The sequence below is a fragment of the Ursus americanus genome, chromosome 12, assembly GCF_024610735.1.
Source record: "Ursus americanus isolate L20-20 chromosome 12, mUrsAme1.1.p, whole genome shotgun sequence".
Taxonomy (NCBI): domain Eukaryota; kingdom Metazoa; phylum Chordata; class Mammalia; order Carnivora; family Ursidae; genus Ursus; species Ursus americanus.
In genome coordinates, this window is record NC_142138.1 from 62,192,361 (window position 1) to 62,261,839 (window position 69,479).

Sequence of the window (69,479 nt, forward strand, 5' to 3'; positions counted from 1 at the left end):
GCCTACTGCTGACCAGCAGCCTTGCTGTTGACACAGACCGTTGATTAACACACAGTTTGTATTTTATATGTATTATATACTGTATTCTTACAATAGGTAAGCTAGGGAAGAGAAAATCATAAAGAAGAGAAACTACATCTACAATGCAGTATCTATCAAAAAATCCATGTATAAGTGGATGTGGGTAGTTGAAATTCATGTTGTTCAAGGGTTAACTGTATATAAGGAAAATAAATTTGTTTTAGTCACTGATGAGTCAGGTTTTTTGGTTACCAGCAGCTAATGTAATTCTGATAAGTCATTAATCATCTCAAATCTGATAACTGCAATAGATGCTTAATTATTTTCCCTGCCTCCAAACCATATTGCAAAATGCTGCCAGATTAAATCTTTTTAAAACACCACTTTGGGATGTTTGGGTGGCTCAGTCGGCTAGGCATCTGCCTTCAGCTCAGGTCATGATCCCAGGATTCTGGGATCGAGTTCCGCATCAGGCTTCTTGCTCAGTGGGGAGCCTGCTCCTCCCTCTGCCTGCCGCTCTCCCGCTGGTGCGCTCGCTCGCTCGCGCCCTCTCGCTCGCGCTCTCTCTCTGGTTATAAATAACTAAAATCTTTTTTAAAACCCCACCACTTTCATCCTTATATTCTCCACTTAAAAACATTCATTGAGGCTGGCTCAGTCGGTTGAGTGTCCGACTTTTGGTTTTGGTTCAGGTCATGATCTCAGGTCATGGAATCGAGCCCTGAGTTGGGCTCCATACTCAGCGTGGAGTCTGCTTGAAAGTTTTTGTGTTTTCTCTCTCTCTCTCCCTCAAATAAATAAATAAATAAATAAGTCTTTAAAAAAACACATTCATTGACTCTTCGTTTATTGTTTCAACAAGTATTTCTTGGGCACTCAAGGACACCAAGTTTAGTGGGTAAGGTCAAACAGACCTCAGTTCTAGTCATATCTCCTCTTCTTACTAGTTGTGTGGACTCAATTTTTAGGAAATTCTAACCAGATATTGTCCTGGGCAGTGGCATATGTATAGTGAACAAGAAAGACAAAGCCTCTGTTTATATTCTAACAGGCGATAAGGTAATTTCAGGTAGTAATGGGTGCTATGAAGGAAACAAAATGAGACGATTTCTAATGATGAGAGATGGTTTTCAAGCAATTCTATAACTGAGGATAGAAATAGACCCCTTCTCAGAACTGTTTATTTTTTTTTAATATTTTATTTATTTATTCGTCAGAGAGAGAGAGCACAAAGCAGGGAGAGCGGCAGGCAGAGTAGGCAGAGGGAGAAGCAGGCTCCCCGCTGAGCAAGGAGCCCGATGAAGGATTCGATCCCAGGACTCTGGGATCATGACCTGAGCTGAAGGCAGACGCTTAACCGACTGAGCCACCCAGGTGTTCCCTCAGAACTATTTAGACTACTAGTGTGGATTCTTAGATACCTCACACAAGTCTCTAGTGGGTCATCAAGACTCTATCCATACAAATTTTAGAAAATTGCCCCCCCAAATAATTTGAGAACTTCTTGAATAAATTTCCATATGACTGTGGAACATTACAGAGAAAATAAATTTCCTCAAATCTATGGGATCAACCCTAGTTACTTCATACTCTTATCCCATTGCTATTCCCCATCCCCCAAATTCAAAGGCTTATATACCAATTCATTTCAGGGCCCAAGCCCTTTTTCATAAATGTGCTATTATCAAGAATTCATGACCCACTTGTGGAATTGCAATTACTACAGTATGGTTGGGACTGAAGGATAGAGTTTGAAAAGGTGCCTGCCAAGAGACAGGGAGGAAAATGAGGCAAAACCATACCATGCTAAGGGGTTTCAGTGTAATCATTATAGCACTGGGGGGACATGGAAGAGTTGTTAGGAGCAATGTGAAATAATAAAAGGGGCATCTGGGTGGCTCAGTCGACTAAGTGTCTGATTCTTGATCTCAGCTCAGGTCTTGATCTCAGGACTGTGAGTTCAAGCCCTGCATTGGGCTCCACACTGGGTGTGAACCTACTTAAAAAATAATAACAATTAATTTAAAAATGAGTTAAAAAACATATTTTGACCATATATCTTCCACCAATTAACCTATGTTTATTATCTTATTAAATCTTCACAATGTTTCTTTGTGGTAGATAATATTATTAATCTTCATTTTTCAAATGAAGTAACTGAGGCTTAGAAATATTAAGTGATTGTCCATAGTTATGCCATCAATGAGGCAGAGTCGGGATTTGAACTTAGATTCATCCTAAGCTGAAGCCTTTGTGCTTTACTTCTGCATTGTACTGTCTCTTATATGATCTATTTGCATTTCAGGAAATCCCTTTGGCCACATGTGGTTAGGAAGGGAGAAAGGCTGGCAGAAGGAAAACCATTAAAAGGTCATTTTTTGAAAATCTTGGTTAAAGATGAGGAAGGCTTAAACCGAGACAATCACTGTAGAACTGCAGTAGGCAGTGACAGATGTGACCTGTTTCAAGAACAAGACTATCAAACCACAAAGTGGATATTGGGGTGATGAAAGAGGGGTTGTCGAGAATACATTTCAAGTTTCCTTGTGAGTGATTGGTAGGAAGATAATGCGAGGGGATAGATAAAATTAAGGCCAAAACCAATGTATCCGGCTTAACTCATCAGTGTGGAAACATCCAGTCGGCAGTTGGATATTTGGCTTTGGAGCTCAGGAGAGAATCCTGAACTGGAGATAGATTTGTGAGTCATCGGCAATGATCGTGGTTAAAACTCTGATAATCAGTTACATCACGGAGACAGAGAGAAAGAGGGGAGGGCCACAGAAAGATTAAGGAAAGCGAATATTTTTTTTTTTAAGATTTTATTTATTTATTTAACAGAGAGATAGCCAGCGAGAGAGGGAACACAGCAGGGGGAGTGGGAGAGGAAGAAGCAGGCTCCCAGCGGAGGAGCCCGACGTGGGACTCGATTCCGGAACTTCGGGATCACGCCCTGAGCCGAAGGCAGACGCCCAACTACTGCGCCACCCAGGCGCCCCAGGAAAGCGAATATTTAAGGATTGGTGGTAGAAAGAAAAGACCACAGAAAGAGTTGAAATGATGGGGGAAGAAGGAGGAGAAGTGGAAAATACTGCCTCATAGAAGCTATGGGAGGAAAGCAATCTGAAACTGAGTTACAGGGTTTAATGCAGTGAGCCTTCACGAGAGGACAGAAACCAGCTCATAGGTTTGGCTATTAGGAAAGTTAGTGATCACCGCGCGTCAGTTCAGGTCCTTCAAGAAGATGTCCAGACAGAATGAGACATACAAGAGATTTACTGGAGTAATGCCTGTGAAGGATAAAAGAGGAGGGAGCAGTAGTCAATAGGGAAAGTCTTTGGACCCTGGTGCGACGCAGATCTGACAGGTGTAAGAGGAGAGAGGGAAGGAAGGAGGATGGGTAGAAAGAGGCTCAGATTGCAGGAGAAGCAGATTGTATGCTTCTTTTGCCTGTGAATTTGAGGAGTGCGCGTTCAGGAACAGCATCTTTCGTAACGTTGGCTGGTGGGAGCGGTTCTGGGTTCATTACAACTTCCGGTTTGGGAGCACAACCCTTTTGCCAGCAGCGTCTGTGCACCGTTTTTGTCACCCTGTTAGAGGTATGTAAAAGTTACTTTATACCTAAGTAATCGGTTTTTGTTTGGAGTATAACGGAACCTGTGGAATTTCACTGGATTCAGCCTCATTTCCCTCTCCGTAATAATTTCCCATACATGCCTAAAAATAAAGAAGTCAGATTTATAAGACTCATCCTTTTCCATGAGACAAACCGACTTTATTTCCTGTCTCTTGAATGGAACTGAAATTCAGCAATTTGCTTTTAACAAAACAATCTAAACTTAACAGTGTACCTGCGTTCTGTTGGAAGTGAGGGGGAGGCATGCCAAGGGGTCCCTGCAATGGGGATTGTGCTGAGGACTGTTCCAAGCTTTTGGGTTTTTTTTTTTCTTAAACATATATTAATTCATTTAATTTTCACAATAGTTTGTTTGTTTGTTTTGAGAGAGACAGAGGGTGTGCATGTGTGGGAGGGGGAGGAGGAGGGGTGAGAGAATCTTAAGCAGCCTCCACTCCCAGTACGGGGCCCACTGTGGGGCTCGATCTCACAACCCTGAGATCATGACCTGAGCCGAAATCAAGAGTCCGACACTTAACTGACTGAGCCACGCAGGTGCCCCTTCACAATAGTCTTTTGAGGAACTATTATTTTTTTTTTTAAAAGATTTTTATTTATTTATTTGACAGAGATAGAGACAGCCAATGAGAGAGGGAACACACAAGCAGGGGGAGTGGGAGAGGAAGAAGCAGGCTCATAGCGGAGGAGCCTGATGTGGGGCTCGATCCCATAACTCCAGGATCACGCCCTGAGCCGAAGGCAGACGCTTAACCGCTGTGCCACCCAGGCGCCCCCTGAGGAACTATTATTACCTCCGTTTTACAGTTGAAAAAATTTAGATACAGAGAGGTTGACTTACCCAAAGGCTCATAGTCAGTGGTTAAGTATTAGCCCAGGTATTCTGGCTCCAGAGTTCTGAACCACTGTTATATCCTCCTTCACTATTGCTTAGTTGTGCAATGACCATGACTGTGCCTAGAGGGTAGTGGGTTCTGGACTAGGCATGAGGATGGGATCTAGTGATTCCCCATTGATAGATGGTTGTAGAATTAGATTGAAGTCGAGTGGTGTTTGAACTTCTTAAGAAATCTTCAAACGAGGGGCGCCTGGGTGGCTCAGTCGGTTAAGCGTCTGCCTTCAGCTCAGGTCATGATCCTGGGGTCCTGGAATCCAGTCCCGCATCGGGCTCCCTGCTCAGAGGGGAGCCTGCTTCTCCCTCTCCCTCTGCCTGTCTCCCCGGCTTGTGCACTTGCTTTCTTTCTCTCTCTCAAATAAATTAAAAAAAAAAAAAAAAAGTCTTCAAACTAAATCTTGAATGAAAGCCTAAAATGAAAAAAGGATGAAAGTGGACCGCTTCAGCTGAAGTAGGGGGATAAGGAAGGACAGGGCTCCATCCACTCAGGCTTCCTCAGAAGTCTTTATAAGACTCGAAAGGCTTTGAGAAGCATGGTTTCAAAACTACTCAGTGAACCAAAAAGAGCACAGGATCTGAAATCAGGAGACTTGGGCTCAAATCTAAATAAATCCATCCATTTTTAGGAGCTTCTGTTTTCTCACCAGTAAAATGGAGGTCATTCCTGTATTTCTTTGTTGTTGAGGATTACATGAGATGAGGTTCGTAAGAGCACTTTGAACGTGCAAGGCAATATATCGTTTCTGTTTCTATGGAGCCTTGACTTGAAAAGGAGCGACCCAAGTGGCAAAGAGGCGTGGGACAGTTTCTGGTGCATCCTGGGTAGCCTTGAGCATTCTCAGAAAGACAGGGAAGGAGTCAAAGGAGTCAGAAAAACTGGGTAGGGTCTTTGAGACAATCACCAAATTCCAACTAAGAAATTTTGTGTTAGTGATTTCTCCTCCATAGAATATAAAAGATGAATAAGGAACCAACGTCTATCTGGTTCGCTACTCAATGTTCAGAGCAGCACGGCGCCCAAGCACATAGTAGGCATTCAATAAAAACTTGCTGAATGAATTAGGAAGGAAAGTCATAAGGAAAATTTAGTGAGCCAATGCACCAAATATATTTTGTTAGGGCATGTGGCTCTGCCTCATGGTGGGATCCAAATGTCTCTCTGAGAGGAAATGTCAACACCACATACAGAACGACGGGGTGACAGGCACAGGCCTTGGTAATTCTGCTATTGTAGAGTTTCATCTGGACTTTAACTGTTAAATGTCAAACTCCTCAAATTCACAGGCAAAAGAAGCATACATTTATGGGAGTTCTTGATCTAACTTGGAAGAGGTCTTTAAACTTCACTCCATTGGTTAAAAAAAATCAGGGATAGTGGGTCTCAGTTGTAAATGGGGAGAATCAATCTGTACTAGGATGTTTTAAAATAATTTGCAAGTTTTCTTTCAGACTTGATCTTCTATGTACCTCACACATCTGCAGCTCCTAGAGAAAGGGTCAGTAGTGCCAACTGTATCGTTTCACTGCAGCCTCTCTAGACTTCTTTTCCTAACTTGGCTATTTCAGGCTCATGTACTTAAAGGCTCTAGGAGGCAACGGCTCCCTTCCAACCACGTCCTCCCCCGCTAGCCGCTAGGCTGGAAGTTGCCTCTATCTTTAGAAACATTTTAGAGACATTTAATAATCACTTTAACTCCCAACATTGGGTGAGTGCTACCTCTTGTTCTCTCTTTACACTCCCACAAATCAGTGGTACACTGTATTTATAATGGAGTATTTGTACTATTTTAAGAAGAGACTAAGTTCATTCTTTAAAGCTGAGAAATAACATGCAGTAGGCTAATAAACTATTTTGGTGCAAGTGTGAAGTAAATCATGGATACACAATCTCCAGGTAAGAACGATCAATTCCTGAATTTGCTTCCAGTTCATGAATCTGAACCTTTTATTTCTCCTTTTGGCACTGCGAAGGATGTTTCTTTCCTGTATTTATGTTCCTAGAGTTCCAGTTTGCTTTTATTGACCACGTTTCATTGCCCCGAGTTATTTTTAAAGCAATACAAAGCATATCTTCCCACTTGGATACTGGACATTGATCTGTGCTCTCAAGTTACGGAGTTGGCCACTCTGAAATGTCTCTTAAGCAGTTTTGCAAAATGATCACTAGTGTGGCCTCTTGGCCCCTTTACCCGTATTTATGGGTATCAAATAACTCATCTAACTATGTTGGCCTTTTAATGACCTTGAGTATTGCTTGTTCTAAGAACAGAAATCTTAACAGCAGAGGTACATGGGAGGTCTCCACATATTACAGATACACAAGCTTCCGTGGCTACTTTGTCATCATTTGTCTCTTTGTAGCTTCACTTTGCCAAAGAGAATAGCAGCCACCAGCAGAAGCCAGAAAACATCCTTTTCTCCTTCCCTCTTTCAGTTACTAGGGGATCTTTTAAATATTAGCAAAAAATAAATGACAGGAGGCACAGGTGATAACTTAAGGGGGAAACAGTTTAGATATACAAAGCCCGTAATTCTGTTTTTCATTTAATTATCTCACATGTTTCTATTTCTTGGTAGTCCTATCTAGAAACAGTATTTTGTCATTTACGTTGGTTTTCCTCAAGCTTAGCTCAGCCAAATATTAATGATAACCCTCCTTGTCCTCTTCTGAAGGAAAAGTGAAAGTAAAAACAATGTCTTTGGTAGAATAAACCAAGGTCCTCATAATCACAGTATGCGAGTGTTAGGTGGAAAATCCTAGGTTTTTTTTGTTTTGTGTTGTTTTGTTTGTTTTTGTTTTTAACCACTACATCTCCTTAATTAGGGCTGGGAACCTGAGATACTCCAATTCAACTTCCCTATTTTGTAAGTGAGGAAACTATGGTCCAGAGTAGTAAAATTATAGTTGGAACCCATGTTCTTTGGCTCCTACACTGATGTTCTTCTAATGATACTGAGATTGGCAGACTGTGCAGTAATGCAAAAAGAGGACAAAAGATTTCCAAAGATAGTTTCGAGTACTTCATATTAATATGTTAGAATTTGACATGTAGCTATGGATCATGGCTATGAATCACCCCCACGGTAACAGTTTAAAAGAAGGCTTTGACACATTTTGTATTGGGATAAAATAAGGAACTTGGATCTTTGAAACACTGTCCAAATGTCACATCCAAAAGTCTAAAATTGGTATTAACTTACAATAAAGCCACTTCGCTGGAAAAAAGAGTTATGACTAAGCAAAGAACTTCCAGTTTTTATTTTTTAAACATTTAACAAGAAAAACATTCAACCAAATTTTAAAAAATCAGGATGGATTAATTTACAATAAAATAGTCAACTTAAAATATCAGCCCTTTTTATTTAGGGCCAAGGAGGCCAATAGTTCCTATTTAAACAGCAGAATTGCACAATTGGTATTTTTACCTATATTCGATGGCACAGAAATATAAAAGTCATACAATTTCCATTGAGATCCTCCCTTCCCTCCAGAGTAGAATTCATACAATTGCTTCTTCGGTCAGTTCGTGGGCCTTTAAGAATCACCAGTTATATTCTGAAACATATCTACAACTACTCTGATAATGAGAACACTTTTAAAACAATTCTTACAGGAAACACCTTAAAAATAATTTTGTGGCACATTAGACTGCTTAAAGAAACAGCAAAGATGAAAAATAATGTACAAGAATTATAGTCCCTTGCTTACAGAAACCACCTAAATAAAATAACTTCCCTAATTAATTATCCTCACTTCTTGTAACTTACTAGCAGAGATGAATTACAAGAAGCAGAGTGCACCATTTTTTGGTTCTTGGTTGTAGCTGCCAGCTTGAGAATTCATGACTGTAAATGTAAAGCAAAATAGGATTATGCTCACAAATTCTGGAATGGGAAAAAACCAAAATATGTCTTTAAAGTGTTTCTCTATCCTTGCTTTCAAGTCAAGACAAAAAATTCACAGCAGTTTAAAGGATGATGAAAGACTAAACATGGGCCAACTAAAATACATACGGAGAATAATTTTACCTATTACACTAATGTGAAAACTGTAATAAGTACGATATTATATTACCAAGTAACATTCTAGAGTATGCTGCTGGAGCAAATACAGCACTGAACAGTTTCATCTACAGATTAGGCATGGCGGCCTGTAGACAGAACATTTTCACACTCTTGAAGGTGCAACCTTTAAAACACAAACACACATAAAGTAGTATGTAATTCATAACAGCTGGCCAGGCACTTAACTTGGGGAAAGAGACTTTTCAGATTTTGAGGTAAACTAGAACTGTTTTCAGCAATCACAAACATATTCTAAAAACCACACTTTATTTCACACCGACTGAAGTTATTCAGCATTTAACTCTTAAGTTTGTCACTCTATTGTGCCAAAATTCACACCTACATGTAACTTCTTAAGAAACTATTAAAAGAACATTTTGAAGTCTGAATTTTGGCCCCATTTAAATACGTCTGTGCTTAGAACATACTTGAAAAAACTATAAGGTACATCCATTTAAGGGCTAAAAGGAGTATCTTTTTCCCTAAATTTGATTAAAAGAAGAAGAGTCCTACTGTCAGTCACACAGCACAGAGGAGGAGGAGGAAGAGGTGGAAGACAATGACAAGCACAGAGGTGACAAGCCAGTCCCACAAGGAGCAGAGACACGGCAACAGGGTTTCTGTTGACAGGTGTTGACAGTATACGAAAGTTCTCAAAATTAACGCAAAGGAACACAACTCTTCTGGGTATATTCCACTCTGGGCACAATCGATGTTTCTTCCCCTCTTCGGAATTCATTTCAAGGCAATGTGGAGTTTAAAGGAAAATTCATTTTAGAAGATGGAGGACCTCAGGAAGGATTTACACATCAAAAGACCAGAACAGAAAGTGGCCATTTTGGAACTAATCTTTTATCAAAAGTTATCCAAATCTAATTTTCATGAGAATTACCAGGAAATTATCTGCAAATGGAAAAGCTCTACCTCCAAAATCCTCATAACTAACAATTCATTCTATTTTCCATTCCCTTCTTCAACAGCAGTTTCAATAGAAAGGCGACTTCTTGTTCTGAACAAACTCATCAGCTTATTATCTGGTATGCACAGACTAATTCATCAACATCCTATTTTGCACCCATCAAAGAACACTATCATCACAGAAAATTTAAAACATTTTGAGCAGAGGCATCCTCATTCTCAAAATAATGAAAATAATATTGGGTTTAATTCAGAGTTTCCACATGGCTAAAAAGAAGTCTAAACACTATTTATAAAAACCTCTAGGCTGACCCTCCTCAAGATGGCAGTTTTTCCAGTCATGGTGAAGGGTTTGTGCTAACTGACCTCGTCCTTCCTGGCAGGACTAACAGTATGCTTCTGGCAAAACTACTAGCTGGGGTTCCTGGTACCATGAGCAAACGTGGAAGAATTCCTTTCTGTGATGCTAACTGGCTTGCTCAAGTTTTAAAACTGTGACCCTGGTCTGTCAGCACCATGCTTTACTCAACTGAAATAACCAAGCCGCCATTGTGGTGGGGTGAGGGAGAGGGTGGGGTAAGAAGGCGAATGAGGGCAATTATATACATCATTAAAATACCATGATACGCAGTGAGAACGTGTCTGTTAATACATCCGAGGCTTGAAAATCATTAATCATCGCTATTAAACTGTTACAATTTCGAACACCTGCAAACGTAGAGCTTTCAGCTATGACCTAAATTTAAATATGAATGGAAGTTCATTATCAGTAAGCTAGAAGAAACAAATTGCATACATTTTGTAAGTGGTAACCTACCCCCTGCCCTACCCCCCCAAAAAGTACAAATTAGGTAAAAATTAAGTGAAATTATTCATAATTGTTTCCAGTTTCACCTTTCTCTTGGAAGAGACCCAAATCAAGTCTCCAGAAATCCAACTTCATACATGTAAGAAATGGCATCTGCTATCACATCAGGATGTCTTTCCCTCAAAGGTAGACAAGGTCATGGATGTATCTCAGACATTCATTTCCATGTATAATGATTTTTGAGACATCTATTCCACTGAAATATTATAAAGCAAGTCTACAAACCACTCCTTAGAAAAAGGCACTTTGCTGCAAGAGTTAGATTTAATTATGTGAAAGTCGAGAATACTAGGATAGACTCAAAGGTCAGTATTCACTTGGGTATTTATGAATGCAGAGCAGATGCCAATTTGCAGAATATAGCCAATGACATTACAAACAAACCAAATGGCAACTTAACTATATTCTCAGCAAAACAGTAATTTATGACATTTCTCCAAAAACCAACACAGTTCCAAGTTCAACAGTAAAAAGGAAAAAAAAATCACCAGCAGTTGCTACTTTAGAGCTCAAGACATTGTTTCCTACAGAATTTCATGTCTATAGTTTGGTTCTCTGTTTCAGAGCATGAATTACTTTTCAGATGAAAAACCTGGGATGGCGGAGGTTTGTTTGTGTGTGCTGGGGGAGAACGCAGGGTGGAAAAACGGTGGGGAGTAACAAGAGGTTCATTTCTCTGGCCAGACAACCAAGTGAGGAGGTAGTTATTCAGAGAACTTCTCGAATAGAGAATATTGTACTGATCTACTAAGAGCTGGGGAAGTAGCAGGAGCTTCTCTGTGAGACGGAAGATAGCAAAAGGAATACTTCTCCTCCAGGGAAGTCAGGACCAGGGTGTCAGTGCAGCTAAAATAAAGACAGAATCTGTGTAAGTGGCATATAGAGAATGTAAGAAAAACAAGGTTAAGAAATCAACACGAACGATAACATATTCATTTCCAAACTTGTCCTACCTTGACAGTGGCTCTTTTCTGATGCTAGAACTTTAAACGTATCTATAAGAAAAGAACACACACCATGTTATTATAATCGAGTTTTGATGTAGTGATTCTTCAAACTCCTCATCAGAGCCAAGAATATGGTATGGTATGCGTACTTTTCATAATAATGCCTTCTAGTTTCTAATATTATTGAAAGTGTAATACTGTCTATAAAATACTTAAATGCTTTATTTTTTTTTTTAAGATTTTATTTATTTATTTGTCAGGGAGAGAGAAAGAGGGAGAGAGCACGCACAAGCAGAGGGAGAAGCAGACTCCCCACTGAGCAGGGAGCCCGATGCAGGACTCAATTCCAAGACCCGGGGATCATGACCTGAGCCAAAGGCAGATGCTTAATCAACTGAGCCCCTCAGGTGTAGTCTACTTTAATACTTTAAAAACAGTTTAGATTTCAGTAGTCTCAGAAAGGGGGCCATAAGGAAAATATTTTACAACCATAAGTGAGCAAAAACTCTAGGTTAAATAGCAATACAGAAAAAATAACAGCAATCTCCTCCAAACTGCCCGATGCTAAATAATAAAAATTATAGTTATGTCAGGAGACCACATGCTCACCTTGTTACATCACCACACATGGTAACCCCATACAACCTTGAGTCCCATCATCACTGCTGTTGAGTTTCTTCATTCGGTACTGACGTATTTCTCTTACCAGTGTGTAAAAGGCATCTTCAACACCCTATAAAAGAACATGATAAGGATGGCTTAATAGACACAATCCAGGTCGTAAGCTCTCTTATTTGTACTTCTTTAGTGGAATTAAAATTCCAATTAGCTGATGAAAGAGGGTGATTTAGGAAGAGAACACCAAACTTAGCATTCTCACTGAATCACATCAACAGGCTGATATACAAATGGCATATTTTGCAAAAATAACATTCAAGCACAGAAAAACGGGTAACGTGGGACATATAGAACTACCAGATCTAAAGATCCATTCAGGAGAGCAAAAGCCCTGAACACTGGCTGATGTTGATGGAGAAAGGTTAATGTTTGTACTTATCTTTAATCAAGGGTCCTCATTTTAGTAGTATTTAGTAATATTAACATGTTAAGGTGGAAGTCAAGTCCCACGCCAGAATATTCATCAATTCATTTTGGGTTAAACCAAAGATTCAAAAAATAGAATATCAAAACTCCATAAGAAAATCCATAACAACAAAAAATGCAGCTCCCATCTCTAGCAGTCAAACTTTTCTGCATTAAACAAACTCTTGCCAGATGCTCAAAGCTCCGTTATACCTGTCTGGTCTTGGCTGAGGTTTCAATGAATGGAATCCCATAACTCTTGGCCAGTTCGTGGGCTTGTTTTGTGTCCACTGTCCTTGTTGGCAAATCACACTTATTTCCTACTAGCACCATAGGTACGTCATCTGAATCTTTGACTCGCTTAATCTGTTCCCTTAAAAAAAAAAAAGGAGAAAAAAAAAAGGAGTATGTTATCATAACCTAAGAGTACGTTTTTCGGGAGGAATGAGCAGCTACAACAAAAAAGGGTCTAATGAATTTTATCTAGCCCTATTAGCTTCTAGTACGGAAAAGCCCCCACTAATTATAAAAGACCATGCATACTAGGTAGACTGGTTTAGACCTGATGCAGCAGCCATAGGGAAGCCAAACATGGGGGAAATGGATGGCAATTCTATTCTACCATTTGACACACACACTTATTAGGCTTCTTGATTCTCCAAAGAGCTTGGCTCCGGATTTAATTGGCAACTTGAAATCACACTCTGGATTAAGATCTGAAGTATAAAAAGTAAAGCTTGCTGCCTCAAAATAACTTTTTGAGGTTTTCTTGAAAGTGACAGTATTTAATGAAAGATAGTCCATCTACTTCTCTAGGGGGGTGGTGTTCAGACATTTTCTTCAAACAGTATTATAGCTGGAAGTCCAAGATACAAAACAGAAAACACCAGAACTGCTCTTACTAAAGGGGGGCTGAAGGATCTGGAACTCCCAACTTACAGCACTCCCTTCAATGACATAGAAGACATAGCACACAGCAGTTTGGAAACAATTGCTCTAGATTCTCTTGACCAATACTGTCCAATAGAACTTTTCATGATGATGGAAAGGTTCTCTATCTGCGCTGTCCAACTATATCCACTGGTCATATGCAGCTGTTGGACACTTGGGAAGTCAGTTGCTACGTGGTCAAGGAAATAAAATTTTTTAATTTTATTTAATTAACTGAAATAATCACATAAGTTTGTGGCCATCATATGGCACAATACCACGCCCGACCCTGGCCCTGGATTACACACGAAGTCATGTGCCGAACCGGCATCACCCTGGCTATCTGCAGAACTGACCTTTGCTGTAACGGCAGTGGCCTACTTTAAAGCGTAATATAAGACAAAACAGCCTAAGAGGAAAAACGATTTCTAGAAATTCAACAAATATTAGAGGCTTGACAAGTGTTGGACATTTTATTACATATTGCTATTATTTCCAGAGAGCAGATGCAAAGCAGAGCAGGAGTAGGTGGGAAAAAACCCAACTGAAGTCAGTTTTGGACTAGCTTGTTTCTGGGAGCAGACATCATCCTACGGATGGAGCACAAGTCAGGGTTGCAGGCTGTAGGAAGAACCCTTGCATAGCACTGACTGTGTGCTAGGCACTTTTTGGTGATTAACATGTTTATTAACTTGTTTAATTTTCAAAACAACTCTTGGTAGGTACTATTCTCTCCATATTATTGATAAGGAAACTGAGGCACAGACATTTGGTAGTTTGCCCCAAAGGCCCATGGGTAATAGATGATGGAGCCAAGTTTCAACCCATTGTATTACTCTGCTCAAAGAACATGGAGCTAAGAAAAAGGAGTCCTGGGTGTTTGGTCCTGGCTATGCTAATAACAACCATGACTCCAAAAACCTAACAAACCACTTCCTGCAACTCTACTTTTGATTCCGTAAAACAAGGATGTTGTACTAGAATTTTTTATGGTCTGATTGAGCTTTGAAACTTTATGGGTCTGTTGAGAAAGACCATCCTTCCTCTTTATCTACTCCCCATTCGTTTCTTCCTATCATCATCTCTCTTCTATGACTTACTGACAACTCGTTCTCAGACATGTTTTCCTCTCTGAAATTCCTGTGTGATCTCTCACACCACCACCTCTGGTTCTGAATCATCCCATTAGCAAGCTTCATTTGAGTATTAGCACACTTTCTAGCCATGGTGTATTATATAAAATAAACTCCAATATTAACTTTCAGTTATAACCCCAGAACCTCAATGGTAAACAACCTGAAACCAACTCTTCTCATAATTAAAAACACTATCTTCCCTAGTGTGGTAACCTCATCCCTCCCACAAAGCTTCAGAATACACTTACAGATCAACCTTTCAGAAAAAATAATGTTCCTAGTACCTGTAGAGGTTAATATCTGCAAATGATTTGCTATTATTGATGGCAAATACACAGAGGAAACCTTCGCCTGTCCTCATGTATTGGTCTCTCATGGCACTGTACTCCTCTTGACCAGCTGTATCCAGTATGTCCAACAGACAGGTTTCACCGTCTATAACCACCTGTTTTCGGTAAGAATCCTGAGGGTGTGGAGGGTGGGGGACGGCAGGGAGAGAGGAAGATTTCATTTTTATTAGAAACCATAGGGAATGCAATACTATTGCCAAGGTTAGATAAGCTCCTACCTAAGTTTATTTCCATCTCTCTGGTTTGTCCCTCAAACTCCTCATATATAATCACAAACAGAAAGTACTTAATGTCACCCTAGGAAAAAAAGCCCCAAATCCTATATGCCTGCAGAAAGGAAAATGTGGTCACTCTGTTCCTGGAAAAGATGGAAAAAATGTGGTAATTCAAAAGACAGCTCTATTGCAGTTAAGACTAGAGATTAGGTTTCACAGTGTATTTTACTGAGATATGAACTGGACTTTTCTCACTTATTGTACATTTAAAGTTGTAAACGTACCTCCACCAATTATACCTGGCCCTGGACACAGTGTCATCTGTGTTTATGACTAAATACACAAATACTTTTTATTTCAGACAAGACTATAACAAAAAAATATTTTTCCAAGCCTGGTGAATTTTTACCTTTGGGAAATATTCCTGAATCAAATTCCTACATGTTCCAAACACGGTATACAGTTATAATTCCTCGGGAGGAAAAACATGCATAGATCACATGTATTTATATTTTAAAAGTTTTCAATTTGGCTCTAAGGCAAAAATTTTACTTGTATTTTAATACTTTTGGGAATTCAGTTCAAAGAAAATAACCCATCACACTTGGTAAAGATCTGGCTCAGAAACAGAATGCAACCTGGTTTCCTAGTTCATTGATCAGTGCCTCTGTAACTCAACTTCACTGTGGGACTGTAATATACTTTCAAATTAACATAGAATTCCCACTGCCAAAACTTGCTTGAAACATGAAATATGGTTAAGTGCATGAATGTTCCGAGACAATGAACACAATTAAAATTATAAAGATAGGTTTTAGTTAAACTAATTTACAGTAACAGAAGTCAGAGAAGTGGTTATTTCCCCGCACGGTGGGGGTTTATTGACTGGAAAGTGGCTTGGGAGAACTCTCTGGGGCACTGGAAATGGTCTGTGTTTCTGAGTGGTGGTTACGTAAGTATACACGAATTTTTAAGTCACTGGGCTGTAAATATACCATTTGTGTTATTTTACTGTATGTACATTACCCTTCAATAAATAAAACTCAGAAAAATATTAAGAGGTTCTAACTATTAACACTAAAGCTGTTAGGCTTAAAAAGAAATTTCTGCAAGGACTAATGACTAATTTTTAATAATGGCTATGTTAGTTAGCTTCCATTAAACGCTCAGAGGCTGGGGGTAGGAAGACCAGGGTGTGGATTAAAATAAAATCTCTAGCCACACATTTTTAAGCTGAATAAACAAAACCTTTTATTTAAAGGACCTTAGATGCCATTATTCAAGCCAATCTATAACATGAACTCAACACAAAAAACTTACACTGATTTTTCTCAACATCTGTGTGTGTGACAGGCAGGGAATGTTTATGGTAATTTAATAGATGAGGAAAATGAGGCTCAGAGAGTTTAAGTGATTTGCTCAATATAACATAACTATATAAACTGCAAACAGGGACCGAAAGAAATTCAGGCAGTGACTCAAAATCTCATATTCTTTCTACTCCAGCCCAGTCTCAGCGGCTTCGGCCAGCTAATTAAAACTGAAGAAGTCCAGATCTTTGAATCCTTTATCTCCATCCTATTATTCAATCACTCTTCGTATGACCTGTGTTTAACAGAGCTGTCATGTGAGTTCAACAATGAATTTGCAAAAGTTCACTGAACTATTAAATTGTCGATTTTTTAGAAAATCTTTAGCAGCTAATAAAAATTAACTCTTCTCCACAAACATGGAAAGCTTCGTTATTGTATTACTCAACTCAGTACCCCAAGTAACTTTTACTTTCTCTCTTGACTATTCCTTTAGCTAAAGAACAGCTAATGGATGGGTGCAAGGGTGAACCAAACGCCAGAGGTAGGATCAGTGCGCTACCACTGGGCCTCACCTCTATGGTGGGATCATATTCATCTACAAAGTGGTTCTGGATTAGCTGGATTGTCAGTGCGCTTTTCCCGACACCACCTGCTCCAACCACCACCAGTTTGTACTCAGTCATTTCACACCAGCAAGAACCTGTGGGAAAGCAGCAATTAGGTTTAAAGGGCGAGCCACAACTACAGTACTTCGAAGCCTTCTGTAATCAATAGTAACTAAAGCCTGAGTTTGAAAGGTATCGGTTCCACACACGTGACCCTCCACTTGGTTCTCAAAGTGCTTCAGGAGCGCAAAAACATTCGCAGGTTACTACTTCAGACCTCAGAATTCTGGTTAGTCGCCTAGCTACCCCCACCCAGCTCTATTTTTCAACAACCCGTGGGCCCCGCCCTCAGCCTAAGGTAAAGGAAACCCCTCTTCCTACTCCTCCCGCAAGTCTTCTCAGCTCCGGTGGGGCAGACTCCGGGCCGTCCCCTCGTCTTACACCCCCGCCAGTCTCCAGAGATCTCCCCCGTAGGGCTCAAAACGAAGGACCCCCGCCCAAGGGCCTTTGTCTCCAGCCTGCAGACTCCGTTCGATTCCTGGCAACAAGGAGGCGCCTGTATGCTCCCAAGACGAACGCTACACATCGCAGAGCCTTACCTCAAGCTTCGCTGCCTCCGCTTCCGACGGATTTAGGACCACAACAGGGAAAAATGTTGGAGACCCCGGAACCGCCATGAACAGCCCCCACTAGGGAGCGGCACTTCCGGCCCCGCCCGCTACGTAATCAGTCGGCGCCCCGGGCGCCCGAGTCCCCGCCCCGGCCACGTGGGCCCCCGACCCAGGAGTCACGCGGCGGGCCGCACCCAGACCCGCCCCTCCCACACAGGACGTTTCAAAAATGAAAGCGCTAGGTGCTAGAGTCTCAAAAATCAGTAAAACTTTATTCGCTTCCATTCTTTCGCCATTAACAGAAAACTGGAGAAAGCAAAAATGTTTCGTGTTTACAAAGATAAACGGCCTCTTTACCCAGAGAAGTTCAAAACCTCAAACGACAACGGGGAAGATAAAAGCGCCCTCCCCCACATCCCCTGAGCTGCCCTTGTCATCTTAGACAAAGCCTTCAGTCCACTGGCCAGGGACCCTGGATGTGGCCAATTCAAGATGAGGGCCAAGAAATCAGACCAATCCGTTCCCGTGATATAAAGTCGAACAGAAGCTACACCAAGGATCAAGTGCCTGTATTTCACAGGGCACAGGAACCAGGCGGCTACTTATAAAAAAAACAAGATTCATTTCAGGCACAACTTTTTTATTTTTTTTGTTTTGTTTTTAAATCAGTAAAAGAAACCGGGTCCTAGAAGCTGCAGTGATCTAAGCAGCAGCAAGTTTGTGCATTCGTCTTTTTTTTTGTTTTGTTTTTGTTTAAATACGATTAAATTACCACACTGCTGGCACACCTCATTTGCATGAAATTCTGCACCATACATACTAATTGTAGTAAAATTACCCCCCTCCCCAATCCCAGGAAAAAAGAAACTATTCTGGAAGATAATTTTCACTGAAATCTAACCAAACTTCGTTAAGTGGACTGTGACAAGATTATAAATGATATGAAAAATAACATTTTAACATTTGGCCATCAACTTAAGGAAATGGTTTGCCTATACAAATTTTTATAATTTTTGTAATTTTTAATATATTCTACCTTCATATGGTCCTCAGGATTAAAGCATAATGAACAGGAAAGAAAAGGAAAAGAACGCAACTGAGTGCTAAGGCAGAACATCTTACCAGATAGTAATGAAGGTAGAGTATACGCTAAATACCAAGTGCAGAATTTCATAGGGCCAACAAGATAACAGTCTATATTTTTCACTTACACAGGCGAAGTGGATTTTGCAATTACCAGTTGCGTTAAATGCACCAAATAAAGCTCCTAAAATTGATACTATAAGGCGCCACCTTAAGTTTTCCAGGCTGCAACTGTGCATAATTTTAAAATGGTTTTCTTAAATTTATTTATTTTTTTAAACATAACACGAGGAAGGTGTTAAAACTGGTGTAATAGCTCAATAGAATAAGTATTCCAGATTTGGGGAGGGATGAAGAGGGAGATATTCAGAACCCTTCACCAGAATCCCCCCAACTTGATCATAGTGGATTAATGATGTGCTCGTGGATGTGGTTAGTCAATGACACCAGCTTGACGGATCTTTCTTTCTGCACCAAATCCCTGTGAAGAAGTAAAATTGCAGTTAATTACTATAAAAGCATTTCTTTTTAATCATCGTAACCACCACCATTTCTTTCCCAAAGGAGGAAATCCACAGTAAGCCCTCCTGAACTATTACCTAAAATCTGTTCAAAAGATCAGGAAGACCAAGAAATGTGCTTCTTACTGTGAGCAGCCATTATTGTTAGGGACTAAACCAATGTGTAGGGAGTTTTAATGAGTTATAAGCATACTGAATACTGAAGTTCCCTGCTTCATTAAGCTCTGAGCTATGCTGAAATAGCATATTGGTCTGTCAGCTGCCCCTACCCACCCCAAAACCTTGTATGTCCTCATACCATTGAGTTATCTGGTCCCCTTGGCTGACGAAGAACCATTAGGCGAGGAGCACTGGCATCATCCAGGGTGATGTTCTTCAAGCGATTGACCAACCTATCAGGTCGTGGAGCCGCAACAGCCTTGGGGCCCTCGCTGTAATGAAGTCAAGAGGTGAGAAGAAACAACTCTTGGTGGGAAGAAAGCAAGTACTTGCAGAGGAGTACGTTTTCTATCTAACTATCCAAATGACTCAGTTTTAATGAGGGGACTCTTGCCTCATCTAGCCAGCTAGCTAGCAAGACAGGACAGACGAGTTTATGTTTTTATTCCCAACTCACGGTTTATTATTATGGAGGAACTGGAAAATCATTTGGGTGAGGGTCATCCCCGGACTGGTCTGCAACTAGAAAAACCAGTTCCACAGACACTTAAATGAGGTAGTGGATGTGAAAAACCTTAGGAAAGTTAAGTATGAAGAAATATTTTCAAGAGACTCCCAGCTCCTCTCATGGTAACGTTACAAATTTAAAACATTTAAAAAAGCAGAGACAGTACTGCTAAACTATAAAGTTAGAATTTTAAGCAGCATATAAATGGCTTCACGGAAGAAAAAGCTAAACAGAATCCTTTAAGAACAAGGACTACATAATCTTATTATATTTAAGTTCTAATACACAGAATGTACTCAGTTAATGTTTCATTGGGCCAGATTTATAAGACTATACAATTTAGACAATGAAGACTAGAGATTAAAAAAAAAAAAAGATACAGGAAAGATCAAGAAATAACCAGAAAGTGGCAGGATTAAAAAAAAAAAAAAAAAAAAAGCAGTGATGAAAAGTGAAGAGAGTTTATGGAAGTTTAAAGACAGTCCAGGGAGTTTACCAGCCCAGCAACAAACTCACCAGACTCGCCAAACATTACAAGCACTGCACTTGCCAGTGCGCTGATTAAGAATCACTGAGAATTCCACCTCATCTCCAGCCTGTAGCTCAATGCCATCCTGAACTTCTTTCACATGGAAAAAGAGCTTCTTGCTATCTCCTACTTCATAGTTAATGAAGCCAAACTGGGGGAAGAGGGAAGAAAAAAAGAAAGAAAGAAAAAGAACATTACAAGGGGTAAAAGTGCCTCACTCTGAATGAAGCACAATGCACGAGCCTAACTAGAAGTGGATTTCTAAAACATGGTATTAATGCTCATGCTCCACTTTAGCTGCCTGTGCTAGAACGTGAAAGCATATGGGTCTGAAAACCTTGTCAGGGAAGAAATCTACCTTTGAAATCATTGCCATTCAATCCATCATAGCCTGACTGAAACAAAGCTTGCCTTGTGTCTTCATATAGAATATGGAGTTTTTGAATTAAGCAAAAAATCATACTGAGATCTCAATATAAGGAATAGTTTTGTTTGCCCTAATGTATTTTATGAACACTTCTACACATGCCTGCTTTCTTTGTGTGGTCTGCAAAAGAAGCTCTGAGCTAAAGTATACAAAATCTTAAACCCTTCTAGTCTGAAAAATCTCACTCCAAACTTATTTTCCCTGTCATGTAATGTTAATTATCAATAATACTCTTAACTTTCTTTTTGCTCATATCACCATTTTCTTCAGGTGATTTTCTTCATATTTTTACAAGCTACCTCAAACCATTGAAAAAGGGGTGGAGTAGAAATAAAAACCAAGTGAATATTGACGGTTCTCCCTTGGCTGAAAAAATTCCAAGGTTTTGGTTAACACTTGTTTACCAACTCATAAAAGGATCAAGTTCAGATCCAGAGATGTACCACTTACCTGATCCTTCACACACTCCACTGTGGCCCTACGCAGGGGTGTGATGTTGTAGGCCATAGTCTGTGCATTTTGGCCCAAGACACACAATTGGAACTTGACACTCTCCCCTTTCTGCAGGCAATCCCCTTTGTTGGCCATCCCAACTATGCCAAATGGATAGACCTCACCTTTCATATCCCCTGTAAAGAGAAACAGGTACAAAGTCTAAAAACTAGTATTTCACAACAGTCCTATGCTGATGTTACTAATAAATTTATAAGTAAATTGCTAAAAATGTATTAGGTTCCTAAAAAGATTTTTATACCTGAGAAATTCTACCATAAAGTTTCAATGAAATACTATCATGAAAACAAGTGAGAACTTGTAGTATTTCACTAGCTAATGAACAATTTTAAAGTTTATTTTTTTTAGTAATCTCTACCCCCAAAGTGGGGCTCGAATTCACGACCCTGAGATCAAGAGTTACATGCTCTTCAGACTGAGCTAGCCAGGTACCCCTAATAAACAGTTTTAAACCACACTTAACGAAATTAAAAACACTATCACTCACAACCTCATTATCTAAATATTTGGGCATTTTAAGCAGAATGGGTTGCTAACGTGATCCACTGGATTATCTGCTTCCCCAGTTCACAATATGAGCCAACCAGTCAAAAATATTTCTGACCCACACCTAACTGGGCATTAAACAAGTCAGGCACAGACAAAAACAATGTGGATAAGTTTCTTTGGCATTCTACCCCTTTTGTTTGTTCTGACTGTGACTCCCTCAAACCAACAGGTAGTTTTCTCCCAGTTCAGATCTCAGCATACTTTTTCTTTAAAAAAACAGTAAACATTTTAGGCTTGTAGGTCATCCTGTTTTAGTCAAAACTACTCAACTTTGCTGCTATAGAAAGCAACTAAAGAGAATATATAAACGAATGGCTATGGCTGTTTCAAGAAGACTAACTTTATAGAAACAAGCTACCATATTTTTGCAGAGCTCTTCTCTAGAGTAAAAAAATTGGCAGGGGCGCCCAGGTGGCTCAGTCAGTTAAGCATCTGACTCTTGATCTCAGCTCAGGTCTGTATCTCAGGGTCATGAGTTCAAGCCCTGCACTGGGTCCATGTGGGATGTGGAGCCTACTTAAAAATAAACAAACAAATAAATAAATAAAAATTAAGAGAGTGAATTTAAAAAGTTGGCTGGAGGTCAGTGCAGGCTAGGAATAAAAACCGTGCCAAAGGTTCAGCTGCTTATCAGTTCACCTGGATGGTGAAGCCACTGAATCAACAAAAATGAAAAGGAGAACACCATCAGGTGGAAAGGGAAGCTTCAGAAATGGAAATGCTTTTAATAATTCTCTTGATGATTACAGTGTGGGTAAGTGAAGGTTTTCTTTTCAAACATATAGGAACCACAACTTTAAGATACACTTACAACAGATAAAGTCATGCCACAAGGATTAGAGATATAGAAACAGCTGGTCTGATGTAGTTGTGTTAATACTACCATTTATTAAACACTTATAGATTCATATTTAATCTTCCCAGATTATTACATTCACGTTATATCCTTATTTTAAAGATGAAGAAACTGAGGTAGGAGAGATTTAAGTAATTTGTCTAAGAATATAAAGCTAGGAAGGGGAAGAGTTGGGTGTTCACATCTAGGCCTGCCCTACTTCAAAGTCCATGGTCTTATACAGAGTTGCTATATTCCTGATTAAAAGAGCTGTTCTCACCAACTGGGAAAATGTGATCTGTCTAGTCTCAAAAACCTCTAGGTTTATAGATTCCAGGCAAGTTTCCTTTTCCATAAAATTCTTGCTTTGGACTGTTGAAGAATAAGTGGACTGGGGATTGGGAATACAAAAGAAGCATCATGTTACAGAGGAGGAAGAAGGGCAATTCAGTATGATCCAGTTAGTTGCCTAGTCCCCAGAGCCCTTTCAGGAGTATGGTGTAATCATGGTATTGGTTTAAAATACTGATTTGCAAAAGGCCAGATTTGTACTGAGTGATTTTTTTAAAAAACAGTGTCTGTGTTTAACCACTATTGTTGGTAAAGGTGGGAAAGCAGAACAAAGTAAGTTTATTTTAAATTAATATGAATTAAATCTGAATTAACAAAAGGAGTGATTAAAATAAAAGACTGATTTGCTATAAAAAGTACTTCTATTTGGAAGGGTGTTGGGATGGCAGTTGGGGGGGGATGGAGTGTACTGGGTTTCTATGTAAAACAAACTCTTAAGGACCTCATGTGGTAAAAGGAACATGTTATCGAGGTTCATTTCTTTCTCTCAAATGACCTGTTCTTCCCCACTTCATGCTCTTTGACTCCTACATGACACAAGATTTATTCTCTTTGTGAGCCAACCTATCATAAACCCTCTCATCAACCCCATCATTATGGTAATTTAGCTATACTAATCCAGTGGTTCCTACTACCATTCCTATTGCAAATTTATTTTATGCAAAAAGTAGGTTTTTTTGTTTAGGATTTATTTATTTGAGAGAGTGCACACACATGAGCGGGACAGGCAGAGGGAGAGCAGCTCAAGCAGACTACACAGAGTGGAGCCCAACGCACGGCTCAATCTCACGACCTGAGCCAACCAGGCACTCCCGAAGTTATCTTTTTGCTGCTAATTGCTGGGGGTAAAGGGTGGCATCAGAACTCGGAATTATTGAAGATGGGGAGAAAAAAGCAGAAAATGAAAAATATAGAGTGCTTTGGCCCAGAGACCAGTAGTAGGATCCACATGGAACCCTAGCTATTAAGGAATAAACACAGTACTTTTACAGAAAGCAAAAATGTTCATAAAAGTGAATGCTACTAGGAAATTTGTTAATACTGATGTAAATAACTAGAGAATAATACAGGAATACTATAAAGTTGTACTAAACACAGTCAATATGAGTATCTGATTATCACACATTAGATGCCCATTTCAATATAACTCAGTTGCCCACCTATCAGTCATTTGTTCACAACACAAATCCAGGCTGATCTAATGTCCAAAGGATATAAAAATAAAAGCGAAGAGATGGGGGTGGGGAAGAGTCACTTTTCCTTAATTTCAGTTTTTAAGGAATCTGAAAACAACTGCAACAAACACCAATATATTTTAAAATGTTCAAAATAGTCATGTGAAGGTAAAAAATTTCAAACAATTTGATGGGGATGTTCTTACCTTCCTCCACAATCTCAATCATTCCTTGGTACTCAGTCTGTGTTGGATCAACACTCCTCAAGGGGCGAATGACTTTCCCAGAGTAGATGGTGGGATCAGCTTCCTCAGTAATGCCATTCACTACAAAACAGAGCATGTCATACCTCTTACTCGACAATTTTAACTCTATTCCAGAGGAAAAGCAGCAAAAATCATTGCAACAAATGTTAACAGAGGGTTGGACTGCTTGTCTGCTATTCTTGAAATATTTCTAAACTACCATTAAAATAAAGAAAGTTAATGGCAACCCCAACACTTACACACTTCCCTTTATTGTAATCTTTTTTTTTTTTTTTAATTCATGAGACAAGAGGCAGAGGGAGAAGCAGAATCCCTGTAGGGCAGGGAGTCCCATATGGGACTAGACCCCAGGACTCTGGGATCATGACCTGAGCTGAAGGCAGAGGCTTAACTGACTGAGCCACCCAGGCGCCCCCCCACCTTTATTTTAATCTTAATAACATATATTACTCTATTTCTAAACATACTAAACACAATATTTTACTCATCTTGTTAGCCTGTGAATACAAACTAGAAAATAAACTCAACAAAGGCAGAGATTTGTCTGATTTCTTGTCTGTTATATCCCTAGTACCTAAAACACAGCATGCACTTAGATATTTACTGAATTGAAATGAACATTCACGACTGTCCTTTCTCTAGGTCTCACCAAGAAAAAGTGTTACTTGGGAAGCTGAGATGAAAGCCAAAAATTGCAGGTTTTTTAAAAGAGGTCCTAAATAACAACAGTTTTCTTAAGTTCCCATTATTCAAAACAGTCTCCTAGAGGAATGCCTCTCTTTCCATCCCTATGGATATTACATCTTGGAGTTATTTTTTAAGAAAAAAATATTAAATCGAAAATAACCATAAAGCGAAGGACCTAAACTATCTACTGGTTCTGAAATTCAAGTGTACATCAGAATTATCTAAAGGATTTGTGAAAACAGACTGCCCATCCTGACTTTAGTAGGTCTGGGGTGGGGTCAGAGAACTTATTATTTCTAATAAGTGGCCAGGTGCTGCTGCTGGGTCATACCTGGGGGACCACTAATCTAGAATGATTGGGTTTTTGCTCCCTCTCACATCCTACTCCTTATTTCGTACCAAAAGCATAGACTGAAATTAAGTAGAAATCACAATTCATTACCTGAGTGTGTTTTGTTCACTTTTTCTGCACTGACTTTGTTGCCTTTGCCTTTGGACAAGCTGTACTCGACCATGTCCCCCAGTTCCAAGCTATCAACATCACCAGAGAACTCACTGGGAAGAAAGGAAACATTTGAATAAGACATCACCATAAATACCAACAGCAGCAAATAAATTTTATTTCTTCTATAATAACATTCATGTGTTATTATATATGTGCTTACATATACTGGATACTGTATTAAGCACATTATAGGCACTGACTCATTTAATCCTCAGAAACAACCCACTGAGAGGTTACCATTATCCCCAGCTTCAAGACAATGAAAATAAAATACCAGGAGGTTAATTAGGTGGCAGAATCTGTATTTAAACCTGAACCGCCTAGGAGTCCACACCCTTACCTAACGCTATGTTAGAACACCAAATCTGGTAGCAACATATAAAATGCTATTCTTTCACTGAAGCAGAAAAGTTCTTGTCCAATGTCCAAAGCAGGTACAGGCCTTTATCTTTTGGCCACATGTTCTCTATACAATTAACTTTTGTTTATATATTGCCATAATTTTACCAGTATGAGATCTGAAATTAAAAAATATATAACCACCCAATACTAAATGTTTTGGACTCCCAAACCAAACAAAGGATAGTAAGCTCTAAGTTCTCCAAGACATTCCTCACCTGTAATGGAAAAAGATTTCCTTATCATGATTGGCTGTTTCAATAAATCCAAAATTATCCTTCAGAGTTGCCACATAACCCAAGAGCCTCTTGGAGTTGGAATTACGACCTAAAAGTCGCACACAAGTTGCAATCTGTTGTCCAGGCCTCTGTTTGTCACTAATACTAAATTCAACCTGTGAAAAATAAGGACATTTATTAATACCATGTCTTTTCCACACCAAGCTCCTTACCTCAGGACCCATAACTTCCCCAGACCATGGTTTCCACTCCAAATATCCTTTGTGTTAAATACTCTGATGCAATACATTTTCACCAAAACTAATACTTCTATGTCCCATTCCACTTTTCATAAGAGATCAAGTTTTGCTCTCCAGTGTGTATTTATTCCTTATAAATTCACAATTTCTTTAAAGCAGGGCTATCAGAAAACCAGACATACTAAGTTTGAGAAAAATGCACAGCAATATAAAATCTTTGGTGTGATTTTACTTTGATAATGTTCTTCTGGTGGCTGTTCTAGCTTGTAATAATATTACTTTTATCTAAGTTCATTGATTTAGGCATATCTTAGCTAGTGTTTAAATACTGACTCCTCAAAAAAGGGCTTCCTAGACTCCGTTCTAATTGAATAAGCTGCTTTTAAATGGAAAGATGTTCTTATATTAAACTCTTAAGCACAAAGCATTTTAGCAAAGCTTGAGAAGATTAAAAAGAAACCATTGTGCAAGACTTAGGATTAAGAGGACAACCTTTAACCCTTCTCTCAAATGAGCAGAAGTATCTTGCCTTATCTCCTATTTGAGGAGAAGTAGATCCTTCCACATCCTTGGCTTGAAAAGCAATAGTCAATTTCACCCCACAATCATCATAAGCAATAACACCATCCTCAGCCTCCTAAAAAAGATAAAGAATACAATCAAAAGAATCAAGAACAAAAAGGCAATAAACAGCTACAGTTTTTATAGACCCTTGAGCTGAAGAATTGTCACAGCTGTAGAAATATCCTATTCTAGGGTTCCCTAAAGTAAAAGAGTTTTCATATGAATAAAAAAAAGGTGGTCTTGCCTTAACCCAGGACTGACTCAATCTGCTGTAATTAGGTCTTTTAGTCTCAAGGACCTAATTTTTGTTGTTGAGGAGGGAAAGCTTATTAAAAATTTACCACACACTTACTCAATACTTCTCACAAACTGTCAGAAATTAAACTGAGCATGTATTCTTAACAGTGGAAATTCTGGGGGTGCCTGGGTGGCTCAGTTGTTAAGCATCTGCCTTTGGCTCAGGGTGTGATCCTAGCGTTCTGGGATCGAGCCCCACATCAGGCTCCTCCGCTAGGAGCCTGCTTCTTCCTCTCCCACTCCCCCTGCTTGTGTTCCCTCTCTCGCTGTCTGTCAAATAAATAAATAAAATAAAATTTTAAAAAACCCGAAAAAAGCCAGTGGAAATTCTGTAGGGCAAGAAGCTTTTCTACCACCTATTTTGAATCTCCCATAGTACCTTGTTAGTGTTTTGTATGAAATGTATTTAACTGATGAACGAGAATTTAATTTGGTATAGGATCTAACAGAGTTCGGAGCATGTGAAATCCAAACAGGCAATTATACCAATGGTTCCACAGTAACACTTAAATCACTGTTGAATACAAGATAAGCTCCTCAAAAGCCTAAGAAATTTTGGATATGCCACACAGAATCACACAGTAAACAATGACACTGTATAGCGACGACATAAATTACACTACTTCTGTGGTTTCAAATATCATTCCTATGGGGATCACTGCCCATATCCCTCCTTTCCTAAGTTCCAGAATACATTACCAATTATTAATATTTAAAACCAATTAATTTCTACTTTTACCATTCATATTCCTTACACCACTGCTATATAGTCATACTGGACATTTAAATTGTATCAGACATTATGTTAGGCACTTTATATTATCAAATTCAATGTTATTATAAAACCATCTTCAAAGTTACTCTTCTATTAAGAAAGTCTTAGGAAGTTAAAATGAACTTGACCAAGGTTACACAGCCATTACAAAATGATGCTAAGGACCTGACTTAAGTTAAATGAAGGAGGAGGTCAGTGAGTTCAGGTCTGACTCCAATGACACTGACTCTTTTGCAAGTCAACCACACTCGAAATCTCAACATTCAATTTTGCTCTCAACTCTAACCCATTAATGTCAATATCCAGTCGACACCGTCATGACAACATACTCCAAAGTATAGAAAATAGGGATAAGACAATCCCTGCTCATGAAGAGCCCAGTTTAGCAGAGAACACAGATTCATAAACAAGTATAATACACTGTTATAAATAAGCACAATGACAGAAACTCACTAGGGTCCACCGCTGGCCAAGAAGAAAAGAACAATAAAAGGGTAGGAAAAGTCTCATACAAAGGCTGTCTTGATCAAGTCAGTTTTGCCAGAGCCATATAGGAAGCAGGGCATTCTAAGAGCTAAAAACCGTTAAAAATAAGCCCCACTGGTTTTCTTTTGTTTTTATTATTTTTAACAGCAGCACTTTGAAATGCCTACTATGGGCCAGGACCTGTGAGAGATTTTTCAACAATACAGGAGACTGTGATTTTTTGTTTAAAAACTTAAGCTCAGAGGTGAAATGATTTCCTAAGCTACAAAATAAATTGTAAACAAGATGCTATTCCACTCCTGGGGCACCTGGGTGGCTCAGTCAGTTAAGCATCTGCCTTCAGCTCAGGTCATGATCTCAGGGTCCTGGGATCAAGCCCCACATCAGTCTCCCTGCTCAGCAGGAGTTTGCTTCTCCCTCTCCTTCTGCCCCCCCCCCATGTTCCCTCGCTCTCTCAAATCAATTAAAAAAAAAAAAAAGATGCTATTCCACTCTTACAGGCTCCTAGTTATTTCTAAAATCACATGACCTTCTCTCTCATGTAACTTCTCTTGTCTACATCCATGATCGCTGTCCCCCGGTTCAAGGACTATCTAAATTTCCTAACAGGCCTCTTCATCTTTTGTCTTTCTCCACCCCTATCTAGGGTTCATACTATTGCCATTTCTTCCTGAAGTGCACACCTGATGACACTTTCCAAAAGAAATCTTCTGAGTACAGAACAATGTCTAAATTCTTTAGAGTAGCAATCAAACCTTCTCAATCTGGCTGTATCCTGATTTTTACCCGTATGTCCCCATTCGACCCCACCAAAGAAAAACCCTATCTTCCTATTTAACTAATATTTAGTGCTTTCTAAAGAAACTCTGAATTTTTCTCATCTGTACCTCTATTCTGTGAGGAATGTCCTTTCCTCATTTATCCCCACCTATTAAAGGTCAGTGCCTTAGTGAAACCATCCCAAATCCGCCCCCCACCATTAGAATTCATTTTCGCCATGGCACGCTTATTGACCTTTTATGGCATCATTTTATATTTTGTATGAATTACTTGCTTCTATACAACTCCCTATTATTTGAGAGCAAAAGCCATGTTAGACTAGACAGCTTTATATTTCTGTTCATTGAACTATTCAATAAATGGAATTCAAACATGTGATCTGAATCTATCCAAATCTGAAAGCTTTAAACTGCTCTGGAAGACAAATACTATCATTTTAGATGAGCGGTTCTCAACCGGGGGTGATTCTGGGACGTCTGGCATTATCTGGCAACACGTGTGGCTGTCACAGAAGGGGCGAAGAGAAATACTGGTCTCTGGTGGGAAAAGGCCAGGGATACTGCAAAACATCCAGCAATGCACACAACAGCCACCTGCCCCCACAGAAAAGTCAATAATGCTGAGATTAAAAAACCCTTTAGATTATTAGTTCACCACTGTTGATATTACAGAGAATTCCAAAAGAGACAATACTCAACTCCATTACTGTGTGGACAGTGCTTTCCTTGAAGCAGAAGTCTAATAAAGAGCTACATATATCGGGACACCTGGGTGGCTCAGTCGGTTAAGCATCCGACTCTTGATTTCAGCTCAGGTCACGATTTCAGGGTCATGAGGCTGAGCCCCACATCAGGTTCCATGCTAAACTTGGAATCTCCTCTGTTTTTCCCACTCCCTCACCCCTTTCGGTCCCCTCACGCACCTCTAAAATAAATAAATCTTTTTTTTTTTTAAAGATTTTATTTATTTATTTGACAGAGAGAGACAGCGAGAGAGGAAACACAAGGGGAGTGTGAGAGGGAGAAGCAGGCTTCCCGCCGAGCAAGGAGCCTGACGCGGGGCTCGATCCCAGGACCCTGGGATCGTGACCTGAGCTGAAGGCAGACACTTAACAGCTGAGCCACCCAGGTGCCCCTAAAATAAATAAATCTTAAAAAAAAAAAAAAAAAAAAAAAAAAGCTACATAAATAATTTTCATCATATAAAACTTACCTTTTCTTTGCCTTTATTTGGGCTAGTGGTTTTAGGATTGGAGAAAGTGGCTTCTTTTTCTACAGTGCCCAGAAAACGATGATCTGAATGGGAGTGGAATGAAACCGTGCCCTTGGGAAGCTTTTTAATCCTAATAGCATGATTTCTTTGGGCAGAGAGCATATCCTACAAATGATAAACAAAAGTAACTTTAAACTGAAAAAGGAAGCACCAAGAAACCATCCCATTCTTTTCTCAAAAACTACTCACAGGAACCACAGTAAACTCTACTTCATCTGCAATATGGAGCTGGTTCCCATCCAGAATTTCACTGAAGTGGAAGAACATACGAGCATCACGATCCACACACTTGATGAAACCAAAACCATCTCTCATGGCAGCTATTACACCCTGAAATCCAGATAATATTTTCACTGGATGTGAAGCTTTCCAAGAAAACAACACTCAACTCTGGAAGCATCAAGTTAAATTCATTAGGAATTCTCTGTATTAATGACCCAAATTCTACATCTACGTTTTTACTTCTCCATTTAAATACAAACTCATTGCTTTAAGTTTTTCAGTAAATTAACCTCTAAGCAACTGTGTGAGATGTTACTCCTTGGCCAGTATTTATAGAAAAAATTATAACACTCGAATTTAAACACATGCACACGATGTATTCCTTTTAATTCTCAAATCTGTGAACTTGGTATTATTATCCTGTTTTGTAAGATGAGGAAACTGAGGCTGAGCGAGGTTAAGCAGTTCATCCAAAACACACAGCCAATTAAGTGGTAGAATCAAAGATTCCAAATAAGGCCCAAACTTTATGACAACATCCAGAAATTTTAAAAATCTATACACTAATACTTTAAATACTTCCGAAGTCAACTAAAGGCAACTTTTTAGTCTCTACCTCAAAAACTTTATGTGAGTTTAGGCACAGGAAAGGCTTAAGACTTTGGTCTGAAGTGGGGCGCCTGGGTGGCACAGCGGTTAAGCGTCTGCCTTTGGCTCAGGGCGTGATCCGGCGTTATGGGATCGAGCCCCACATCAGGCTCCTCTGCTATGAGCCTGCTTCTTCCTCTCCCACTCCCCCTGCTTGTGTTCCCTCTCTCGCTGGCTGTCTCTATCTCTGTCAAATAAATAAATAAAATCTTAAAAAAAAAAAAAGATTTAGGTCTGAAGAATAAATAAAATATAGGAAATCCTTTCCTTTTTTTTTTTTTTTTAAGATTTATTTATTTATTTGACAGAGAGAGACAGAGAAAGAGGGAACACAAGCAGGGGGCACTAGTGGGAGAGGAAGAAGCAGGCTCCCAGCAGAGGAGCCTGATGTGGAGCTCGATCCCATAACCCTGGGATCACACCCTGAGCCGAAGGCAGACGCTTAACGACTGCGCCACCCAGGCACCCCAGGAAATCCTTTCCTTATTTTCCCCCCCTTCTTACGAAATTATCAGCTCTGTGAGGGCATTATATCCAGAGTTAACTGGCACATGGCAGGTGCTCAAATATTTACTGAAACAATTATTATCAACCTACCAATGGCTTATATATTGCATATTTTTTTACATGATTACTGATGACTATTCTATAACCAGTTCTGAATATAGCATGAACAATATTCTGACATTTAATCCTTGCTAAATCTTAATGGCAGCCAAGCTACTCTACAATGTAGTCCATACGGTCAGGCAAACAGATGCTATCCAAGAAGTTTTTTAAAAAATTCATTCATTTGGTTCTCAAAATTTTTAAAGTTAAAAGCACTCTGCAAGTGTCCATAAGATCAGATCTCCAAAGTTAAATGTTAAAAGTCCCAAGAAACTTAAATTTCCATTGAATGTACCCAGTTCCACTGACAGCACTGAGATATACCTCACGTTATAACCCCCCAACAGAACTAACTATGAAATTACATCTGAGAAAGCTAACTTATGAAAACCAAGCTTGTAAAACATGTTTGGGAAACAATTCTGGTAATATGTCATTCCTGCACTTATACCTACTAAACAGAATTTGCAAAGCCCTGCTGTAAAAACTCAAAAACCCGAAACCTATTTAACTTTGTTTTATCTACTGTTTACTAAACATCTTACGGAACAGTTCGGGAAAATCTACAATGATAGACTTGAATTTTCTCAGTATTCCTATTTAAGGTCCAGAGAATCACTGACTCTCAAAAGATCTTAGAAATCATCCTGTATACATTTCCTTTTCTAAAACTTTTTCACATCTACTCCAAGATAACTGGTAGAGTCAGATATCAAATCCAGACTGACTCAAAAGATCCGTTTTCTTAATCACTTAACAAGGTAACTGCCCAATGTCACCATTACCTTAAAGACTTCTCTTACTACAGCATTACAAATTTGAATATAACATTGGCCCCCATATTGAATACAAGTATCAAATAATATCCAACACTTACCATTTCTCTGGCTTCATTAGTGAACTGAAATGTATTTGATAGAACTTCTATGTTGGTTGCTCGTTCTAATTTGTCACGTCGGTCTGTTGAAATATTAAACCTAACATGGTCGCCTTCCAGCAGGGTCACCTTGGATTTTGTATCTTTGTCTCCAAAGGGAAGTTCTTTAGGAATCACAAAATCAACTTTGATACGTCCTGGCAATGGGTCATTCTGATGAGAAGGAAAAACTATTTTAGCTGGAGATTTCTCATCCTTCCTAGTTCTAAGTCAAACAAGAAGAACACACAGCAAACCCATGTTATTTATAATAAACAGTTCCCTACAGGTAAAAAAGATGTTGATAACGTAAGTCCAATTTGAAAGCTCTGTGTTCTATGGTCACACGATACAATCATAAAATCACAATACCGCAGTTAAGAACCTCCACTCTGACACAGAAATATTTTATTTAAGTAAGGAAAGAATTTCAAGACTTTGATGTTTCACATTTCTTTAAGCAATGACACCACTAGCCTCCTCTCCTCACCTTACCTCCCACACAAATGAAACAAATGGGGGGGGAGGGGGGGAAGTGGTCAGGAGAGAACCCCAGTAAACACACACCCAAACTGGTTTCTGCCCAATTTAACCAGCATTTTTGTCCCTTTCTCCTTATCACCCAGTAAAAAAATAAAACATATTCATGGATACATCACTGGTTTCTCATTTAGTTTGATTATATATATATCAAGAAATATTTAATTGTTCCACCATCATAAAATTACATTATTGAGTAAAATTTCCATACACCAAATTACTCTACTACTGATGAGACAAAAGAAAACCTCCTGAAAAAGACTACTTACCTGGTTTTTACTGGGTACTTTTGGGATTACTTTGGTTACAGTTCCTTCAAAATGTTCAATGCTGATATCTTCAAAAATGACTGTTCCTTGAGGCAATAGTCTGACATCTGTTGCAACTTCTTTACCCTAAATCAGAAAGGGGGGTGGAATCATGTAATTTTAAGTGTTTCCTAAAAATGTAATTCATTTTTGATCTTAAAAGGAGGCCAAAGATCAAGTTAGTCAACTATCTTACATTTCTGTCCTTGATTGTGAATTCCACGTCATCTCCAGGCTGTAAGGTTTCTAAGTCACCCTTAAATTCACTATAGTGAAAGAATATCTCTTTTACAATATCACCTCTTTCAATAAAGCCAAACGCCTCCTAAAGACAGACAAGCAAAACCCAAAAAATAATAGGAACATCAGGTACTATTAAGTGTACATATTTATGATTATAATTTGCAATCAATAAGCCTTTTCATAAAATCATACTGTACCGAAAACAATATATTTGGTTAGGTCTAATATTAGTATCAATCACATGGCCCATTTTAAAGAACATAACGAATTAATAACCAAGAAATTTTAATAGATTACTTTTGATGTTAACAGTGAAATATTTTTAAAGGGAAGATAAACAGAAAAAACAAAAGGCTTAGGTATGAAGTATAGACTAAAAGCAGTCAAAGAAAAAACCTCAAGTTTCTCGTTATTTGATGACACTTACCTTCATGGCACAAACTACTCCCTGACAGCGGGCTTGTTTCTTTTTCAACAGCATAATGTTACGAGCACTGACAGCACCAGTACTAGAAAAGAATAATCAGGTGGGGACGGGGCGGGGCGGGGGGGGGGTCAAAGAGGGGTGAAATATGCATTGGTTTGGTTAGATTTGATGAGTCCAGAGAAACAAACTAGTTTTCTAAGGCTTCAAGAATTTTATGTCAACACGAAAAGCAAATGTAGTTTATGGCACATGATCCTTTTCATATGGCTTCATATGCAAAGGATTTTTGCTCAAATTCCCTAGTCTTCTAAATTGGGCACACATATATGTATCATTTTTCTCTTAGACCCTTAAAAGAATATCATGGACACTCTATGCTTTTCTATTGCAACAAAAGAAATAAAAGTCACAAGCTGAACGCAACCAAAGATGGGGAATCTAAAGTTTTAGGAAGGTCATTTCTTGGATAAACATTTGAGTAGATATATATGCTGCAAACAAAAGTAATGTGGATAGAGAGATGAATAAGAGATGGTCCCTGTTTTCAACAAGTGCTGAACTTAGTAGCTGTCCCACCAATTATTTCTGATTAAACAGCCATAAAAGAAAGTTGAGTATATGCAGTGATTAAAGAAGAAATTTGCTACACTTTAAAAAATGACATTCGCCTTTACTGAAAACCAATTAGGCACCACATATTATCCTGTCCCCATCTTTGAGCAGCAGCAATGTGAATCTGACTTCGTTTTAAAGATGGAACAGACTCTTCGTGTAGTTGTTTTAAGAAAAGCTGCAGACTAAGCAATTACTTCCCTTAATTTTTCATGGACAAACTACAACCCAATTGTGCTTTTAATTTCAAAAATTAACAAAATAATGAAGGCACTGGAAAAATCCTACTTGCCTTTGCAACTTACTACACTGAAAGGCTTTAGAGCCAGACTGGGGCTCAAGTATCTGCTATTTCAAGGCTGTATGACTTCAGGCAAGTCACTTTATGAGAACATACCTCAATTTTACAGATGGAAGACTCAGGTGAAGCTGTTCTCAGGATTAACAACTATATATAAAGTATTTAGTACTAGTGCTTGGCACACACAGAAATTTAATAAAGGTTAAATAAAGCCCTTTCATTGGCTCCACCTTTAAACTCAAGCCCTATCCCCGTGCTTCCTGAGATCAAATTGAGGCCTTCAGACTGGAACTATTAATACACCCACCAACTCAATCTGATTCATTTTTTAAAGATTTATTTATTTTAAAGAAAGCATGTGCAAGAGAGCGTGTGAAAGAGAGCACGTGCAAGGTAGGGGAGTGGGAGGGGGAGAGGGAGAGGAGCAGGCTCCACGCTGGGGGCAGGGCCTGACGTGGAGCCGATGTGGGCCCAGATCCCACAACCCTGAGGAACATGACCTGAGCTGAAATCAAAAGTCCGACACTTAAATAACTGAGCCACCCAGGCACTCCTTGATCTAATTCCTTTAAATGAAGACTGAAGTCTTACAAGAGGTAAGGTTTAGGGCTAACAATGCTACACATGCTCTTGAGATTTTGCTTTCTCTGTGCTATTGGAAAGTGCATTCCTAGCATTTTTTCCAACTTCCTACTTTTAACTTCCTTCTGTATTCTTATAAAAATAATTATCCCTAGGCTTTAACTACACTTTCCTTAAACTACTTACACTTACGAATTTCAGAGCTGTATATTCTGTTCTATTACTAGCTTGTTTCAGACTTATACATACAAGTTCAGTAGCTTCACCTAGATATACCCAGATACCTCAAATTCAAAATGCCAAAATAAGAATTCTTCTCCAACTTCAGAGGGGAGGGGGGTGGGGGAATGGGATAGACCGGTGATGGGTAGTAAGGAGGGCACGTATTGCATGGTGCACTGGGTGTTATACACAACTAATGAATCATCGAGCCTTACATCGGAAACCGGGGATGTACTGTATGGTGACTAACATAATATAATAAAAAATCATTAAAAAAAAAAAAAAAAAAAGAATTCTTCTCCAACACTTAATACTTTCTTCTGTATTTTCTTAATCTGGTTAATAATATCATCACCTGCCCAGTAGCCAAGGTGGCATTTGGGACTCCGCTCTCGTTAATTCCAATATACACCTCTACCTAATCAATCACAAAACTTGATTTTATCTTCTCAGTGTGGCTTGACTTCTCCACCTGACCACCCCTGGCCTACCATATTAGATTAGACCCTCATCTTGCACATTAACTCTCAAGTCAATGCCTCTAGAGTACCCCTACTCTCCAAAAGTCTGCCATCTCCATGACTTTCAATGATCTAAACCGATCGCACCTCCATCCCCACTCCCATCCCCCACTTAAAATCCAAGAGTCCTAGGACTATGGGATAAAGCTCAAACTTCATCTTCCTATGATCCAGTGAATTCAATCAACTCAAACTTTTGGCCATTTCCTCAAAATGATGCTTCTACTCAGAACACTCCCCCCCTCCCAACTCCCTAGTGACTTTACACGCTTTTCCTCAAAACTTTTCTCCAGCACTGCTGCTTTTGCAAAACTTTCACTGACTTTTATTTTATTTATTTTTTAAAGATTTTATTTATTTGACAGAGATAGGGACAGCCAGCGAGAGAGGGAACACAAGCAAGGGGAGTGGGAGAGGAAGAAGCAGGCTCCCAGCGGAAGAGCCTGATGTGGGGCTCGATCCCAGAACTCCGGGATCACGCCCTGAGCTGAAGGCAGACGCTTAACGACTGAGCCACCCAAGAGCCCCTCACTGACTTTTAAAACAGCTCCTTGAAAGCTCTGACCATATTTTAATTATATTCCTATTTTTGACATCTGCACAGTGCCCATCACAGAAGAGCCCCTTAACTGCCTAGCTAATGAAGTTTAAAATCATGAAAATTATCATTAAAATTATCCACATTTACAGGTTAGGTTTTTAGCTCATTTCAAATTTCTTCTTCTTATTGGAGGGGGTGAACAAAAGAAACAAAACAAAAAACCCCAACTTAGGTGGAAAAAAAGAACTTACTGTTTATTGTTATCAATTACAAAGTTTATTTTATCTCCAGTTTCCAGCTGAACATTCCCTTCGACATCTTCAGGGGTGTAAGTCAGATAAAACACTTCCTGTGAATTAATAAGTTATTATTACTACATTGGCAGGATGCACATTCTCTGTATACTGTAATTTACTTCGTTAAATACCTCTTAAACTGGCATTTTAAGCCAAATTTCTTAAAAATGCTTTATAACAAGTACATCATTTTATTCATATAAACACACTTCCCCTCCATGATGCTGATGACTTCTGCGAGTCCACAGCTGAGCAGCAATCCAACTTCAAAAAGCTTACACACGTGGAAGCATTTGCCCAGAGACTGTAGTTACATTTCAAAAAAAACAATTTTTATGTAAGGCATTCCAAACAAAAAAGATGGAGTTAGTGCTTAAAAAGAACCGGAAAAAAGATCCCCTCCCACAACCCCCAAAAAAGCGAGTAAAAGGAACATTTTACCTTAATGTTCTAACTAAGGTCACACTTGGGCAAGCTAAGACACTTGGAAGTCCTAAGGATTTTTTCTTTTTAAAGTTTTTGATTATGCTGCACTCGAAGCCTCTTAGAAACCAAATTTAAAACTGAATTTACCAACTGCAGCTTACGTTTTCTATTTTGAATTTTAAAGTACGCTTATAGATCACATGGTGGATCAGGCAAAGGTTTAAGAAAAATACACAAGTTTACCCCATTACGTTCGTAGCATACACTCCCTGTTGGACTCTGACCCGGGGCAGCTGGAGATTTACTCTCTAAGTTGTGAGGAACAGCGCACACAACCTACCAGTCAAAAAAAAAAAAATTTCCATTGCTAATCATTTCAGGAGCAGCACTGTGCAATATTAACTGAATTTTAATATCCTCTATACTATACATAGGGATGCATTTTAATATGATCCACAAGAGGATGTCATGCTGCCAAGTTTCAAACTTACAGTACGTAAACTGACTGTAAGTACAGACTTAGGGTTATATGTAAAAACCCAAATTGAGTCTTGACCATATTTTATATTTCAGGTCAAGAAATGCCAGTGCTTCTGATAGAATTTTAAAATAATAATCTTTATATACTATATAGCTCTCTTGCGTGCAAACTGAGGAGATGGGGAGAATCTTCCTTTTCTAATGTGAAAGATATGCAAATGCAGGGCCCTAAGAAAACACAAAGCATCAAAGCCACTAACTTGTCCATTCATTCTTTCTTCAGGGAGGATTTCTGGTTTTATCTTCACCAGTTTAACAGCAATGGGTTTCCCAGTCCGCCGGTCAGATGATACTTCAAATTCAACATCATCTAAAATAAAGTAGTATTGTATTTGTTGGACTAATTTTGACAAAATGGTATCTCATTTTCAAGCCAAACTTAATGTAGCATTTGAGTTGCTGTAGACCGGTGAGTTCTCAAAGTGTGGTTCTTGGGCCAGCAGCAGCAGCATCACCTGGGAGCTTAGAAGGAATGCAAATTCCTGGGCCCCACTCCAGACCTATTCAAAGACAAACTCTAGGCACTGGGTACAGCATTTTGTGTTTAAACAAGCCTTCCAGGTTATTCTGACAATACTAATGCTTCAGAACCACCGCTTTAGATTAAGACATGAGTATCTTAGTCTTAATTTTCACAGCATTTACTCTTACTGCAAATGAGGCAATACAAAGATCATGACTTTTGGCAAGTTTTCTTTTTCTTAAGCTTCTCTGTACCTCTTTTTGGGAAAAAAAAAAAAAAAACTTCTCTGTACCTCAGGTTCCCTCACCCACAAAATAAGGATTAACCAAAAAAATGCTCTTGTAGGATTTAGAGTATTTAGTATGCAAATACTCGTGTTAACTGTTGTTCTGACTTTTCCCCCAAAGATATTTTAAAAAACACACACTGTGACCTTATAATTTCAGTCTTCTACTAAGCCATACATTTTCATATGTGAAAGTGATTTCTACGGTGTAAGCCAAGATGAATAGTCCAAGTGGTGACATTCTCAGTTTTTTTTTCAAGTACTACCAAAAATACTACCTGGTAAAACAGTCAAAACTAACATCATAAAAGTTAAATATTTTCATTGGCTTAAAATCTAATATATAACTAAAGTCATGAATATGGAAAAAAATATCTTCCAAGTATCTATTTAAAAAATATTGTAAAAAAATTCAAAGGTATCTTTAAGTCAATGAGTCTTTCATTCCCCCAAAAGACACCACCACAATTAGAAATCAGGATTCTGCTGGTTTAGGGAGACACATGTCTATAACTGGGGCAATTAAAAGGCCAAAACTATAACACTGTCATGAGCAAGTTGACATGCAACAGAAATGTGTGATGAGTATTTTAAAAAGGATAATCAATGACAGATTACCTCCTACTTTTAAGTCCTGCAGGTTGCCATTATACTGAGAACAGTGGAAGAAAAGTCTAGCTTGACGTTCTGAACACTGAATAAATCCGTAAGAGGTTAGCAGTTTTTCAATAACCCCAGTTTCACGCAGTGCTGCTGAAGTACCGTTAGGGTACCCATTGTGTCCATTGTTATGGAGAAGGTTTGGATCAAAGCTCATCTGTTTTAAAAAGAAAAAGAACTTAATATATTCAGATCTGTACATTATCTCCATAACATACTAAGTCTGTTAACAAATCACTAAATTTTTAATGTAAAAAGGAAAAGAAAATAAAGTAGGTAAAGGGAAGTTTATGGGTTTTTATTATTGAAATATTAATTTAGCTAACAAAACATTTCAGAAGACATAATTTCATTTATTTTAGGGAATTGCCCAAATTTACGGCAGAATTTTCACTTACCAGCAAATACGATTTCTGAAGTTTAGTGTTAAGGTAAAGCAACTACATTAAGTAAAAGCTGCTTTTATGTTAACTTTAAATTACTAAGACAATAATTTCAGAACAAAGGTAATGGATATCCAAGGGATGGCAATCCAAACTACCATAACACTTAAGAAATTAAAATCAACTTTGAAACTTAAATAGAAACCTTAACACTATTTGGTAAGCCATGCATCCACAAGCAATTATTTAAATTAGTAGAGATGGAAACAAAAGAAACTTTGTATGCAATACTTATTTTGAACTAGAAAATATCAGAGTAATGCATACTTGGATTTTTCAATGGAAGACAAGCCAAAACAGTGAGTTGGAAAACAAGATTTTTCTAAGACAAACCTCCAAGACAACAAAAGCTCTTCAAATCTAAAACTTTTAATCATATTACAGGTATATTTAAAGAAATCTTTTCATCCATTTGACGCTGATGAAATCTCTAAATACTGCCATTTGCTTCTATGATCATAAAAAGCAAAAGAAAACAGTCTTTAGTGAAAAGAGCTATTTAAATACAATGCAATGGAACCTGTTTACATCATCAAATACTGTCTATCACATTGGATATTTCATTTTGCCTTACTTAAGTAAAACTATAAAAACAAATTACTTTATTAATGTAAGTGATGAATGAAAGAGGACAAAATCCCTAGCAAAGGTTAGGTCTGTAACTGATTTACTATGACAGCAAGATATCCACATCTTTACTAGTTTAAGACCCTTTCATTGAAAATTTGACTTATTAATAAGCATTTTAAGCATGATTCTGGACCTTATTAATAAAAATATTTTTCATTAGGGGAAAAAATGACAAATTCTAGAACAATAAATGAGTAAACAGTGTATAAGATGGCCAAATCATGCAAATCAAAGCCATCTAATCTGCAGGTGGTTAAGTTCTAGTTCTTTCATGCTAGACGTTGCTCTGTGTTTAACATGTATTATCTCGTGTAATTTTTACAAAGCCCGTGAGAAAGTAACATCACCATTTTACCAATGAAGTAACTGACAGACAGGCTAAATGACTTGCCAAAGTCAAATGGTAGAGGATTCAGACTAAGAAGGCCTACTTCTACAATCTGACTCTAAAGTAGGGCTTCTCAAACTTCACCTACCTGGCAATCTGGTTAAAATACAAAATACTGATGTTAGTGGGGGCAGGAGTTTGAGATTCTCCACTTCTAACAAGCTCCCAAGGTGATAGCAATGCTTTAGATTTTTGGACTCATTTTGAGTAGCAAGACCCTAAATTACTAAATTTATCTTTTCTGATTCAAGGAGAAGAAAATGCCCAGGGGAAGTTAGAAAGTGAGTTTGCAGGTTATTTGAGTGGCCCTCCTAAATCATGCTTTTAACACAAAGCAAAAAAGCTGGGATGACTGTTTTCCTGACTTACAGATCTCTGATACGTGGGGGTCCTCTTTTGTTTTTTAGTCCCAGATGAGGTAGAAGATGAAGATAAAGGTAAAGAATGTGAAGGAGGGGCTGCAGGAGGGGGATGAGGATCTGATGATGATACAGTAAAAGCGTTCTCCATCTCAAACAGCTGTGGTAACATAGCACAATGTTTGTAACTACAATCAAGAACAATTTAACACACACTTGACAGTCAAGTTCTTTATCTTTTCAGATTCACCAGGTTACTTCAGCAAAATTTAATTCATTCAATCAGACTTCTACTGATGAAAGAAATTATGGTGTTAACATTAAAAGGCCAAGCTGAAACGTATTTTTAAAAATCCTTTTCCAATCCCTAATCTACAACATTAACAATTTTTTAAAATGCCATCAGGATTCTCTGGTCGTTGCTACAGTGACACAATTCAGCCCAATTTCTTCTCAACGTCTCACAACTTTACAAATAATCCCAAATTATCAATGATCTTGTCTCCCCAGAGTACACACAAAGATAATCCAATGGGGTATGGGAAGAAAATATTACAACTATGTAATTATTTTGTCCAGAGATAAAACTTAGCTTTTATAAATACTTATCATGTACTTTCAGGAGAGGACTCACTGAGTTGGTATGTTAGATCACACCACATATCACACACATTACTTAGGTATTCTGAGGGAAGGGTGAAGAACTCTGTAAGACGTTGACAAATGAGGCCCTCACTTATTCATTTACTTTCAGCATATTATAGTTTATATTTGCCTAATGAAGTGGACAAATTTAGCTATCTAGCTTAACTAAACTGTCCTCAAAAAAAGACAAATGGTTGAAAAAGACGGAAGAATCTTATATAAAAGATAATGCCCATAAGGCAAGCACATGTGAAGAAAATGGGACCTGATACTTCTCATCCTAGTACTAGTTCTTTGACCTCCAAATCATAACATAAAAGGACCATTTAATAAGATCTGACAGGTCTGCCAAAACGTTAATATCGAGACTATGATACACTTATACTAGGAGCAATAAAACACACTATGCGTATACCGTTCCTCACATAATTCATGATGGCATAAAGTTTTTAAATACCCAAAAACTAAGCATTTAGACATTATATTTAGGAAGAGTGGAAAGTTTCTGCACTGTTAACAGGTAAACTATTTTTATAATATTGCTTATTTCAACTTTATTTGTAGCACTAGATTTCACAACACAAATAGAAATCATGTCATGATGCTGTAAGTATATACACAAGTACACAATGACTGTACACAGTAAATACTATTACCTTTACTAACAATTTGATCAAATTAATTTGAAGAAGACTATTCTAGGTCCAAGATACATCTTGGATCATGACTTTCAAGCTGAGCTTCTCTCATTTTGGATGATAGCTCTCATTACCATATAGGTAAGAACACAATACTGTGATTTCTAACACAAAGGCCATGAAGTCACAAAAACCTCAAGTCTCCAGTCCTACCACATATTCCTGCAGGCCAAGGTAAGACTCTTGTTTTTCTAAGGGAAAATGAAACAATTACAAGGAGTCAGAACTATACCTTTCCTGCTAAGATTAAATTGTTTCCCAACAATGGTTCTGGAATTTAGGCTGTATTGCTCTTTAAGTTTCACCTCACCCCTAAATGAACATCAAAACACAACTGAAAAAGGGTACTTCCTTTCTCCAAGCATCTTTCCTGACTGATGTTTCTTTCTCTAGCCTTTATCCATTTTGGGGGGTGGGGGGGGTGGTGTCTCTTCTTTTTTAAAGAAAAACGCATTACTCAAGCAACTTTAGATAGAACAATAGGTTAACACGCTTCCCTTCAAAGAATTCCTTGCAATTCAGACTAAACTACATTTCTATGGAATTGCAAAATTTTCTTAACCAGCACCACTAAAACTTTAAGGAAGTACCATTAAACAAAAAGTTCATTTTTAAAACACCACCAATTACATAAAATTGTAAGTCCAATGGCAAAAGTAAATGGCTCAAGAGCAGATGCTTAATAAAAAATTAAGATAAAGACCCCCCCCCCAAAAAAAAGGGTGGAAGGACCAATGTATAAATGTTATCTGGCTTTTCTTAAATAGGGGGAAATATCAATTTATTTGCTCACCTTATAGCATACAAAAATATACTCAAGATAGATTGAATTAAATACTCTAACAAACACCAAATAAAAACATACTATTAGTAAAATCTTTGGAAGGAAGACTTTCCAGATTTGAAACAGAAAAAAACTGCAAAGTAGCCCGCCCGCCTGCCCCCCCCCTTATCTGCAGGGAATATGTTCCAAGACCCACTGGATGCATGAAACTGCAAATAGTGTGGAACCCTGTATAGAGTATGTTTTTTCCTATACCTACATACCTGTGATTAAGTTTAACTTACGAATTAGGTGCGGTAAGATATCAATGTAGAGCAATTACAACAGTATAGTAAAAGGTACGTGAATGTGTCTCTGGGAGTATTTTATTATGCTGTACTTGCCCTCGTTGTAATGATGTGAGGTGATAAAATGCCTACATGATGGGATGAAGTGATGAATGACCTACGTACGCATGGTGACAGAGTGTGAGGCTACTATTGACCTTCTAAGGATGTGTCAGGAGGAATCACCTGCTTCCAGACTGCTATTGGGGGGGATGGGGTAACAAATTGCAGAAAGCAAAATGCAGAAAAGGGGTGACTGTTACAGTTCTTATTGATTTAAATTTCCTTAATAGTACACATTTGCATTTGTTTTCCTTAAGTTTTCGTATAAAAGCTTGTCCTTTTCATCTAATCAAATATCTTTTGTAAATCTGTGAACTTAAATTGAGAGCTATGAGCGCATATATTTATATATTAAAAACTTCACGCTGGGATGCCTGGCTGGCTCAGTGGATGGAGCATACAACTCTTGATCTCCAGGTTGTGAGTTTGAGCCCCATGTTGGGGGTAGAGTTTACTTAAAAAAATAAAATTTAGGGGTGCCTGGGTGGCTCAGTCGTTTAAGCGTCTGCCTTCGGTTCAGGTCATCATCCCCAGGCCCTGGGATCCAGCCCCACATCATGCTCCCCGCTCAGCTGGGGGTCCACTTCTCCCTCTCCCTCTGCCCTTCAGTTCGTGCTCTCATTCTAATAAATAAAATCTTTAAAAATTAAAATTTATAAAAATGTTCATGTAGTAAACTAATATTCAGAATACAAAGATTAGGCTAAAAAAAGCACTTCTACTTTAAATCCCTTTCTATAATTCATTTCAAAAAATGAAATGGGAGCTTTAGTTCTAGTCTTTTACCCGTTTCAACAGTCAAGATAAAACTGTACCGTTTCAATCTGTGTTATCTTATCTAACCCAGCACAATTTATTACAGCCTAAAATTATTTTTTAAGATCAGATGAGGAGGTATGAAGAAACAAAGAGAAAAAGCAAATGCTACAACACCCTTAAAATTGAATAACTGTTTATAGGACAGAGACAATTTAAATAAATTGGTATTATTGGTAGTTTTCAGTTAAGGAGAATTTTGGTCCACAGTAAGGTCATTACCACAGTACGCTCATTAACCTTTAAAAAAAAAATTAAAGATTAAAAGTCTCAGTGCTTCTTGAAATGGTAATGAAGCTTTTATAAGACGACAACCTAGGAATGACCTAGCATTTTCATTCCTCATTCTATTTGATTGCTGCAGCATTTTAAAAAAGGTTTACCACCAAATCCTCCTTGAAATTATCTTCCTTGGTACTCCTTCCTGGCTACCTCTATTTCTCTGAACATTCCCTTCTTTGGCACTTCTTCATTTATTACCTATAAAGTAAGGACTCCTTTCTGAATTCTAAGCTTTTATTTCTACCCAATTTAGAAAACCAAAACTGAAGATTAAAAAAGGAAAACTGCCTTTCTTAATCCTCCTTCCCCAAATCCACTGTTTAACATTTCATGCTAGCATTTTTTCTCAATTTTCAGATTACTATCTAATGACTGCAATAGATTTCCACAATATATTTTACTTTCAGCAAGTCCCCACATAAACTTCCCTATTCCTATGAACAACAACTTCTACAACTGGACAGACTAGGTCAATTCCCTCCAGGCTCATCTTCACATTCAATTAGTTGGTTATCAAGTCCTATTACTTCTACCACTAAAACACCTACTGCCTCTTTCTCTGCCTTTACCCTGGCTTTTATCTTCCTTATATTCTAGCCATTGCTCTTAACAGGTCTTCCCATCTTCAGCCTATCTCTTAAAACTTGTACCATTTGTTTTAAGATACACTCCTGAATATGTAACTTTAAATGTATCTTCAAAATCTGAAGCAATAAAACGATCTGTTTTGAAATAAGAAAATCCATTAAGCCCTTGCTTATAAATATAAACACCTGATGACTTCTCCACAGAACGAAGTCAAATACAGTGGGCCTTCAGAAGCTGCCTTCAGCCAGCTTCCCTTTCTAATTACTCTCTTCACCCACAAAACTGTATTTCCTACTTTGTTCATAATAGACTTAGTCACCATATACCATGTGCTTTCAAATCTCCCTGAATCTGCTCATTCTGTTGCTGCTACTAGAAAATTCTTCTCTCTCAAAGCACTACTCACCTTAAATGCCTCTTCTAAGATTTCTTTACCCCTTTACAGAGACCTCTGAACATAGACTGCAAAGGGCATCCATAACTGAAACCCTAACTTTTAAACAGTACAGATGGGAGTTTTTCTTTCTAAGAGACCAATAAATTGAGACGGATCCACATGTATTAAACAAATGTAATCTTGTGTGAAAAATCCCACAGTTTGGCCATAAATAGTATCCTTGTTTAATAGGAGACAATTAAATTATCTAGTGTTGTTATTTTCAGACTGAGAATATAAATTGTTTTCAGAATATCTTTAGAAGAGAACAGATTAAGATTTGATATTTGACCAAAATAATTAGGAAATCCAAAATTATAAACTGATTCTTGCCAACAGAAAACTACAAACCTACCTCGCAGTGATAATCAAATATTGCACTTTCAGTAGTATTTGCTGATTCTTCTTTTTCAGCACACGTTTCAAAGGATGAAAGTTGCTAGTATTAAAAAAAAGAGCGAGAGAAAATGATCTATCAAGCTAATAAAGAATACAACTGCTGCTGCACCGGGCAATCTCACAGTACAGCACTGAAGAAAACAAAGACTACTAGCAGCGTTGGGAAGTGCTCTTTCAAAGCTGTTGAGTAGGCACAAACTTCTTGTTTCAGATCAAGTGTTGTGTCTTCAACTTAAGTGTACTCTTCTTTGGTCTTGTTGGTTGTTTCGAGGTTTGTTCCTTGCCTGATCTGAACTTGAAGCAGCAGTTTCAGGTGGTAAAGTCTGTTCTGTTACACTTCATACTAGAGATAAAAAATGAAGACATTAAGTATAATTTGCATAAAAGAACCAGGACAGAGGGTGGGTAGATGGACAGGCTCATTTCATAAACGTAGAACCATTGGTTACACAAGTAATGCAGGCAACCTGGAAGCACACTTGTCTGATGCTATTTGAGCAATCTCTCAAGTGCTAATGGATACCACCTCCTCTGATGTCACACACTCAAAATGGGAAGTTATTTCACATTCCTTGGTGACACCCCCACAGCATAAGTTCTAAGTTACAGAGCATAATATTCAATTTAATGCAAGTGTTTTATAAGCATCCAGCACTGTGGTTAGGTATTGTGGAAAATATAAACGAACTTCCTGCCATTAGGTAATTTACACTCTTTCTGAAAAGACAAGAGTTATATGTGGAGAAAAACCATAATACAGAACAAAATGTCAAAAATTAATTTGTTTGTTCAACTAATACCTGAGTACTATGTCATATACTATATATTATAACTACTACTTAGTGTTTATTCACCACTGTATGTACATTGAAGCAACATGGTGAGCACAGTCAGAGGCTTTTAATCCAAGGTGGAGACTTAAGTTGGAGAGATAGGCAAAATTTTAAGAGAAATAAAACAGCCAAGTATTCTAGGCACATCACACAAGCCAAGCCAGGGTATGCCACTAAATTCTAAGCTCCTTGAAAGCAGGGACCACATACATGATTTTCTATGCCTGACATCAAGGGAGGTTTATTACGTGAAGGACTGTGGCAATAAGCATGGCTTGTTTCAGAGGAATCGATAGGCTAGTTTGGCCAGAACAGAGGGCTAGCTTAAAGTGAAATGGGATATGCGGTGTGACAGGTGTAGTGGAGCCAGATTATGAAGTATTTCAACTTGATATAATAGGAAACAGAGAGCCTTAGTTCTTGATGAAAGGGTATTAAGTCCTGAAATCCTATGGGAGATGACTTAGTGAAGGAAACAGAAATCTCATTTGAGCTGTTGCCAGAAATAGATGAGAAATGTCTATAAAAAAGAAACAATTAAGATGAGATGGGAAGTGAAAATATATTTGTAAGTAAAACCACTGAACAGTGCTTTACATTGGCCATAAAAATGATTCTTTTGCAGACTGAAATATTAACTAATCTGTGCTGTCAGCTAAATAATTTATATAGGGAGAAGAAAAAGGTAGATTTGGTTCTAGAAATGCTGAAAAATGAATAGTGTATTTATTTTAAAAACATCAGAAATAAGAATGACTATATGGTGAGAGGCCAGAGCTTGTGAAATAATTTAGACTAGGAGAGCTCAAGTTCATTCACTGACACTTTCTAGTAAAATGCCATGAACAAGTCACTTCATCTCTCTAAATTTCAGTTTCACATATGCAAAATGAAAACTTATCAACAGCTGATCTGTGGCTGGTTGGTTTTGTTTTGTTTTGTTTTTTGTGGCTATACCTAACATTCCCTGACTTTATATTATTACCTCAAATATCAAATATTAAATTTGTCCCATCTTTCAGATTTTATTTGGATCATTGTATTTCTCAGATTAGATACTTTTTTTTTTTTTTAAAGATTTTATTTATTTATTTGACAGAGAGACAGCCAGCGAGAGAGGGAACACAAGCAGGGGGAGTGGGAGAGGAAGAAGCAGGCTCATAGCAGAGGAGCCTGATGTGGGGCTCGATCCCATAACGCCGGGATCATGCCCTGAGCCGAAGGCAGACGCTTAACCGCTGTGCCACCCAGGTGCCCCTCAGATTAGATACTTCTTAGAGCAATGGTTGCAAATCACTTGGGAAGTTTTAAAAAATACTTATGCCCAGTCCCCACTCAAAGAATAATTTAATTGGCCTGAAAGAGGGCCACTTCTGTTATGATCTTTGATTCTTCCCACTCTGCCTCCACACCAATGTTGCAAGTCTTTTCACTATTTCCTTCAAGAGATCTTTTGTCCATATTTTAGTCCGGATATCTAACACATCTGCTAATTTCCAGTGTCAACCCTTTCCATTTTCTGTCACATAACACTGCCAGACTGATCGATCTAAAACTCCAATTTCATCTCATTTTGTTGTCCAAAATCTTCAGTGATTTTTCCAGCATCCTAGATGGGAAGTTCTTAATCCCAGCTGCACATCCAACCCAACTACCTGGGTAACTTAAAAAAAAAAAAAATCAAAGCATGGATCCTACGTTGAGATTCTAGTTTAATTTCACTAGGGTTGAGTCCCAGAGTTGGTAAATTTTATCATCCCCGTGCCCCCGGCCCCCGTGTTTCTGACGTGCAGCCAGGATTTAAGAACCACCATTTAAGATGTTCTCTATTCTACCTTTCCATCTTTACCTTTTTTTTTTTTTTTAAAGATTTTATTTATTTGACGGAGATAGAGACAGCCAGCGAGAGAGGGAACACAAGCAGGGGGAGTGGGAGAGGAAGAAAAAGGCTCATAGCAGAGGAGCCTGATGTGGGGCTGGATCTCACAACGCCCTGAGCCGAAGGCAGACGCCCAAACGCTGTGCCACCCAGGCGCCCCTCCATCTTTACCTTTTAACTGCTCTCCAGTTCGTCTTCTAGACAGGTGCATTTTCCTGCCTAATCCTTAAATATAACCCTTGGTAGATGCCTGAATTCTAGTCTTCTTCGTGCATATATGGGTCTTCTCACAAAGAAGATAATTTTGCCATCTTCAAAGTGACAAAAGTCTTTCTTGACCATTCCAGTACAGACTTAACTACCTTAATTTCCACTATGTGGGGCAGTAACTCCTTGTCTGCATCATTTTTTCTGATACCAAATCATTTCTGCACTTTGCTTACTTCATGTTTTTATGTATCTTGTTCCTCTAATTATGAAACAAACTCAAGTTTATTTATCACAGTCCCCTTCAGCACCAAAACCAGCACTGCCAAATTAAACATAGCAAAACTACAATAGCAGAGGTAGTTAATCCATAATAGGAAAAGGACACCACAATTTAAGTGCAGACAGTTCTACTAACTTCTAAAAAATTATATTTTGGTTAACTGTATAGTCTTACTTAACCCCTCAAGAAATAATGTCTTCTTTTAAAAATAGACTTGATACACTGATTCAATCTTAATATCTTACATCTATTTATGAACCCAAAGACCTCAAAATTGCTATCTGATGAAATAGGCAAGAATTTCATCAAGCTGCTAAGGACAAGACTGTGTATATCATTGGGGTGGAGGAATCAAGAAAAACAACCTATCTTAAAAAACCTGGATAAACCCAGTCTAGGGTATTATATTATGTTAAGATCTGTCTGTCTAGTTTGTCACTTAGTAACAGAGAAATGAGACTTCCAGAATCTAAAATCTGGAGCACTGAAGAGCCAGTCTTGGGCACGAATGAAGCCTATTAGGAACTGTTAAAGGTCAAACAAACCCACCAACTATTATGAAAAACTCAAAGTGGTGGAATTTCACTTCATTAGTACCTTCACAGCTATGAGATTTCTTTGGTTAACTAGACACTTTTCAGTCAAATTACCACTTAATGAAACACTTAAAAAGTACCCACTGGGCATTTTAATAAAACTGGCTCTGCACTCATACCAAGATGATTAACATTCATGGGTGGTACTGACAACTCTTCTGCCTTACCCTCTGAACATAGTGCATTCCCTCTATCCCCCAAAGGCTAGATACTTAAGTCACATGAAATACAGAGTAACAACTAAAATACTAAGACAATTTAAATGTTGATCTGAGAGTCTCCCCAGATTGCTAAGTAATCTACTCCCTTTCCCTTTGCTCAGTTTGGAAACAGTATCATCCCTAGTTAATTATCAACTATCATGCCACTGTTTTAGTTAGGAGTTAAAGCTAATTCCTTTACTTAAACTGATAACCCAAATAGTAATTCCCTATTTCACCGGTCTTAAAATTATCAACACCTGTTTTATTCCCAGTCTCTCCCCCAGTTCTTTACTTTACCTCAAAAGGACTACTAGAAACCAGGCACACAGTAGGCACTAAATATAGACTGAACTAATAAATTTATGTGGCCAGCAATCCATCTAAAATCTATCACATAACTCAGTTTGTCCTTTTGACAAATTATTCTCAGAGTTTGTACAGCACTCACTTGAGGAGAATGTTAACGCAAGGTTAAACCAGTCTATTAAGTCTCCCAACCTAACCCACTTTCTTCAGAAAGTACTTTTTTTTTTTTTTTGGAGAAGAGCAAAGATCCAATCAGGCAGCATGGGACTGAGAAGGTTCTCTATTGTTGCTTTATATGAATAATATTCTTACCCTAACTTCCTCCTTCATATTTTTCGATTATAACTCAAGACAAGTTTATGTGTGTCCTGTTTTGCTATAACCTGTATAACTGAAGTGCTTAATAAGTTTTAATTCACTTTTAATTTAGAATCTATGGAAAATGATAGAGCTCAGATAATTAACCAATTTAAGTCAGCAACATGTCAGGCAGAAATTAAAGAAAATCAAATTGCTGCAACTATCTTTTTGTATACATTTAGTAATAGCAATTATGATGGGTTGTTAGCTATCTGAACACCTATTAAGACATTTAAAGTTATGTATTCATCTATCACTTAACTGTTTTTAGAATATACTAATACTTTGAAATAGGGCAGATGCCAGTGTAGGAAGAAGCTGAATGCTCCAGACACAAAATCGGAAAATAGTCCAGACCAGCACTGTCCCAACAGAAGTATAGTGCAAGCCATATATGTAATTTAAAATTTTCTGGTAATCATATTAAAGTTGAGAGCAACAGGATGCCTGGGTAGCTCAGGTCATGATCTCAGGGTCCTGAGATCAAGCCCCACATCTCATCTCATCGGGCTCCCTGCTTCTCCCTCTTCTTCTGCCTTTGCCTGCCGCTCTCCCTCCCTGCTTGTGCATGCTATCAAATAAATAAATAAAATATTTTTTTAAAAAAAGGTGAAACTAATTTTAATTAAGTCTATTTAATCAAATATATCCAAAAGGTTATTTTCCATATGTGATCAATCTAAAAAAAAGTTTTCTTTGAAATCTAATGTTTATTTTACAATTGCAGCACAGTCCAATCCAGAATGTACACAGTTTAAATGCAAAACAGCCACACATGGCTAGTAGCTACTATAGTGGTCACAGCAAGTATAGGCTCATGGGGGCAAAAGGCACTGGCATGCCCAATAACTAGTAAACAAAAGGCTCCTGGGCGAAGACTTTCAGAGATAAAAGGAAGCAGTTATCTAGCAAACCTGATCATAGCAGGAGCTCGTACGTACTACATTTGAGAAGCAGAAATGCAAATAACTAGCTGGTTATCTACTGGCTATAGCTACAAACCAATGGACAGCCTACATGTTAACTGTGAAGAACCTGCTAATCAATATATTTTCAACCACACAGTTTTACCTCAGCATTAAAGGACATATTAAATATAAGAAGTCCAAAAATAAAATTACCATTCAATACTCTGTACAGAATATTGCCTAAAACATCATATTCCAGTTTAATAACCCTAATGAAAAATGTAGCACAATTCCTCAGGCTTGGCAGTACAAACTGAAAAAGTTTTGAATTGTTTTTAACTAGGTACTCATACATGGAAGTGGAAAACATTCCAATATCTAGACAAAGGAATGTTTTAATTCCTGACTTGGCGAAAAGAATTTAACATCAAGAAATGACGAAATTCGAGAAAACAAGTCACTCCTACCAAAAGCAGTTTCACCCCTGGAGACATTCTAGTCATGAAGTCTTTAAAAAGTTATAATTTTTGTGGCTGTAATTCTGTTATGAAAAATCCTACAAGTTCTACAGCTCTTCATAAGATGGTTTGAGTCAAAGATCTCAAAGTAGGTTCCCTTTTGATTTTTGAAAAGACAAAGCTAAGAAGACACATCAATTCTGTATTTAACAAAAATCAAGATTTTTATTTCATAAAACAGTCCTACTAAAGTTCAGCTCATTAAAAAATATCTGCCCAAACAGCATTTCCATGTTTCAACTACCCTGTCAAAAGTATGGCCCTCACAACAATGTGAATGAACTTAATAACTCTGAACCATACACTTAAAAAAAAAGAGAGAGAAGATTAAAACGATAAATTTTATGTTACATATATTTTACATTTTAAAAGAAACTAATTTTTTTTAAATGTTGGATGCACCCCCCCCCCCCCCCGTGTGTTTTTAGATGGATGGAGGAGAAAACAAGTGTGGAATAAAGCAGGACTGTATGTCAGCTTTCACGCTCTCATTTTTGATTTGCAGGAATTTACTAGAATTTTCAACCACACTCTAAAGGTCATACTTGGTAAGTCAGAACTTAATTACAAAAAAAGAAAACCTATCTTCTGCGCCTCAAATACTTTACTTTTCAACTCAGCTGCTATAAATACTCATCTCAATGGTAAACATCCAGAGCAGCTGCAAAATCACTCAAACCACTACCATCTCTTTTATTTCAGGCCTAAGGCTAAAAGGAAAAAGAAACAAGGCTGAATATTTATCTAGATATTATGACTCAGGCATATGCCCATTCAGGCATATAAACCCTCTCCTTACCCACACCAAGAATGCCTATTATTCATTCGTACCCCAAAAGCACCAAGATATTGCACTGCCTGCCCCTCAATGTAGTGTTGAGAATGCCTATCTTCTCGAAACTCAAAATGAAAATTACTCAGCATTTTGATACAGAATAACTTATGAACTTGGTACCTACATTTTATAGACTCTGGGCAAGAGCTGCCAGTTCATATATCTTCCTCATAAAAAGCGAAGTCTCTCAAAGGAATTTTAACCACCACAGTGCCTTTGGGCGTCCTTCCTCCCCCTCCAACCCTGTCTCCAAACTCTTCATAGAGGACTACATTCTTTCACTCATTTTAGGAGCAAAACAATTACCTCCTCCTACAATGTTCAGATTTTTGTGTTTGCAGATTGAAGGCTGTTTTTAGGAAGCGTCCCCTGCCTCACTTCTGAGTCAAGCAAGAAAGAAGCCATCTGGGTGTTTCTAAAGGAAAACCTAAAGCAAAAGAACCATAACACTAAAATTTCATACTGATAAAATATCGGATGGTTAAAAAACCTCAAGTATCTCCGACCAGGGCTCTAAAAAACTAACTCTACACAGAATGACGAAGCCAAGTCGTTCACTGCTCAACGTAGGCCAGGTTCTTGCACGGTAAGAGCCTGAGACGGTGGTAAGGACGGCTCCACTGAGCTCTAATAGAGCACGCCCTAACCCCAGGATAGAGAGCCACATGCCTAAGATTAGGAGCTGGTTTCCTTTTCCCAAGAAGCCGAGGGGGAAACAAGAAGGGAAGGCTGGGTGCGGAGACTCAAGACAGACAGCTCCAGGTGAGTGGAAGTAAAGATGACACTTCGGCTGAGCTACTGTGCCAGACGTAGTCGGGGAAAGAAGGTGTCTCTAAACATTTAGACGGAGCAAGGTCTCACTCAGTCCATACACAAAGGAGGCGCCACTACCGCACTGCGCTCTGGTACTCGTAGTCAGACCCCCACGCAGGTGACGGACAGTAAACTATAGGGTCCAGAGCGAGAGTAGGCCCCTCTCCCTCTTCCTCCGGCTCCTCCAGCTTCACACAAAGGACCGCGCCACCACCCCCTCGCCCCGCCCGCCGGGACTTGTAGTTCCCGTTTCCCCCGCCAAGCCGCAGAGGAGGAAGTGGCTAGACTACAATTCCCAGCAGCCTCCGCGCCCGAGCCCCGCACCCCTGCCTCCATCTTGGCTGCGGTCGGAGCCTCCATTTTCGCTCCCTCCCCCCACTGTAGTCACCACCACTACCACCACGCGCGGCTGCCTGGCCTCGACTCTTCGTTTCGGCTCTGCGGCCTGACGTGAGGCCTAGACAGTTAAACGGGGGCCAGGTGGAAAAGCCCGGGGTAAAGACTTAGGGTGAGAGCTTCCCTGCCCGGAGCTCTAGAAGTGCCCACCTTGACTCAGAAGTCTCTCCCGTTAGTCTTGGTCTTCTCATCTGCCCCTAGCCTGGCTTCTTGCTACCCCCAATTGGACCCCGAGGTCGTACTCACCCCAACAGCTCAGCGCCCCCTCTCCAGCGCCGCCATAAGCAGCACGGCCCGGTACGTAGGAATAAATCTCGCTTCTCTCGCGAGAGTTGCGGGCTCCGAGCGCGTGCACGGGAAACGGGGGGGGGGGCGTGTACTCCTAATACGCCTGCGCATGAGGGCTGAGTGACGCCAACTAGTGTGCTGCTCTTAACCACAACCAAGATGGTCTCCCATGTTACCCTACGTTCCCTCCCCCGTGAGCTGCGGGAAGCAATCTCGGTGTTTACTGACTCTGCTGGGACGCACGGGGCGGGGTGGCGGGTAACTTTCGGCGTCTCTGATCTTTGCAGACCTGAATATGCCTTAAGCAGCGAGACCAGGGTGAACTTTGACGGCGAACAATTTAGAGGGCATTTCCAGAATGTCATATAAAGGATTTCGCTTTTTCTCAGCGATAATCCAGAAGCCCCAAACCCCAGTTTCTCCTCACAGTGCAAGTCTTTTTTCCCCTCTTGCTATAATATATTGAAATTTTCATTAGTATAGAGTAGGTTTTTAGTAAGGTAATTTGGAAGTTTTATTTGAGACCTTTGTCTCCCAGAAAATATATTGCTTGCAACGGACGGACAAGAGTGAGCAAGGCAGCATAATCATTAAACAACAACAACAACAAAAAAAAAAAAAAAAACAAAAAAAAAAAACCAAAAAACAAAAAAAAAAACACCAACCCTCCTTCATCTGACCTTTGTAGTCACCGCAAGATATTCGTGGTCTATCCGGTAATTAAGGAGGCTGAATCAGTATCCAAAAGGTTGAAATCAGGGCAAATGGATGATTAATCCAATAGGTTAGGATGAAGGAGGAAAATAGTTAATTGTGGCCACAGAAAAGTTCAATGAATTTTCCCTTGTCAAACAATAGAGCAATACCTTCTGGTGAGAGGAATGCTTTTCCCAGATTTTGTGGCTCTCTTTCTTGACAGTATTGGATAAACAATGACCAGTCACGCTCCTGAGAACTTTGCTACCCACTTTATTTTTGCTTTCAACACATATTTATCCTGCATCTCTTGTGTGTCATCCTTGGGGTGTATACAGTTCTCAAGACAAATGGATATAGTTCTGTCCTCAAGTAACTTTCAGTCTAGCATCATTCAGTAATCCTAAAAACAAATTTAAACATACACAGTGGAATAAGTGCAATGAAGGAAAGATGCACAGTGTGGAGAATAAGTAGCCTCCAATTCTGAGCAAATTATCTTTATTTCTAAGAAGAGGCAGTATCCTACTTTAAAAAGATTTTCCTCTTACCTCTGTCATTATCGGTCCAATTTCATTTCACCTCCAGCCTGCATCTATGTTCTCTTTGATGCCTTCCCAAACTTTCCTAGGCACAAGATATCTTCACATTTGCTTTCAATGCCTTCATAGCTCACTGTAATATAATTATTAGTTTATACTAGCTAGTGATACTTTAGGACAAGGCCTATGACATTCATCTTTCCATCTATGGTCCTGACAGTGCTTGGCATAGACAACTCTCAAAAGGTTGTTGAATGAATAGCATTGAACAACAGTGTAAGAAGTTGCTAGAAATTGGAATGTTCTGTTGGGGCAGTACAAATCATTTAATCTATCAAACCAGCTGTTTTGTTTCCTTTCTCTATTTCTTAAATTGAGATCTCTTCTTAGCAATAGATCTAGTCTGGATATGCCAATCTAATGTTACAGAGAAACTGCCCTGGGCTCTTACACTAGAAACAAGGTCATGTGAAGCTGGGCTAAAAGTAGAATTAGGTCTAAGCGCACATTCTCAAATATCACAGTAATGGGAAATGTAAAAAATAATAGTCTCATTAAATTCTATACATACAATTCCAATTAATAAGGAAGAATAAATCTTGTTTTCTACCATTAGCACGTAGTTTCTAAATACCTTCTTAAATCATATAACCATTTCATCCTCATCATTCTGATTGTCTCAATTGCCTTTAAATTACTCCTTAGTTCATAATTAGTATCAGCTTACATTTAACAGAAAATGCAAATATGCATATATCCAGAGGCATATGTTTTAGCTTCCATGCATTCAAGAGAGCAAAAGATGGAGTCATTTGATTTAAATCACTAGTTTAAGTGATTTATTCTTTCTACAAGTATTACCCATAACTAGAGGTTGGTTTCATTTTTAGAAGATCACTACATTTTTACGGCAAGAACTTTTTTTTCAGATTAATTTTGAAGTAAAATTAAAAAGTGAAAAAAATGTATAGTTATCATGTTTATTTTTTTTAAACAGAAGTTAAAGCAGAAACTTGTGAAGTCAAGTTCTGCTTGGAAAACCTTCTTCTATATAATGGGGTAGTCATGGATCTTGAGGAGATATTTAGTCTATTAAGGAATAACCTGAAACAAAAAAATGCATACATTATTTTTTGGTACTTATCATATTAGTTTTTCTTCTCTGAGAAAATTAAAGAGACAATGAAATCAATTATGATTGTGGTTTGACAATCAAAAGTAACCATCCTTTACACATTTGTAAGGTTTTCTTGAGCAGTGATGGCAACTGTATAGGATGAGATTTTTGTAAGTTCTCTATGAAATGAGAAAAATTAGGTCGATGTGCAGATGTTTAAAAAATAAGGCTAAATTTATTCAAGACTTTAAGGACTGTTTTTATTCTGACATTATGTCCTTTCTATTTAGGGAAGGCAAAGGGAACTTCTATAAAATTTCGGTAATAGTGGATAGTAAAGGGATCAATATTCAAGATTTCAGAATAGGAAAACACCATTTAGAGCAGAAACTTTCATAAAGAATAATCATTTCTTATTATTAAGAATTAATTAAGATTTAGTCCTGGAATCCTGCATCCTAAAACTTTTTATTCATTAACAAGCCCCCAACAGTTCAAATGCATTATGTAAATAAGAAAAGAATAAAAAGCAATATGTAATAAAATGTTAGAATCTAAATAAGAATAATACAAAAACTATAATGCTTTCCTTTAAAGTGTCAACATTGCACTTAAGACAAGAATTATGCAGACATGCTAAGCTACTGCACTGTAAAGGTGGTCGCCATAGCACTTTAGCTTTGGGAATCAGTTAACCAAAGGGAAACGTGGAGCAAAAGAATATTGTTAATTAAACTTAAATTAAATCCTAATGAAAACCAATTGCACTCAAAATCCAAACTCTTTTACCTGGCCTACAAGGCCCTCTCTAACCCCTAGTCAGTCCACCATGATTCAGTTCCATTGCTATTTTGGTTCTTCCAACATTGTAGATTTGTTCCTACTCAGAACTCTTGCATTTACTGTTGTCTCCATCTGGAATTCTCTTTCCCAAAGTCATCACTTTTTTTTAAGATTTATTTTATTCATTTGAAAGAGAGAGAGAACAGAGTGTGCATGTGCGCACTTGGGGTTGGGAGGCAGAGGGAGGGGGAGAGAATCCTGAAGCAGACTCCCCACTGAGCATGGAGGCCAACATGGAGCTCAGTTCCAGGACTCTGAGATCATGACCTGAGGAGAAACCAAGAGCCTGATGCTCAACCGACTGAACCAACCAGGTGCCCCCCTCCACTACGAATCATCACTTTTTGGCACTTACTAATCATTCAGTTTTTAGCTCAGATGTTACTGCCTCATAAAGATCTTCTCTAAAGTAGAAGTACCCACTATTGCCGTCACCCTCTATATCATTAGCTTGTTTTATTGTCTTCATAACATGTATTGCTATCCAAAATTAACACATTTATGAATTTGTTTATTCCTATTCTTCCTAAACAATAGCCCAAGCTTCAGTTCTCTGGTTCATCATTGCATCCCCTAAACCTGGGACAGGGACTAATATAACAGTGAGTACTTAATAAATATTTATCAAATGAATTAATTATACATTTCATTAAATTGATTGTATGATACATCATGATTTGTGCACCAGCAAGAAGAAAATATGTTGCCATTTTCACTCTGACATAATATTGTTATTGCTTAAAATTTTTTAATTTATAAATGGAGCTCTTTATTTTTTATTTTTATTTGTTTACTTTTTAAAAGACTTTATTTACTTATTTGACAGAGAGAGACACAGCGAGAGAGGGAACACAAGCAGGGGGAGTGGGAGAGGGAGAACCCGGCTTCCTGCTGAGCAGGGAGCCCAATGCGGGGCTTGATCCCAGGACCCTGGGATCATGACCTGAGCCGAAGGCAGATGCTTAACGACTGAGCCACCCAGGCACCCCTAATGGAGATCTTTAAAACTTATTTAGATGGAGTTTAGGTCTAATTAGATAAAAGTTTAAAAACTTTTTTATTATGTGTCACTCTTGCATATATGTAAAGTAAAAAAAAAAAAAAAAGCAAAGTAAATTGGTGAAGATATTCCTAAAACTTCTTCACAAAGCCTAACTCTTCGGAATCTCTTTCTTTGTAGTAATAAATTTGATTAAATTTTAAAATAGTCATTAATCAACAGACAGCATTAAAGAAATAAAAAATCAGCAAATTAGGAGAATATATGTTTGCAACACATAAAACTGACAATGTATTAGTATCATGAGTATATACTAAATTAATACATATAAATAAGAAAAAGTCAAGGAAAAGGAATGGGGGAATGACTTGAATGTCTACATTAAAAAAAAAAACAACTGTACAGGGGCGCCTGGTTAAGTGTCTGCCTTCAGCTGAGGTCATGGTCCTGGGGCCCTGGGACTGAGCCCTGTATTGAGCCCTGAACGGGGAGCCGGCTTCTCCCTCTGCCCCTCTCCCCTGCTCATGCTCTCCCTCTCTCTCAAATAAATAAAAGCTTTTTAAAAAAATAAAATTAAAAAAATAATAAAATTAAAACAAATTTAAAAAGTATAGGCAAATAAGCATTTGAAATTATTTATGCCCAGCCTCATTAGCAATCAGGGGAATATGTATTTGTTGAGATTGTTTTATTTTATTTTATTTTTAAAAGATTTTATTTTATTTATTTGTCAGAGAGAGAGAGAGCGCCAGCACAGGCAGGGGGAGCAGCAGGCAGAGGGAGAAGCAGGCTCCCTGCTAAGCAAGGAGCCCAACGTAGGGCTCGATCCCAGGACCCTGGGATCATGACCTGAGCCAAAGGCAGACATTTCACCAACTGAGCCACCCAGGTGTCCCTGTTGAGATAATTTTAGACTTACAGAAGAATAAGAAAAATTGTATAGAAAGTTCTCATAAACCCTTCACCCAGTTTCCCATTTATGTTAAGGTTACCTAATCATAGAACAGTTTTCAAAACTAGGAAATTAACCTTGACACAATATTAACTAAACTACAAAATTAATTCAGGTTTTGTCAGTTTTTTCCCTAATATCCATTTTCTTTTCCAGAATCAAATCCAGGATCCCACCCTGCATTTAGTTGTTAGGTCTCCTTAATCTCCTCCATTTTATGACAGTTCCTTATCTTTCGTGACCTGGACACTTGGAACAACACTGGTCAGTTATTTTGTAAACATCCCTCTACTTGTTTTTATCTGATGTTTCCCTTGAAACATTGTTTAGATTATGTACTCTTCTCACTGTATCATACCAGGGGGTGTAAGATGCTGAAATGTATTATTAGTGATGTTTACCTCAATCAGTTGGTTAAAGTGTAATCTGCCAGAATTATTCATAGTAAAATTATTATTTTTCCTTTATAATTACTAAATGTTTTGGGGGGGATACTTTGGGACTATCCTTAATTGAATTGTCCTCTCAGAATTCATGTCTACTCAGAAGGTCAGAATGTGGCCTTTTGGGAATGGGGTCTTTGCAGATGTAATCAAATTAAGATGAAGTCATACTGAATTACAGTAAACACTAATCCAATGACTGGTGTTCTTAGAAAAGGGGAATTTGGACACAGACATACAGGGAGAACATCATATGAAGACTGAGGCAGAAATTGTAGTCCTATATCTAGCAGCCAAGGAATACCGAGAATTGGCAGAAGCTAGAAAAGAGGGATGGAACACATTCTCTCCTAAGGCCTTCAGAAAGAACCAACCTTGTCAACACCTTAATTTCAGACTTCTAGCCATCAGAACCGTGAGAGAACACATTTCTGTTGTTTTAAGCCATCTGTTTGTAGTAACCTGTTATGGTAACTCTAGGAAACTAACAAGAGACTAGGCAAATACCTTTTTCTGCTTTAACTTTAGTTCACTAATTTTAGCATACATTGATAGATCTTGCTGAATCTCTCTTTGGCTCATCAATGTAAAGGTTTTTCCTCACAGGATTATTCTTGGGCCACCAAGAATACTGGTAATGCAGGATTTCCTAAGATCGCTTCATTGTTGTACCCAGGATTTTATTCCAAGCTGCTAAAAGCTGTGTGGTCGGCAGAATTCTAAGATGGCTACCAAGAATCCCACCACCTCCCTAGTGTACATGCTGTGTGTAATCCCCTGCTCTTGAGCATGGGCTGGACCTGTGGATATTAGAGGATACCTCATATCTCCTTTATGGCAAAGAGATTACCACAGTTGTAATTAAGATCTCTGATCAGTTGGGTTAATCAAGAGGGAGATTCTTCTGGTTGGGCCTAACCTAAGCAGGTGAGCTTTTACTTTATTTTATTTTTTTTATTTTTAAAGATTTTATTTATTCTTAGAGGAGAGAGAGAGGGTGTGAATGAGGGGAGGGGCAAAGAGGGAGGGTATCTCAAGCAGCCCCCGAGCTGAGTGTGAAGCCCAACGCAGGGCTCAAACTCAGGATCCTGAGATCATGACCTGAGCCAAAACCGAGTTGGTCGCTTAACCGACTGAGCCACCCAGGCACCCCTCAGGTGAGCTTTTATAAGGGGAGACTAGAGGTGGGAGACAAGGGAGGTCAGAGAGATGATCTCCTGCTGTCATTGAAGTCCTAGGAGTTTTACACCTGCACAGAAATGAATTTTGCCAACAACCATGTGAACTTGGGAGAGGACCCAGAGCCTCAGATGAGATGCTAGCCTATGTTGACACACTGATTTCAGCCTTGTGAGATCATTAGATGGGAACCTAGTTAAACCCTGCATGGACTTCTGACCTACAGAATTGTAAGAGAATAAATGGGCATTGCTTTAGATTGCTAAATTTGCAATAATCTGTTATATAGCCATAGAGAATGAATACAGCCATGCACCAGGTTCATATGCTGGCACTCTCTTGGTCTTACAAGAAGGTTCACATGAATGGAAAGTTCACAGACAACAGGCTAAACCCCTATTCCCTTCTCAAATAGTGCTTACAATAGTTTTTTTTAAAATATTTTATTTATTTATTTGACAGAGATTGAGAGAGAGTGAGTGCACAAGCAGGGGGAGCAGCAGGCAGAGGGAAAGGGAGAAGCAGGTTCCCTGCTGTGCAAGGACCCCAATGTGGGACTTGATCCCAGGACCCTGGGATCATGACCTGAGCCGAAGGCAGACGCTTAACTGACTGAGCCACCCAGGCACCCCTTAAAATTGTTTCTTGACCAAAATACCAAGAGCTTACCTTTGGCCAGTCGTGCCATCAGGAAGATGGCCAATTTTGCTTATGCTTACAATCAACTACACTACAAACTCCTGCATGTATAAGACCTATCCCAATTTCAGAGTTGTTAAAATATGAAATAAAAATGAATCTTAGGATCAGTCACATACAGAAGGCCACTTTCATTAATTCCTCATGAATTTTTAGGAGGCTACACCAAATGTTGAGTGATTTGTAGTTTATTCAGAAGCTCTTAAGGTTCTGCCTCCTCTTTAGGATTCTTTGTGAGTAACAAAAGAAAAAGCATCATCTGCTTTCCATTATATTAGCAGATAATAGTCCTTAATTCCCTCTGAAGGTTGCGGAGACAACTGCAAGTGAAATAACTGAAAAATGTGCAATATGACTGCTTATTGTGAAATGTATCTAATCTAAATGAGGTAGATGGAGAATTAAAGATTAGGAAGTCAGATATTAGCAAGGATTTAAAAAATGCATAATCGTACTATTATGTATGTAACAACCTATTGTATAGTCGCACAATGAAATATTGTACGTCAGTGAACATAAATGACAGCTATGTACAACAAAAGGATCTTAGAAACATAATGTTGAGTGAAAAAAATCAGATCCCCGTAGACTATGTAAAATACGATACCACTTTTATAAAGCTCAAGAAGAAACAAAACGAAAAAATGTCACTTTAGGGATACATACATATTTTAGGTCTTTTCGCATGTGAGAGAACTATCAAAAAGAGGGAGTAGGGAGGTGGGGAGAGACAGGAGAGGAGCTCAAATAGATAAATGCAAAGTATGGGTAATGTTCTAATTCTTAGGTGACAAATGATTATGTTTGATAATCTATTTGCATGTTATACATCCTTTTATGTGTCAAATATTAAAATACAAGTACAACACTATGTATAAAGTGTTGGCAAAATTTATATTTGCATGCTTGCTTTCTTTTGTTTTTTAAGTAGGCTCCAGGCCCAGCTTGGAGCCCAACACGGGGCTTGAACTCATGATCCTCAAATCAAGACAGGAGCTGAGATCAAGAGTTGGGCACTTAATTGACTGAGCCACCCAGGTGCCCCTGCATGGTTGTTTTTAAAACTATGCTTATTTTATCAGCCAGCATTCTTAATTATAGGCAATTCGGGTTAACATTAACAAAAAGGGATTTTATTAAAAGGCTAATAAGCAATCCTCAGGATCTCTAAGACAGCCAGAAAACCAGAACCAGAGGCCACAGAGCCTCTAATCACTTCAGATAATTGCTTCAGTGAAGATCCCGCTGTGTGGCAGGCACTGTAGCTTACACCACTGACTTTGCTGACACTGGATACTGAATGTCATTAAAGCCACTTTTGCTGCTGCTCTGTGGAACTGCATATAGTAGCCAGTGTTTTAGGCCTTTACTCAAAGAATTCTGTACAGTTTCCTGCTTCTTTGCCTAACTTTAAAGTTTAAGGCGATGCATCTTCCTTAGCTGCAAGAGAGGCTGGGAAAACATTTATCTGACACATTCAAATTTCTTGGGAGGGAGGAAGGCTTTGCCTCATTAGATGAGGGATTCCCTAAACAGGATAGGAATAAGGATATTGGGCAGCCAGAAAAATGACAGTTGTCTGCCACAGCCCATTCTCTTGGCTACCCAACACCAACACTTTCAGCTAATGCTTTCACTTGTTAAAAACTATTCAACGTAAAAGGACTCGGCAGACATCGTTAATTGCTTTCTCAATACTCTTTCCTCCTTGCTAATAGAATACTGTAATTTTATTTGAGGCGACTATGTACCCAGCCTTTGCAGACAGAAGCAAGCATTTAAAGAGGCAGGCAAGTAAGACAGGGAAATCTGTCTGAAATTTCGGAAAAGCTTTGCTTTTCTTCATAAAAGAGGACACACACAGTTGGCACAGGCCAGTTCCCTTTTTCTTCCTGCCTTCAATATGGTCAAGACCTCGGGTACAGCACCAACCTTCTTGCAACTACAAGAACATGAAGGATGAAAAACCACATGCTAAGGAGGCAGATTTGAAAGACATTAGCTGCACTTTCCATACATAAGACCACTGATTAAACATAGTCTGCGTCAGTTGCATGCGTACGTGCTCTCAGCTACATCATTCTAGAAAAGAGATGACAAATATGTCTCACTAGTTATGACTCCATTTATTGAATTCATGTTTTCTAATATGTGGGCCGTGATGTTTCTTTTGCACTATTACTAAAAATAGATTTTGTTCATCAAGAACCACTTGAACTCTGACCAGTATTTGGCATTAAAAGGACATCTTAATTTAGTGGTTAAGAATATTTGAATCTCTGGGTTGGAATCTTGGTTCCAGTTTAGACATATAGCATAACCTCCTTGTGCCTGAGTATGTGTAAAATGAGGTACAGTTGAAATGGAGATTATATGATAACGAGAAAGCACCAACTCTGTATAGCCCCTCCTCAGGATCCTGTACAGCCTCACGTTAGACGTATCACTGCTCTCTGTTTGTCTTCTCTACCAAATTTTTCTTCAAAAAGTGTCAAGGCCTTTCCCCCACCTTTTTTCTATTCATAACTTTGAATGAAGTGTCTGGTACATAGATTAGACATTCTCAAACTAGTATCCTTAGAAGTTATCTGGGACAATTATTAAAATACAAATTCCTGGATCCCGTTCCCAAATATGTATTTCAGTAGTCAGCAAACCATTTTGGGGAACATTGTAATAGACCTTCAATGTTTGAATCAAAGGTAAAAGGTATTAGGTACTTCCAAACCCAGTTTTCATTTTATAATATGATTTGTAATTGTATAATTTTGTATTTTTAATCATGAGGAAATCTCTGAACCTATTTTAGAAACAACTGTTTGTAGAGTTACACTGCTGACTACATTATGCTAATTACAAAATACTAAAAGCCCTGTCTACTTGACAGGTTGATATATATGTGAAAAATAAACCTTTGTATTACCTAATAATTACTCATTATTGTGTAAAATTAACTGTTGTTCTTAAAATGAGGTTTTTATTAGAAATGATATATTTGTATTAACACCAGCCAGAATTTACATTTTGTAGGGCGCTGAGAGCCCTTTAGACTCAAACTTCAAGCTTTTGATTTGCCAGGGGGAAAAGTTAACATAGATTTATCCTGATATCTGAGATGTAAACAGCTTTATAAACAACTTTAAAGGAACATAAGGCAGATAAAGAGACACCATGTCATACTTTAACGGGCCACTTGATGACTATCATTCTTACTGAAAACTGGCCATGGTAGCTGACATATTGTATAGGGATACCTGCCTCCTGAGTGGAACCGTTTGACACACAGTGGCACTTAGGGCATATACTTCAAGCCAAATGGCTGGACTAAAGTTTTACTTGCTCTTGGGAAACAAGATAAAAATGCCCATATGGGGGGTGGAAGTATTTTTCAAATTCTATGCAGGACTTTGAATAAGAATTTGAGTGTCTAAAATGACATATACATGATCATTAAAGACCATCACTACAGGCCAAGTCCTTTCAGTATTAGTGGGATCAGATGCTTTTAGGATATCTTGGTGAGGTTTTATGTTAACTGGAGTTAATTCTTTATGGCAATACAAAAGAAATTTTACGTCACACAAAGCACTAATGAAAAACTCTTTTTAATACTGTGTCTCTCCTGTGCAGTATGGTGCTTAGTGCTGCTGGAAAATATGGACAGGTTTAGGATTATTTCAATTACTTTTGGGCAAACCTAAACTGATAGTATAACATGAAGTAATTTGTAAATTTGACATGTGACTAAACAGAGAGGCCACTGAGTTGTCGTCTACACAGCTAAATGAATGTAGGAACGCTCATTAGGTAATAAAACTTTGCTTCCTCATGAAAAATGGATCTAAAAAGAAAGCCAACTATCAGTACTAGTAATGAAAGACATCCAAGTAAGTGATGGTTCTTCACTATAAAATAGAAGTTATGTATAAATTAAACAGAATGTAGTACCTAAAAACTATGATGTGACTAAAACCATTATATGCTCTTCAACTGAGTAAGCCACCCGAGTTGAAGATTTCCTAGGAGGACAATACTGAAAAATTGACTACTAATATCTAACAGAATAAATAACAGCTACTTTCAGCATCCGAAATAGGAGTACATGTGGATGTGCACACACACAGGACAAATTCTCAGGATTTTTTGAACAATATGATGACTCTACTGTTACTTATTTTCAAGTATGTTTCTTGGGGACTAGCAGTAGGTTCTCTCAAATTAAGAGTAAAGGCACCAGGTCACAAAGTGCCAACTCTTAGCACCAGAGAGACTTAAAACTTCAAAGGAGGGGAATGACATTACAAATTAGAGAATCTGCCAACCTTGTCCTGTGGACTTGTATTACTTTTCTCAAATGGGAGGAAAAAATCTAGGTTTATGCCAAATAGGTTTAGAAAGCTAATCTCTTACAAATTTTTTAGAATTGTAATTTATAATCCTAGATAAAATAAAATTGCTGGCTTATAATAAAAGGCTCTAAGTTTGAGAGAGGTGAAGAAACAAAAAGGAACCAGTAACACTTTATGTAAATTGAGGTCCCAGAACTGAAAATTAAAAGTAGTCTCTTAGAGAAAGGAATGGTGAAACTCAGTGTGTATTTTCATGAACGCACCCAAAAACCGTTTTGTGGACAGCCAATTTGACTGCAAATTCTAAACTGCCACCTGATACCTTTAATCAACACTAAATCAAGTCTGAGGCAAGACACTAAACGGACAGTACTCGAATAGAAAGATAATAACTTCCTTCCTTGATAAACAATTTCCAGCTGTCATTCAGAAGTTGAGTTATTTGATGGCTTGGGAAGCAGTGTCTGTTGAGGTTTCCTTCCTGACCTGAAGAGACTCACTGCTGATGGACAATAATTCTCGAAGTTCCTTATTTTCAAGCTGGGGAAAAAAAAAAAAAGGTTTGTTTATTTCAGGTATTTTGACTATCAAACTGCATCAGAATACATTGTTTTGGGCCAGGAAGAGAAAGCTATTATTTTAGTTTTAAACGTTTTATGGAAATAAAATTTAACTGAGCATTTCCTAAAATACTAATTATTAATCATTTAACATACGTTTCCTGAGTAATTTCTACATGCCCTGTTATTAGGATAACAAAGAAAAAAAACAGAGCCTCTCTCCACCTGAGGAATTCACTGCTTGTCACACTTTTTGTGGTTCCCACAAGTTGTACTACTGTTTCTTCTACCTTTTAAATTCCTAATAATATTTTGACTCTGCTCAGTCTTCTCTCCTGGATGTTTTGGAGAAAGGAAGAAAAGAGGAAGAAACTACTCACTGGGGACGTCAGGCACCACTGGGTAGCTTACATAGATCATCTCAAAACAAACTGGAGGGCAGGCACCACTGCTCACATCCAGGTTCTTTAAGATGAGGGCACTGTGGCTCACAAAGTTCGAGAAGTTGTCCAAACTCACACAACCTGGATGTGGTAGTGCTGGGGTTTAGCCTGTGTTCTTCCCACTTAATATTAAGTAAAATTTGTCCCATGTTTCCTTAGGACCGTTTCCACATCTGAGTAAATCAGGGATAGTGTAGATAAGGTCACTCTATCATTTTAACTGACTCCAAATTTTCCTACTTGGGACCTTGTCACTCCCTTTGATTTCCAGGTAGGGCAGCTCGCACTCTTCATCCTTATGCTCTCTGCAGGAAATTCTGGTAAACCACAGCATCTTCAGGCTTCACCAAGAGTCTGGGCCCATGGTCATCAAATCATCTACCAACTAAAGTGCTTCCCTTAGTGCTGCGCATCTCTCCTAGCATGTATGAACCATTTCATATCATATCAGCAGTAGTCTTATTCCTTTCACTCGACTCTGAGCAGGGATATCCTATCTTTTGCTCTCTAGTATTTCTCAAAGGGCCCATGATAGCATCTGGTAATAAGCAACATTCAAACCATCTATTGTAATATGTTTTCTTAATAATTTTATAGGCATACTAATACCCCCATGCCTTTTTTTGGGGGGGGGGTAAATTATTGCTATTATAATCTAAATATTACATGAAAGTAACTTTTAAAAAATCAAGACTATAAGGTTTATAAAATAAATGACAAGCCCTTGGCTTTGTTCCCCAAAGGCAACCACTTTTAATACTTTTATCTATTTCTTTTGGTACTTACTTCCATAATTAATAGAGGGATAATTAATAATTATTAATATGCCTGTTCTGCTATTTCTTGATCATCAATTTCAAACATTACCTATTTGACTTCCTTTTATGACAGGAGGGATTTTTTTTTTTAATTTTTAATTTTTTTATTTTTTAAAGATTTATTTGTCAGAGAGGGACGGGGAGAGAGAGAGGACGTACAAGTAGGGGGAGCAGCAGGCAGAGGGAGAAGCAGGTTCCCCCCTGAGCAAGGAGCCTGACACGGGACCTGAACCCAGGACCCTGGAATTATGACCTGAGCCGAAGGCAGACTTTAACCGACTGAGTCACCCAGAGGAGGGACTGAGTCCCTAGAGGAGGGATTTTAGCTCACATGTAATTTTCTCTTCCATTCTCTCTACCCTCTTAATATGACAGTATCTCAATTTCTAGCCAATACATAGTTGGCATTTTCATTGTTTGCTGCTGATTACATTTACTTTCCT

General features: G+C 38.4%; 3 protein-coding genes across 6 annotated transcripts in view; all 3 read right to left on the reverse strand.

Moving 5' to 3' along the window:
* Positions 1-7,786: 7,786 nt before the first annotated feature.
* NRAS (NRAS proto-oncogene, GTPase) lies at positions 7,787-17,725 on the reverse strand. Its single transcript, XM_045801444.2, has 7 exons — positions 17,580-17,725; positions 16,948-17,075; positions 14,782-14,960; positions 12,645-12,804; positions 11,958-12,081; positions 11,355-11,396; positions 7,787-11,247 (listed from the first exon to the last, which is right to left on the reverse strand). The coding sequence occupies exons 2-5, from the start codon at positions 17,056-17,058 to the stop codon at positions 11,962-11,964; spliced, it is 570 nt and encodes a 189-aa protein (XP_045657400.1). The 5' UTR covers positions 17,059-17,075; positions 17,580-17,725; the 3' UTR covers positions 7,787-11,247; positions 11,355-11,396; positions 11,958-11,961.
* A 112-nt stretch (positions 17,726-17,837) lies between these two features.
* CSDE1 (cold shock domain containing E1) lies at positions 17,838-55,472 on the reverse strand. Of its 4 annotated transcripts, XM_045801441.2 has the most exons (21): positions 55,354-55,472; positions 46,927-47,313; positions 41,944-42,093; positions 40,072-40,270; positions 38,905-39,014; positions 38,408-38,500; positions 37,694-37,791; positions 34,664-34,745; positions 34,190-34,318; positions 33,955-34,080; positions 33,107-33,319; positions 30,940-31,080; positions 30,691-30,855; positions 27,106-27,213; positions 26,317-26,492; positions 25,637-25,749; positions 24,448-24,567; positions 21,269-21,447; positions 20,379-20,542; positions 19,494-19,626; positions 17,838-19,155 (listed from the first exon to the last, which is right to left on the reverse strand). In XM_045801441.2, the coding sequence occupies exons 3-21, from the start codon at positions 42,082-42,084 to the stop codon at positions 19,108-19,110; spliced, it is 2,538 nt and encodes an 845-aa protein (XP_045657397.1). In that variant the 5' UTR covers positions 42,085-42,093; positions 46,927-47,313; positions 55,354-55,472; the 3' UTR covers positions 17,838-19,107. The 4 variants fall into 4 exon arrangements, with proteins under 4 accessions (XP_045657397.1, XP_045657399.1, XP_087722321.1 ...); XM_045801443.2 differs by lacking the exon at positions 41,944-42,093; XM_087866195.1 differs by lacking the exons at positions 46,927-47,313; positions 55,354-55,472 and having other exon boundaries at positions 41,944-42,121.
* Positions 55,473-65,823: 10,351 nt separating this feature from the next.
* SIKE1 (suppressor of IKBKE 1) overlaps positions 65,824-69,479 on the reverse strand; it is a 6,776-nt gene continuing 3,120 nt past the window's right edge. The window contains exon 5 of the mRNA XM_045801439.2: positions 65,824-67,755. Coding sequence (XP_045657395.1) covers positions 67,654-67,755 — 102 coding nt within the window. The 3' untranslated portion in view covers positions 65,824-67,653. The remainder of the gene's footprint in view (positions 67,756-69,479) is intronic.

Coding starts and splice junctions, on each gene's coding strand:
- NRAS (XM_045801444.2), bottom strand. CDS start 17,058: ATGACTGAGTACAAACTGGTGGTGGTTGGAGCAGGTGGTGTCGGGAAA. Junction 12,805..14,781: donor GCAGATATTAACCTCTACAG/GTACTAGGAACA, acceptor TTTTTTTTTAAG/GGAACAGATTAAGCGAGTCA. Junction 12,082..12,644: donor CCTCAGCCAAGACCAGACAG/GTATAACGGAGC, acceptor GTTCTTTTATAG/GGTGTTGAAGATGCCTTTTA.
- CSDE1 (XM_087866195.1), bottom strand. CDS start 42,105: ATGTTACCACAGCTGTTTGAGATGGAGAACGCTTTTACTGTATCATCA. Junction 31,081..33,106: donor CTAATGAAGCCAGAGAAATG/GTAAGTGTTGGA, acceptor TCTGGATTTCAG/GGTGTAATAGCTGCCATGAG. Junction 25,750..26,316: donor GAAATCTTTTTCCATTACAG/GTGAGGAATGTC, acceptor CTTTCTTCCCAG/TGAGTTCTCTGGTGATGTTG.